Here is a 72,089-nt window from a genome sequence, read left to right on the forward strand (position 1 = left end):
CGGTGAATTCCCTCTTCCATAACTCTATACCATTAAAAAAAAATCTAAGAGGGATTAAATAAGAAAGAAGCGAGAATTCTTCTTCTTTCACTCCGGCGGAAAATCTTTTTGTTCCGCAGAGGAAGGAAGAGAAGAGGGGAAGAAGCCTAACTCGGAAGAGGAGCGGCATAGAGAGGGTGATGGGGAAGAAGAAGAAGAGACTAACTCTGGAGTGCTTCTCGTAGAATCGTAGTCATAGAGGGTCCCGTTCAACAAAAACACTCTTAGAAGCCCTCAATGTCAGGGTCGCCAGTACCGGCGACAAGATCTTCATCCTCGCCTACGGCTTTGGCACCGATCAATCAGCTTGGCAGTGCATACTACCCAATTTTTCTCAGCACTACCGCATCATCCTCTATGACCTCGTATGTGCCGGCACTCGGCAGGGTTAATCCTGATTAATTCGCCTACATCGGTCACTCTATTTTCCGCCATGATAGGCATCTTAACCTCTGTTTCTGTCTGAAAACGAGGGCATTGGAATTTTCTCTCAGCATTAGCTTAACTTATCAATTTTTATTAGTAATAAGTTTTCAATCGGTTGTAAGTGATGGTCAATTAAACAATGAATGACGTGTCAAAATATTGATGGACTCGAAGAAAAAATCCCTTCGAGTCCAAACGCACTGAATCCAGTCATAGAAGGCAAGGGCCTGTACCTGTAGCACCCCGCATGCCCTAAGCTGCCTGCTATTTTGCCTGACTTAAAAATCTATTCTGCATGTCGGAGACTGATTTTATGATTGGATCATCTTGCTGAGATTAACCTTTTATGTACCAAAAGGAGAAAACAAGTGGCTTTGCTTCTCACGTGAATAGTCCGTTAACAGTTGTGTTCAAAAGATGAACAAAAGCTCTTTTAAAATTAAAAAGGGAAGCAAAAAAGAGAAGAAAAAGGAACTAAATCCAACCTCAGATTCAATAACTTCCATTTCGTTCATTTGCACATTGAAGTAATTCAAATATACCAAAATTTTTGGATAAAACCCTGTTTGCAAAATCATGTCAGCTACTTTCCCTCGAGAGTTGGCTTCTTGATGTCTGTTGTATATCGTGTGTGCATGCATACTCCTCCCAGTACATTTCTTTCTTCTCCCCCTACTTTTCTCTGTTCCTATTACCTTTTCTTCGTAAAAATTATAATTGTAAGTTAAGCCTTACCAGGGTGGATGGTCATCTTGTGGAGTCTTTGGTGGGGCTGGTTCCCAGTTGGGCTTTTCATCCCAGTACATATCATAATATATGTGGCCAGGCGTATGATCCAGTACACAGCACCAGATACCTACATACCTCTTCATACGGTTTCGGAACTTTGTCTCCCTCGTCTGACCATTTATTTTGATACAAGGAGTCAGAAGGCACAGTAACAGAAGCAAACAAATCTACATTCTACTGCTGAGATAAAGCAAAAGCAAAGGGACGACTTGCCTTGTCACCGAAACCTTCAAAAGCATCTTGCATGGATGAGAACTGGATGACTTTGACATCCTTGAATGAGGAAAGTACTGTTTTCAACTGTGAGGAGATAAAGTTCTTACATATTCAGAGAAATGTAAATGATCTAAACACAAGTAAACTGATATCAGAAATTTCACAAAAGGATACTTTGTTATCTAAATGGTAACGAGGAAACCTATTAAAGAAAACTTCAAGTACTTAAAGGAATTTAATAGAATACACATTTTCACTAGTGTAGTTCCAATTTTCTAATTTCTTCCCATTAAGAACTTAATGATAAAATATCACTCTTCATCGATTACCAATTATTAGTGCAAGCCACAAATATTGTAGGACATTTTTGTCTGAGAGTTGCACTTTGCTGAACCTACATTGCAGCCTAAGCTGCAATGGCTCTATCAAAGCACGACCATGTTGCCCATGCTTAAGAGTATCTTAAACTTTCACATCATAAACTTGTTGAAGGATGGGCCATGTGGCCAATTTTGATTGGTCCACTGAAATGGAAGTGAACTTGTCTGGCATGCAGGTCTTTAGGAGATCAATCTAGATTTTCAAAACGTGGGTTGATCCACTGGATGGGCTTCAGAAAGTGACATTCTATTGACACTACAAACATCTCAAAAGACTAAATAACAGAAAAAAAAAAAGATATTCAATTGCATTAAAATTGGTTACACAGTCAACATTGTCATTACAATGTGAAATTTGGTCCCTGTCTGGTTGAAGGAGGGATCAACATTTAAACTTTCCAGATTGATAACAATGTTTCCGCACCTTAGAGAATATGCACGCAAAAGAATCTTTTATATGTGGATCAGGAAAAATGCTTAATATATGATCAGCTTGAAGGATCATTTCAGTGAAATAAGAGTAGCTTTAGACTATTATCCGTACACAAGAAAATTTAAAGTTTTATTAGGGTACTTGATTACTTCTTAAAGATGTGTACTAAATTTGATTAAGCATAAAGTGGTGATGAATTGATGATGAAGCTGATGATAATAATGATAAGGAGACTTGAGGAAGAAATTTCATATAAGAACATCAAAACAATATAATAGAGGAGGGTACCACATTACACCAATGTATGGTGTACCAATATTTCATTCTAGCCTAGGTGTATAGTTACATGGTGCATGACACTAGGAAGAATTAGTAAGCTCCACACACACCATCTAATAGATCTCTTATATCTGGACCCGACTTCTCCAATACCTATCCATTTCACACTCTTACATGCTTTTGAAAGGTCACAACAGAGCAGCAGTGGTCCAAGATGAAAGCCTATATATGAAAATTTCTGTCTATAAAACTGGTACCATAGAGCTAAGTGTCTTAACTCAAAATATGCCTATTGATAATTGCAAAAATATCTGAAGAAGTTGGCACAAATTAAAACATGTTAGTATCTGAGTATATATACTGTAAATTAGAGTACCGTTTCTTCACTGCTATGCTTTGGTAATCTGAGAACTCCTGGTCGACTTGTTTTATTGGTCACATGACAATCTTGGGATCCAGAATGACAAAGTTGAACATCGAGCCATGACTCCTTTATCTGAAAACCAACAGAGAAGAACTTCCAACTAAACAAAGTAGAAGCAGAAACCAGATGCTTTATTGAATTTTGGTGGAACTAAATATGATTACCTGTTTAGGTAGTAATGAATTGTCAAGGAAGGAGTACTCTTTAAAATGGATAGCAGGGCCAAATTCCTCCTCTGGTAGTTCTTTCAACATAACGTTCACCTATATTGCAGCATGTTACCTTAATTTATCATAGTTTTATGAGTTTTTAAACCATTCTGTGTTCAAATAAATACCAATACAATCTACTAAGAATTTATTTTAGGAAGATTACCAAAAAGTATTTATTAATCAGGCTGCACTCATATACAAACTCTTTGAACTAATTTTCCTTAATTCAATATTTATACCTATTAATCAGCAAAAGCACTATTTGTATTAAGAGCAAAAATAAAAAATAAAAAAGAATGATGAGTGTTATATGAGTGCAGCCTGGCCGTCTAGAATCATGTTGTCAAACCGAAATGGAGAATTGATTAATTGAATAAACAATGGAAATAAATAAAAAATGAATCTACTTGGCTTTATATGAAATTACAAAAACAAAAGAAAAGAAATAAAGAAAAGCACCATGTTCCTGTGGAAGTTAATTTGGAGGCCTTGGATTCCCTCTAAGGTGAGCTTCTTAGTGTGGCATGTTGTAACTGTTACATGTCTAACCAGGGACAGTTTGGCAAGAAGGGGCATATGAATTCAAGATAGCTCATGTGGGCTGTGTGGGTTGATGTTGGAGAATAGTGGTAATTTGTTTGTTCACTGCCAAGAGTCTCAGGGTCTATGGCTGCATTTTCTGAGGGCAAAAGGTCTGAATTGGATGATGCCTAGAGCTCTGGTGAGGTGCTGCTTGCCTGGCCTCTTCAAAGCTTGATTAGAAAGGGTAGGCAGATAAGTATCTGGTTCCAGCTGCTATTGTTGGATCTTGTGATAAGAGAGGAACAGGAGGGTCTTCTATTGTAAAAGCAGAGCAGAGGACAAGTTGGTCTGTCTGTCCGTGTAACCAATCCCTGGGGAGTTTATTGTAAAATGTGAACTTATGGTTTATTTGATGGCTATTTAGGTGCCAGGGTGTCTCCTATGCTGGTTATACCCCAGCAGGCTTGTTCTACTATTTATCATTGAACAAAGTTACTTTTATCTTTTTTCAACTAAAAAAAAAGGCAGGCAGAGATTGAAGTAAAAAGGATCTAGTGGGAACGAGTTCCCATCAGAGAATTTTTTTATATCAGTTTTTTTTTTTGGTACAGGGTGCCCCTAATAGGACCAGAGCTAGTAAAAAAAATGATATGCGCAGAAATGCAAAACATTTGGCACACACCTTTAACAGGACCCTATATAGAATGGAATTAAAGAAAAGCATCAGTGCAGTCTGCAGTGGCCCAGAAAGTCATGTAAAGATTAGGAATTTTCAGTGGCAGTTTGGAACTTAGAAGAGACAAATATATGGATTTCCTAGGGGGAACAAACTAGTATCCTGGATTCTATTAATCACATATTATGTTCACCCTTTCATATCCTAATCACTTGGTTATTTCAAGAATGTATAGAAATTGGACGATAGGCAAATCCCTTAAAGATATAATTTATATGAATACATCTGGTTTTTGTGTGTTCAGCAATGAAGATGGGTTTCTCAATCCAGGGTAGTGTTTTAAAAGTGCAAGGTGCAATAAAGGCACAAGGGCCATTTTGCGCCTGAGGCGCAAGGCGCAAGGTGAGGCGCGCGCCTTTTTGAGGCAAGGTGCACAATTTAAAAAAAAAAGCTAAAAATTCAAAAAAATAAAAAAAAATGCAAAAAAATCAAAAAAAAAGTATAAAACATAATATTAATAAAAATATAAACTTAATTTTTAAAAAACCTATTATCTAAAATTAAAATACATAAACATAATATGTAAAGCATATTCAAATGAGAATTTAAAAATGAAATCAAACATATAAAACATTTTCAAGCATATAAAACCCACAATCTTTTTTTTCTCAATTGCATCAAGTAGCTAATGTGACATATTACATTCCTAATTCTAAGAGCCGCCTTTGTGCTACGCCCCTCTATTGCATCAAGTAGCTAATGCTTCAAGAACCCCCTATTTGGTAATGTTGTCCATTCATTCATCCTAATAAAATATCTTCTTAAAAGCAATTAAAACTATAAAATCATTATTTTGTGTGAAAACAAAGAATTTAAGACCCTAACATGGACTTGTTTGGGATGGCCTCGAGGAGTGTGGCACGGGGTCCGGGGGAAGAGCCCCCGACTCATCCGCCAAACTCAAAAAAAGGAAAAAGCAGCAAATTTTCAAAAGGTGCACTCTTGGGCTAAGGCGCAAGGCACACCAGGCGTGCACCTTTTGAATGGGCTACGCCTAGGTCCTGGGCGAGGCACCTACCCTAAAATGCCCCTCGCCTAGGCGTGCCTTTTAAATCACTGATCCAGGGTTATGATTGAAAAAAAAAACAACTGATTGTACAACAAAGAAGTGGTGAGAAAAGGAAATAAAGGAATGCTAGAATGTTCTCAGAGGAGAGAAGCAAAGAAGCATTGATGTGTGACGGATGGGCGATACATTGGATTAGAATTGTGGACTCTGTTTTGAGTTCCCTTTTGATGATACATGGAGAAATAGGGTGGTGGTGGCTAGTTCTAAAAGGAGAGAATAAACTTGGATTGGATGCCTCCTGCTAAAGAATATTTGAAGTTAAATTTTGACGGGAGTAGTCGAGGCAACCCGAGTCCCTCTAGAATAGGAGTGGTAATGAGAGACAAAGACATACCACTGCTTTGTTCTCAGGTTTAGTGGGAGTGGGTGATTCTATTAGAGCTGAATTGGTTGCTGCACTAAGAGTACAGATGCAAAAGAGCTGAATATGGTAAATCTAGTGATTGAAGGGGATTCAAAATCGCCAATGAGGTGACTGAAGGATCCAATCTATAATTTGGTGCTTTAGGGATGTGATGAAGAAGTTTAAATGGCTCACTAGAAATATGAATTTGACAGTACAATGGGTGAGACTGTGAGAGAACAGATAATGGGATGAAAATTTCTCTAGCTAAACAAGGGATGAATATAAATCAATTGTATTGGGAATGCTTTGAAAATCATAATTGTATCATAAATTGTACACAAAGTTGAACCGAATCAAATCGTGAATCATATCATAAATCTTAAGAGTATTCTTATTTTTTACAAACATGTCAGAAAATCAAATATAGATACATTGAAAAGGCTAAATATATAAAAGAAAGTGATTTTACCCTATTTTTAATCCATATCTACAATGAATGAACTATGTACACAAAACACTAGAATCCAGAGATGATATAATCAAGTTTGACTAAAAAATGAAATACATCTACGTACAATGGTTCTTTAACCTACATATGATGTAAAATAAACTTAGTGCCTAGTCTTTAAAACTACTCTCCCTTGATAAACCTAAATATAAACAAAAAGATGACAAAGTAGAAAACAAATTCTTAATTGAATTTATTTGAATTACAATGAATCATAGGGACCGTATAAAACATAAAATTTATTAATCAAATTGTACGATTCAAACAAAAATTGTAAGATATTGCAAAATTAATAGGGCTCATTTGTAGTTGAGAGGTAGCACCGCCTCTTTAAGGGATGCCTGTATTGCCAACTTTAAGTGATTAATAATACTTACTTTTACTTATCAAGAAAACACCCTGATTAGAAAATTAGTGCTGTAAATACTATTTAATCTCTTAGAAGGTCAATATCATTAGTAATTCAGTTCTTAAATAGTGTGTACCTCAAATACATGATCCAAGGGGCAGAGAAAAGGTTGCCTAGTCATTGTTCCCTCCAAAATTCCAGGATGTCCAAACCATAGTCTATCCAATCTGCACCACAGTGGAGGCATTACCTAATATAGAAAAGAGGTCAGAATACAGACCTTCAGTTTTGAAAGCAAACATAAGTATATTATATTTGTATAACCTGATCAATCAAATATCATGCAATAAGTAGATCTAACAATAATTCATCTTTACATCTTATTTCATAACTTATTTTATTAAGAAACATTTAAGTACATACCCAAGATTGTACAAATCAGTGTTTTAAAAGGCATGAGGCATATGCCTGGAGGCAAGGTGCCCCCAAAACGCCCTGAGGCATATGCTAGAGGCATTGACACCTTTGAATCGTACGCCTCATACACTTTTTCATAGGGCGTGCTAGAGGCATACACCTCATGCACCTCACACACACCTCATAAAAAGACAGAAAAAAAAAGAAAAAAGAAAAAGAGGAAAAGAAAGGGAAGGGAAAGAAAAAGAAAGGAGAAGGAAAAAAGAGAAAAAGAAAGAAAACTCTTCTTCTTACTCATCCCCCCTCCTCTAAAGGAGGCTTATGCCTCCTTGTGTTCAGGAGGCTTACGCCTCTTACACCTCTTACATTCTCAACTATGCCTCACACCTCTAGATAGTGGAATGCTTTGCGTTATGCTTCCACATTTTAAAACAGTGGTACAAATAATAGCAGTTCCAGACTTTTAAACTTGCTATTACTACCAGTGCAGGTTGGTTGGATTTACCACTATAAACTTTCTTGCTTTTATATATTGATGACATACTACCGGTGAAAATGAGAAGGGCATGCAACAGTTAAAAACTCTTATGTGGAGCTCTTTCCATTCCCCTTCCTTACCTTCTATTTTTTTCTCCATTTTTTCTTGCTTTTTTCTTCTCACTTGTACACCTCACGACTCTAGGCAGTGAACGCCTCGTGTCACGCCTCCACAATTTAAAACATGGTTGGAGGTTAGGACATAACTAATCAGGAGCATATTGCTAAAGAAATTGCTAATTACTTCAAGGAACTCCATTCTTCTGATAGAATCTGGAGACCAAGGCTAAATGGTTAGGAAGGGACAACTTTATCTCAGGAAAGCAGAAGCTGGTTGGAGAGGGAGTTCAGTGAAGATGAAATTAAAAAAAAAAAAAAACAGCTTTTTCGATTGATGAAGATTAGGCCCCTGGCCCCAATGGATTCTCTTCATCCTTTTAACATGAATGTTGAGAAATAGTGAAAGAGGATCTTCTAGAGGTGTTTGAAGATTTCTACAACTCAACCATTATAAATAAGAGAACCAGTTCCACCTTCATCAAACTCATTCCCAAAAAAAAAGAGGTCTCTTGGAGTTAAAGATTTCCCTCCAATTAGTCTCCCGGGCAGCTTGTATAAGATTATAGAAAATGTGTTAGTCAACCGGTTGAAAAGGGTAATTAGTAAGGTAGTTGCTTCTACTCAAAGTGCTTTTATTCAGGGCAAACAGATTGTAGAAAGCATTTTGATAGCAAATGAGGTGGTGTAGTTTGCAAAATTGATTTGGAGGAGTATGATAGGGTGGGCCAAAATTGTTTGTGAAAAATCATAGGTGCTAAGCCCGGCCCAAACTTTGAGCCTAAAATCAAAGCTTGGGTCCAAGCCGGACTTTGGGCCTATGACATCTAATATTAAAATTTTAATTATTTAGAAGTTTTAAATTAAATAATGCATCATACATAAAAAATATTGCATAAGCCCAAGCTAGGCCAGGTTTGGCTAGGCTTTGGGCCTATGGCATAAAAGATGGGGCATGGGCCTCATTTAATTCCTAGGCTTGGCTGGGCTTGGCTTGTCAATCCTTTTATAGATGAAGGCAAGGCCTTCATTCCCATTTTAGAGGAAAGGCCTTCATTCCTATTCCAGAGCAATGTAGGACTTGGAACAACACTCAATGGTGAGTGCTATCATTAAGTGTTATTCCAAGTCTCACATTGCTTAGGAATGGGAATGAAGGCCTTGCTTAGGAGGACAACTCTGGACAACTCTCATTTGTCATACTTGAGTTGAGTCATGTGTTGAGATGTGTCAACTCATGAATATGTATATGCTTAAAGTTTTATATTTTATATAAAATAATTGATACAAAATAAAATATATTTTCATATGTATAATATTAAGTATATATAATTTACTATAAATAATATACAATATAATATATTATATACTTAATAATATATTATATTATATTATATTGCAGGTTGGGTTAGGCTTGAGCTTGACACCTTGGGCCCAAGCCCGACCTAGAATTTTCTGGGCTTGCACACAAAAACCTAGGATCGGCCTTGGAAACTTGCGAGCTAGGCCAAGTCGGGCCAAAAATGATCGCCCCTACAATAGGTACAATAGGGCCCCCAAAGATTTCTTCAAGGCTTCTAGAGACTTATGGCAAGGCTGCCCCCTCTCCCCCTTGCTCTTCTCTCTAGTGGATGATATCCTAGATGCCTTCATGCAAAAGGTTGATGGGCTAGGTTTAATTAAAGATTTTTTGGTTGGGCAATAAAGTATTCACATTTCTCACCTCCAATATGTCGATGACATTATCTTCTTCATTGAAGACCATAAAGGTTACATTCTTAATTTGAAGGAGATCCTAAAACATTTTGATGTAGTGACTAGTATGAGAATTGATTTAGAGAAGAGCAACATCATTGGCATTCCATGAGCGGAAGGCTAACCCTAATCAAGGCAACTTTATCAAAGCTCCCAACTTATTGACTTTCAGTGTTTAAAGTCCCATCTGGAGTGAGAAAAGATCCGATGCAACTTCCTGTGGGAGAGAAGAGGAGAGAGAAGGAATCACTTGGCACTTGGTAAACTGGAGGATAATGTGTAAATTGAAGGAGGATTAGGGCTTGGTGGCATTTCAAAGAGAAACAAGGCTCTGCCAGGAAAATGGATTTAGTGGTATAATATTGAACGAGGCTCTCTATGGACTTCAGTGATTTGAATCAAATATAGAAGAAACAATCTTGAAAGGAGAAACACTAGGGATGCAAATGAATCAAATTATGATCTGATCTGAAATAAAATCTGATTTGATTGTGCTGGATTCGGATATATGTTAACGGATTATCAAACCAAATCGGATTGAAAAATGTGATTCATTTGCTTATTGGGTCGAATTTGAATCACCTTGGATTCGGATATATTGTTATGTATAAACATTTATAACCCCAATATAGTTTCATGTTTCTATAGCAGTAAATGTAATTTTAATTTAAACTTGGGGTTAGAAGTGTCCAACCAAATACCTTTATATATATATATATATATATATATATATATTTATATATATTGTTGAGAGTGTAAGGGCATTTATGTCCTTTCATGTTTTTTGTATTTGGGCACCTATTCAAGGGCCCATTTGTAATTTTCTTCTTGAATACTTTAACTTGGTATCAAAGCATCAGATGGTCAAGGAGAGCATCAGCTGCTGGTTGTGACTCACATACGAACCTGTTGACGTTAGTAGCCTGTACAGGCGTACAACCAGTGACATATATTTGCGGTTATGATGCCCATTGATGCGCCTCGTTTTTAGAGGAATTTTGATATAGCTTTCATGGAGGTTTGAAGCTGTTTTACATTTTTCTTGGATTTTTCAGATGAAAATTGGCAAAAAATACAGATCTGGATTTTAGGGCTTGCATGCTCGCATGGTGGGTTAGTTGCTGCTAAGTCCACTTGCGTTTGAATCGTGGTAAATTTTTGAAACTGCAGGAAGTAGTCTAAGATTTTTTGAAACCCTAAAACTTTTTTGGAAATTTTTTTCTTCCCCTATTTTGCCGTCGACACCTTTTTTTCCCTTGTTTTATTGTTGTAGCCCGTGTTTAACCTTCAAGGAAAGGTGTTTGGGTGTTTAGCTAGTGTTGGGATACTGTGGTGTTGGTGAGAAAAGTGTTTTTAGACGGGTGGTGATCCTCAAAACGTGTTTTCATAGTGACTCTGTCACTCCACATTTTTTTTTGGAAAAAGGTAATGTAATTTTATTCAAACCAACACATACAAGCTGGATTCAGACCCAGAAAGGCAGTCTGAAAACCACAGCAATTACAATCTCCACCAGGAGTTTGAACGAAATAAAACAGACAAATTCAGACTTCTGAACTCCTCAGTAACAGACACCCAAGAGATTAGCTTGCCCACTGCTCTCTGAATTATATCTTCAGGGCTCTTTTCTCTATTACAGAAAGTCCTACTCTTCCTCTCAGCCCAAATGGACCACACTACAGCAGCATGACTAGTCCTCCACACCAGTTTCCCTTTCTTGCTTAGGCCTTTGACATTCCAACAGCAGAGGAGCTCCTTAACCGATCTTGGCATAACCCAACTGATATTCATGGATTTGAGAAAGTGCTCTCAAACCTGAGAGGAGAACGAACAAAGAATACACAAATGGTCTGTCAATTCAGTAAATAACCCACAAAGACCACAAGATAAATCCAAAACTTGAATGCCCCACCTCACAAGATTAGATCTGGAAGGACATTTGTCAAGGGCCACCATCCAAATCAGAAAATTGCATTTAGATGGACTTGTAGAGTTCCATATCTGTGTAGCTGGTAAATCAGTGAGACCCAATCTGCAAAGCTTACATGCCAGGGATTTGACAGAAAATTCTCCATCCGGATTCCACTTCCAGCACATTTGTCTTCCGAAAGCAGGTCTATCTTCTGCTGATCTCCACAATCTCTTCAAACTCCCAATCAAAAAGATTCCTCCTAAGGGGGGGGGGGGGGGTTCCAAGTAACAGAGTCTCCAGACAAACAAAAGCACTCAACCACAAATGCTTCTTGGTTAGAAGCACACTGAAATAGAAGGGGAAAAAACTTAGCTAGAGGCCCATCCAAGCACCAAGAGTCCCTCCAAAATTTAGTTCTATCCCCTTTACCAATCTTGACTGAAATCCCTTCCAGACAGAAATTCTTCATGATACCTTTCCAAAGTGAGTTGCCCTAACTTGGAGGAGGATCCCTAGACCTCCAGTTGCCCCACTCCACCCCATATTTACCAGCTATGAGGGACCTCCACCAAGCATTACTTTCAGCCGAGAACCTCCAGATCCACTTACAAAGGAGAGCAGAATTAAAGCTCTTCAACTTCCTTATACCTAAACCACCATTAGTCTTAGGAAGACATACTTGGTCCCAATTGACTAGGTGAATTCTTTGCTCCTCTTCCCAACCCCTCCAAAGAAAACTTCTCTGAAGCTGCTCCAATCTTTTTGCTACTTTGTTTGGGATGGGGAAAAGAGAGAGGAAATAAGTAGGTAAGTTGGAAAGGGTACTTTTTATCAAAGTAACCCTACCCCCAAAAGATAGATATCTTGCCTTCCATGATGCTAATTTCCTCTCCATTCTTTCAATAACTGGATCCCAAATCGAGGAAGCTAAACAATTTGCCCCCAAGAGCAAACCCAAATATTTCATTGGGAGGGATTCAATCTGACAAGCCAGCACCTCTACACAATCAACTATGTTGGTTACTTGATCCACTGGAATGATTTGACTTTTGTTCCAATTGACTTTGAACCCAGAGACCACTTCAAACCAGGTTAAAATCCCAAGGACAAGATCTAACCGAGAAGGAGAAGCGTTCACAAAGCATAAAGTATCATCTGCAAATTGGAGAATATTAACCTTTTCCCCCTCAGGAGTGATTGCAAAACTTTCCCAATCACTAGTATTAGATGCCTTTTTACAGAACAGAGTAAGTATTTTCATAACACAAATAAAGAGTAAGGGGGACAGAGGACCACCCTGTCTTAGACCCCTAGAGCTATCAAAAAACCCTGCTGACTGACCATTAATCAGAACTGAAAATTTGGGAGAGGTTATACACACTTTAATCCAGTTTCTCCATTTCTGCCCAAACTAAACTTGATGCAGCACAAAATCAGTACACTTCCAATTAACATGAGTAGACGTTCAAAACTGCTATCAGCCTTGAACCCTAATAGATTTCAGGTTCGAAAATAGAAGAAAAAATATAGAGAAGAGAGGAGAAGGAGAAGAGAGAGCAGTAGAACACAAGCGTTGAAATGAGGGACAGAATCTTAATGTTCTGCCGCCGCCACTTTTATTTAGTATTTATAGGTTATGCTCATTACATGGAAAGGACAGGTCTGCCCTTAGTATTTACATAACAAATAGAACAAAATAAAACTGAAATAACCAACTGATCACCAGCTAACCCTAGGATGACTAGAACACACTCTACCCTACGAACACAGTGGGACCATAGCTCTAGGGCCCACATCAGTGTTCTCTACACTCCCCCTCAAGTTGGGAATAAATGTTTATCATACCCAACTTGGAGAGATCCGCCTCTAGCTTCTTCCTTGGTACAGCTTTGGTGAGGATATCTGCTAGCTACATGTTGGATGTGATGTACGGGAGACACACTTCTTGTGATGAGACCCTCTCTCGTACAAAATGTCGATCAACTTCAATATGTTTAGTTCTGTCATGCTACACCGGATTGTGTGCTATATTAATAGCCGCTTGATTACCACAATACAGCATCAGGGGCTTCTCATACTCAATACCCAACTCCTCAAGTAGTGATCTCAGCCATAGAATTTCAGCCACTCCGTTAGCCATTGACTTGTATTCAGCTTCAGCACTAGATCGGGAGACAACACTCTGTTTTTTACTCCTCTAAGAGACAAAGTTACCTCCCACAAGGGCACAATATCCAAAGGTAGACCTTCTATCATCAACACTCCCAGCCTAATCGTCATCCGTATAGACCTCCACCTTCATGTGGTCATTGTTCTTGAACAATATACCTCTACCCGGGCATCTCTTCAAGTATGCTAATATTCTTTCTACTGCAAGGTGCGTGGTTCTAGGAGAATGCATGTACTGGCTGACAACACTAACTGCACAACTGATATTTGGCCGAGTGAGGCAGAGATGTAGGAGCTTTCCCACTAATCGCTGGAACATAACTTTGTCTTCAAGAGGCTCCCCACTCTCTACACTAATCCTGTGGTTCTGTTCAATGGGTGTATCCGTAAGCTTGACACCTAACTTTCTAGTTTCTGCCAACAGATCTAGAACATATTTCCTCTGAGAGACAAAGATCCCCTGTTTAGATCTAGCAACCTCAATACCCAAAAAATACCGTAGTGCACCAAGATCTTTCACCTCAAACTCTTGATGAAGGAGTTTTTTGAGAGACTCAATCTCATGGCTATCGTTTCCTATCACCACAATATCATCAACACATACTGCAAGTAGTGTTAGAGAGGACTCCACCCTCTTGATGAATAGTGTATGATCTGATTGGGCCTGTACATAACCAAACTTTCCAAGGACTAACCTGAACCCATCAAACCAGGTTCTAGGTGACTGTTTCAAACCATACAATGCCTTGTTCAGTCGGCAAACCTTCTTACCCATCTCTGTATCATAGAATCCAGAAGGCAACTGCATGTAGACCTCTTCCTGTAAGTCTCCATTCAGAAAGGCATTTTTAACATCCATTTGAAACAAGGGCCAAGAATGATTTGCTGCAAGGGATAACAGAACTCGGATGGTGGTCATCTTGGCTACTGGGGCAAAGGTCTCCAAGTAGTCTATACCATAAGTTTGGGTGAACCCTTTTGCAACTAGCCGAGCTTTGTACTTCTCAATGGAACCATCCACATTGTGCTTCACAGTAAATACCCATCTGCATCCAACTGATTTCTTTCCTTTGGGCAGATCAACTAGCTCCCATGTATTATTTTTCAACAGGGCATCCATTTCAACTTGCATTGCACCTCTCCACTCCAGGACTAATAGGGCTTCTTGCACTGTTCTTGGAATAGAGGCATTAGCAACGAAAGTAAGATAAGACCTGTAGGAGGGAGATAGGCGATCATAGGATAAGAACTGGGAAATGCAGTGGACTGTAGATCTGGGGCAATGTCGTTTCCCTTTACGGACAGCAATGGGAAGGTCAAGGTCATCTGTAGGAGGTGAAGTGGCAACAATGGAAGGAGTCTCTGTGGGCCCTGGGACTGTAATACCTGGATTTGGAGCCGCATAAGAGGTTGGAGCTGGCCTGAACTACTGATGGCCGGGATCAACCTGCCTGCATCGCCTGTGATAGACTCTCAACTCCTGATCCCTCTGACCACCCTCACTACTGCAGCCCTCATCACCCAATGGAATAGGTAAAGGAATAACCCAAAAAGTATTAACCCTACCCTCACTGTGCTCCCCCTAAAGAAAATGACCCAAATCCCCACTCTCACTGCTCTTCCCCTGAGGAGAAACCCGAGAATAATAGGGTGTCTCCTCAAAGAAAGTGACATCCATAGAGACAAACTTCTTCCCTGAGACAGGATCATAGCAGCAATAACCCTTTTGAGTTTGTGCATAACCAAGAAAGATGCATTTGAAGGCCTTTGGTTCGAACTTGGAGTGATGAGGTTCGAGAAGCTGAACAAAACAGGTACAACCAAATGTTTTAAGGGGAACAGTAAACAACTCCTCATTTGGGTATAGAAGGGAAAAAGGAGGTTTCATATCAAGAACCAGGGAAGGAACCCGATTAATAAGATATACCGCCGTGAGGATAGCATCACCCCAGAAGCGAATAGGGATTGGAGGTAAACATAATACTTCTAGCCACCTCCAAGATGTGCCTATTCTTCCTTTCTGCAATCCCATTCTGCTGAGGTGTATGAAGACAAGTGCTCTGGTGGATAACCCCATGATTAAGAAGGTAAGATGCCAATGGCTTAGCAAAGTATTCCTTTGCATTATCAGATCTAAGAACTTTGATCTTGGCATCAAACTAGGTTATGATCATTTGGTGGAAGTTTTGAGTCAGGGTGGGAACCTCATCTTGTGAACGCATAAGATAAACCCAAGAAAACCGAGTATGGTCATCAACATATAACAAAAAATATCTGTACCCACCCATAGAAGGGATGTGATATGGCCCCCAAACATCAGTATGCACAATATCAAAAGAACTATTACTCCTTTTATTAATCAATGAATAAGAGTTTCTACAATGTTTAGCAAACTCACAACTTTCACATTTCAACTGGGACAACTCAATAGACTCAAACAAAGTAGGAAACAGACTCTTTAAGGATCGAAAAGACAAATGACCCATTCGGTTATGCCAAAGCATAACCGGACTCACAATCTGAGAAACAAGTGACTTTTTATCCACTGACTCTTCCCGACGAGAACTCTCCCCGAGCAGATAGATCCCATTCGTCTCACGGCCAGTCCCAATCACCTTCGTCTCCAGGTCCTGAAAAACACATCAGTCAGGGAAGAAAGTTATTGAGCAGTTCATATGTTTGGTAATACTACTAACTGAAAGAAGGTTAGTATCAAGTTTAGGAACATGCAAGACAGAAGACAAGGAGATAGTATCCGACAACTTGATGTCACCCTTGCCAGAAATGGGGACAAGAGAGCCATCAACAATGGATACTTTATCCCTACCAGAAGATAAATGATAAGTGGTAAACAATGAAGGCAAGCTAGTCATATGGTCGGATGCACCTGGAGCTGAGGCATGGTAGGTTGAGGCTCGAGTACCTAAATGTGCGAAAAGCAGATGTGGTAGGGGCTGATGGTGACTGCGGTGACTGAGTTGAGTTCCCAACCTCCTTTTCCAACTATATTAAAGCAGCCCGAACTGCAGCTAAGGTCTCTAAGGGTGTGCCTCTTGTGCCAGACGATGATGTTGAATCAGTAGTCACGGCCACATGAGCATTACCCTTCTTGCTTCTCAACTTTGCGAGACCAAATGAGGATGCAGCTTCCAACATGCTTCTTTTGTGTGTTTGGGTATCTTACAATGCTCACATGCCACATCCCTTTTATCTTCCTTCTTCCTGTCCCTCTCTGAATCACCCCCTGATTTGGGTTTAACAGCTACAAGGGCCGGTGTAAGAGGCTGAGGTTGCATCATGACTTTCCTCCTGGTCTCTTCACTATGCACTAAGGAGTACGCCTGAGAGAGGTCACACTATCTCTGGTTAAAATCTGTTGCCGCACAATATCATACTCCGAATTCAGGCCTTCCAGAAACTCAAACACCCTGTTTGTCTCGATGTGCTTTCTATGGGTCTGTGCATCTTTAGGACTCTCTCACTCAAGAGTCTCTAAGTGATCAATCTCATGCCACAGAGACTTCAAGGTAGAGAAGTAGACCGAAACTGGTTTCTCTCCCTGTTTAAGAGTATTCACTTTACATTTCAATTCATATGCTCTAACAACATTAAGGGGTTGGCAGTAAGTTTCTTTCATAACATCCCACATCTCCTTGGCTGTCTTTGCCCACAAGTAATTTCGACTGATATGAGGCTGCATAGAATTACACAGCCATGTCATAACCAAGTAGTTTTCTTGGACCAACTTGGTATACATGAGGTCTCCTTTGGAGGGTTCTTTCACATCTCCCAAGAGATACCCTACTTTACCCCTTCCCCCAATAGCCATCATGGCTGATTGGGCCCATTCCAAATAGTTTGATCCATCAAATCTTATGGTTGTAATCTGAAAACCTATCTCAGAAACACCACCATAATTGTTCCCAAAACTGCCTTCTGCCTGATTCTTAAACTCCATTTCGGTCAAGAACCAGTAGTCTCAAAAATTAGGGTTACTACAGTCAAAGAACAACACTTGGACTATCAATCACAATAAAAAATTAGTATAGAACCAATCTGTATTCACGGTATATGTGCATGAAGCAGGTATAAGTCTGATCTGAAACCAATTATAAAACACAACAGCAACAGTCCATACAGTTTTCACCCCTTAAAAGAGTTCAAAATCCCCAAAAAAAATCTGAAAACAGCTTGGAGAATAATTTGATATGCTGAAGCAGAATTAGGGTTTTAATCAGTCCTTAAAAGAAAATTCTCAGCCACACATTCCAGGCAGTACTATATAGATAAGACTTGTAGTAGGGTTAATATGAAACCCTAAAATTGATCAATGTTGAGGAGAGAACTTAAGAAGAGCTTCACAGGTAGATCACAAGGCTCGGCCCAGCATTAAAGTTTGTCGCAGGGTTAAGATAAAACCCTAGAGAATAGAAGGAAGAAAACCCTAGAGTGGTTCGGCCTCCCTTTCTAGATAGGTTCAACCTATCTTCTCTGACAGTACTTCTCTCAGAAAATAAAAAACTTACAAGAAAATGTTGTTCCCTACCTTCCAAGGTTACCCGAACCTTAGCCTTCTCTAATTCTTCCTGATGACCAACACTCTACAACCGTGGCAAATCTTCAATAGTTGCTAAATCCTCTGACGATCTCCAAGAATCAGTCAACGAACTCTACTTTCTCAGCTTCCAGCCCTAGATGGTTCTCATGTGGTCGGCTGGACTAGACTCACATGAGAAACCCTAGCTCTGATACCAAGTAGACGTTCAAGACTGCTATCAACCTTGAACCCTAATAGATTTCAGGTTCGAAAATAGAAGAAAAAGTATAGAGAAGAGAGAGCAGTAGAACACAAGGGTTGAAAGGAGGGACAGAATCTTAATGTTCTACCGCCGCCACTTTTATTTAGTATTTATAGGTTATGCTCATTACATGGAAAGGACAGGTCTGCCCTTAGTATTTACATAACAAATAGAACAAAATAAAACTGAAATAAATAACAACTGAAATAACCAACTGACCACCAGCTAACCCTAGGATGACTAGAACACATTCTACCCTACGAACACAGTGGGACCATAGCTGTGGGGCCCACATCAGTTTCTCTACAACATGGTCATAAGCCTTCTCAATATCAAGTTTGAAGGTGACTCTAGAAAGACCATCAATTGGGCCAAAGGGCAGGATGAAGGGCCTTGGAAATTTGCCCACCTTTTGTCTGAAATTCATGAACTATTTTCTTTTCTGAACTGCAGCTTCAAATGGGTTAGCTCAATTAGGTTTGGGGAAGGATTTTTTGTATAGTTCTGATACAATGCTTACTTAATTACTTGGGCCTTTTTTTTTTGCCTCATTAGGCCCTTTCTTGTGCATCGCTTATGTACATCCTTCCCATTTTGAATACAAGTTATCATTTCTCAAAAAATGAAAAATAAACTAATATTGTCACCATATTAGTTTGAGGTGGAGTGTGTAAATATGGATTGTACAACTGTCTTATTTTATTAGTGTACATTCAATAGCATTGTATCTTTGTTTTTATTTTTTTGCCTTTATTTGGATGGAAAAGGAAATCTTGAAATTGCTCACATTCTTCCCTTCATAATAATGTATGGCTCGTTGGGTTCATTCATGAATCTCTCTCTCTCTCTCTCTCTCTCTCATCCTGGTGTTCTTTTTTTTTTAAAGATTTTCAGCTTGAATCTAATGAAACGTTGATCTCCCTAGGATACTGATTGTGTATGGCGTTGTGTGATATTTGGAAGATGCTTACTATGCTTGAGATAAAATCTTGTGGCAACAATCAACTTCCAAAGAACTTTACCAAAAGAAACTTTCTATCACTTGCTACCAAGAGGATTTGACTCGAAAAGGTAAAGTTGCATTTAGTTTAATTCCGGCAGCCTTTTTCTGGGTTATTTGGCAGGAAAGAAATGGAAGAATTTTCCACAATCGGCAATGTTCAGTTGATTCAGTTTCAAAAAAGTAGTTGGATTGTTATTTTCTTGGTTGGGTATACATAAGTTCTTTGAAGGAAGAAACTCTAGTACCTTTTTTTGCACTTGAAAGTCTTTTTGTAAACAGTCAAGGGATAGTACTCTTGTAAGGTTTGAGAAAGTTTTTTTGTATTTCTCCCAATTTACAGCCACTAGTTGTACAGGGATTCTTTTGATAGTAATGAAATTTCAATATTTTGCTTTCCCCCCCCCAAAAAAAAAAAAAAACAGATATGAAGGATGAACAAAAAATAACCCCATTATTTTATAAAATACTGCCGCTATATGTCTATATAAAGATGGAATTGCATGACTGACATGTAGTCTTGCCTACATAAGAAAATAAGGTTTCATACTAGGTGAAGCATATAGATTCTTAAGAAAAATACTTCATAGTGAAAGTGACTTGCAAATACTCACCAATGTACGGTTCAGCAATGAAGCAATGGCAAGAGCTATTCTTATTTCTTTAATCTGAATAACCATTTCCAATAAAGTTAGTGAAGTTCAATATACAAGAAGTTAAACAGAATGTAACATAATCCATTGAGATGAGGTTGATAAATGCTTACTTGGTAATTAACAAGAGAAAAGTGTGATGTAACGTCATGTTTCCCCTCCAGCAACAGTCTCTTTGGGATAGATGGCTTAAATGACAAAAAACCTCCTGCATGGGTTCCATTGACATGTTAGCATGCAACTAAAAGAGTTTATTTGATCAGAAGAAAAGAATATGTGCATTTTTCTACTATTGAGTATGGAATTAGTTTTTTTTTCTTTTTTCTTTTTTTTTTTTTTTGATCAATAGATATGAGTATGGAATTAGTTGGAGAAAATAGAGATGAAACTAGAGCATAGGTTTATGTAGATGCACTTGCACACACAGAGGGTTTTGGTTCACTTTTAACACACTTTAAGCACATAATTGGCACTATTATAAAGAAAAAGGTGAAAATGAAAATTGAGGGAAAAAAGAAGGTAATAGAGCTTCTATTCAACTGATCAAACCATCCTGATAATTTGCTTTAAGGTAATGGCATTTGGGTTCTATTTCTTTCAAAAAAAAGTCGCTTATTTCTCTCTAAATGGATAAGCTGATAGCAAAAGGAAGACGCTTCACAAAGTCCATCTCTTTCTCAGCATCTTCAGATGCCAACAAAGTGACAAACAAAAGCATCCACAAATATTGGAAAAAAGAAAACAACCAACTCCAAACATGTCTGGGAAATGTGCACATGTAAGCACTAAATTGGCAATGCAGCAACAAGTCATGGGTTGTCTTTGTTTATCTCACACGTTTTACACGGTCATGCCCTTCCTAATCAATCAACCGTAACTCAGAAGAGTGTACAAGAGAATGGGGTGATAGTGCTAATTCAGTTGGTATCAAGCATGGTAGAAGAGGTAATGGGAAATGAGGTCTAGAGGCAGAAGGTCATACTCTAGAGGGAGGGGGGGGCTGAAGAGGGGCTCTCTGGATGCAAAAGTGTGAAGGAGTATGCCATATAGTGGCACAAGGCCCTTATTATCAAGCTTTCAAGGTTTAGCTTTTGGGTTTTGTGTGGGTTTGCTTCTAGTAGTCTATTGCTGATAGTGATAGGCCTTATTATCTATTTGAGCATTCCATTTTGAGTTAATTCTATAATAAAAATCAATTTCCATACGATAAAAGGAAAAAGAAATTTAGTATTTGGCTTCTACTTCGAACACTTGTCTTAGTAGAAGATCAAGACTGTAATCAGTCTTGAATCCTAATAGATTTTAAGTTTGCAAAAGTAGAAGAAAAGAGAGAGAAAGGATAAGGAAGAGAAGAGAAACAGGAGAACACAAGGAGTTGAAAGGAGGGACAGATTCAAACACATCTGCCGCCACCACTCTCTTAGCATTTATAGGTTATGTTCAGTACATAATGGAAAGGACAGATCTGCCCTTAGTACTTACATGATAAATAAAGTAAATAAAAACTGAAATAAATAACAGCTGAATTAACAAATTGACCCAAACTGACACTACTATAATTGAAAACAAATAACTACACATGCTGTCCTATGAACACAGTGGGGACCACTGATGTGGGGCCCACATCAGTGTTCTCTACACTCCCCCTCAAGTTGGGAGTAGATATCTATCATTCCCAACTTGGATAGGTCTGTCTCTAACTTCTTCCTTGGTATAGCCTTGGTGAGGATGTATGCGAGCTGCATATTAGATGTGATATACGGAAGACACACATCTTGTGATGTGACCCTCTCTCGCACAAAATGTCGATCAACTTCGATATGTTTAGTTCTGTCATGCTGCACTGGGTTGTGGGCTATATTAATAGCTGCCTGATTATCACAATACAGCATTAAGGGCTTTTCATAGTCAATACCCAACTCTTCAAGTAGTGATCTCAGCCATAAGATTTCAGCCACTCCGTTAGCCATTGACCTGTATTCTGCTTCAGCACTGGAGCGGGAAACAACACTCTGCTTCTTACTCCTCCAAGAGACAAGGTTACCTCCCACAAGAGCACAATATTTAGAGGTAAACCTTCTGTCATCAACACTCCCAGCCCAATCGGCATCTATATAGACCTCCACCCTCATGTGATTATTGTTCTTGAGCAGTATACTCTACCCGAGCATCTCTTCAAGTATGCTAATATTCTCTCTTTCGCAAGAAGATGAGAAGTTTTAGGGGAATGCATATACTGGCTAATAACACTAATTGCATAACTGATATCTGGTCGAGTGAGGCAGAGATATAGGAGTTTTCCAACCAACCGTTGGAACATAACTTTGTCTTCAAGAGGCTCCCCGCCCTCTGCACTAATCTTGTGATTTTGTTCAATGGGTGTATCAACAGGCTTAACACCCAACTTTCTAGTTTCCACCAACAAATCTAAAACATATTTTCTCTGAGAGATAAAAATCCCCTACTTGGATCTAGCAACCTCAATACCCAGAAAGTACCGTAGTGCACCAAGATCTTTCACCTCAAACTCTTGATGAAGGAGTTGTTTGAGGGACTCAATCTCATGGCTATCATTTCCTGTCACCACAATATCATCAACATATACTGCAAGTAGTGTCAGAGAGGACTCCACCCTCTTGATGAATAGTGTATGATCTGACTGGGTCTGTACATAACCAAACTTTCCAAGGGCTAACCTGAACCTATCAAATCAGGCTCTAGGTGACTGCTTCAAACCATACAATGCCTTGTTCAGTCGGCAAACCTTCTTACCTGTCTCTGCATCATAGAATCCAGGAGGCAACTGCATGTAGACCTCTTCCTGTAAGTCTCCATTCAAAAAGGCATTTTTAACATCCATTTGGAACAAGGGCCAAAAATGATTTGCTGCAAGGGATAACAGAACTCAGATGATGGTCATCTTGGCTACTAGGGCAAAGGTTTCCAAGTAGTCTATACCATAAGTCTGGGTGAACCCCTTTGCGACTAGCCGGGCTTTGTACCTTTCAATAAAGCCATCAGCATTATGCTTCATAGTGAACACCCATCTACATCCCACCGGTTTCTTTCCTTTTGGTGGATCAACTAGTGCCTAAGTATTATTCTTCAACAGGGCATCCATTTCGACATGCATTGCATCTTTCCATTCTGGAACTGATAAGGCTTCTTGCACTGTTCTTGGAATAGGGACATTGGCAATGGAAGTGAGATAGGACCAATAAGAGGGAGATAGGTGATCATAGGATAAGAACTGTGAGATGCTGTGAGCTGTAGAAGTGGTGCAATGTCGTTTCCCTTTGCAGATGGCAATAGGGAGATCAAGGTCATCCACAAGAGGGGAAGTGGCAATAGTGGAAGGTGTCTCAGTAGGCTCTGGATCTGGAGCCGTAGAAGAAACTGGAACTAACCAGGACTGCCAATGACTAGGATCAACCTGCCTACATCGCCTGTGATAGACTCTCAACTCCTGATCCCTCTAACCACCCTCACTACTACAGCTTTCATCACCCAGTGGAATAGGTAAAGGAACAGCCCCACTCCCACTGCGCTCCCCCTAAGGAAAGAAACTCAAAACAGCCCCACTCTCACTGCGCTCCCCCTGAGGAAAGAAACTCAAAACAGCCCCACTCTCACTGCTCTCCCCATGAGGAGAAACCCTAGGATAATAGGGTGTCTCCTCAAAGAAGGTGACATCCATGGAGACAAACCTTTTCCCTGAAACCGGATCATAGCAGCAATAACCCTTTTGAGTTTGTGCATAACCGAGGAAAATGCATTTGGAGGCCTTAGGTTCAAACATGGAATGATGAGGCCCGAGAAGCTGAACGAAACAGGTATAACCAAAGGTTTTAAGGGGAACAATGAACAACTCCTTGTCTGGGTATAGAAGGGAAAAAAGGGGTTTTCATATCAAGAACCCAGAAAAGAACCCGATTAATGAGATATACTGCCGTGAGGATAGCATCACCCCATAAGCGAATAGGTACATTGGAGGTATTCTTCCATTCAGCAACGCCGTTCTATTGTGGTGTATAAGGGCAAGTGCTCTGGTGAATAACTCCATGGCTAAGAAGGTAGGAGGTCAATGGCTTAGCAAAGTATTCCTTTGCATTATCAGATCTGAGGACTTTGATTTTGGCCCCAAACTGAGTGAGAATCATCTGATGAAAGTTTTGGGTCAGAGCAGGAACCTCATCCCGAAAACGCATAAGATAGACCCAAGAAAAGCGGGTATAGTCATCAACAAACAGTAGAAAATATCTGTACCCACCCACAAAAGAGATATGATATGGCCCCCATACATCAGTATGCACAATATCAAAAGAGGAATTACTCCTTTTATTACTCAGAATAAGAGGTTCTACAATGTTTGGCAAACTCACAACTCTCACACCTCAACTTTGACAACTCAACAAACTCAAATAAAGTAGGAAACAAACTCTTCAAAGACCTAAAAGACAAATGACCTAATCGATTATGCCAAAGCATAACCGAAATCACAGACTGAGAAACAAAAGACTTCTTATCCACTGACTCCTCCCGACGAGAACTCTCTCCAAGCAGATAGATCTCGTTCGTCTCACGGCCAGTCCTAATCACCTTCCTCGTCTCCAAGTCCTGAAAAACACACGGTCAGGGAAAAAGGTTACTGAACAGTTCATGTGTTTGGTAATACTATTGACTGAAAACAAGTTAGTATCAAGCTTAGGGACATGCAAGACAAAAGATAAAGAGATAGTATCCGATAGCTTGATGTCACCCTTGCCTGAAATGGGAACAAGAGATCCATCAACAATGGATACTCTATCTCGGCCAGAGGACAAGTGATAAGAGGTGAACAATGATGGCAAGCTAGTCATATGGTCAGATGTACCTGAATCTATTACCCAGCAGTGGTTAGTATTACCTAGAGCTGAAGCATGGTAAACTGAGGCTCGAGTACCCGAATGTGCAAATGCTGATGTGGCAGGAGCTAATGGTGACTGAGATGGCTGAGCTGAACTCCCAACTTCCCTTTCCAACTGTATGAGGGCAGCCCGGACAGTGGCTAAAGTCTCTAGGGATGTGCCTGATGATGATGCCAAATCAGTGTTCACGGCCACATGAGCATTACCCTTTTTATTTCTTAGTTTTGTTGGGACCAAGTGAGGATGTAGCTTCCAACAAGTGTCTTTTGTGTGCTTGGGTTTTTTGCAATGTTCACATACCAGGTCCCGTTTATCTTCCTTCTTCCGGTCCCTTTCTGGATCACCCCCTGACTTAGGTTTAATAGCTGTTAGGGCTGGGAAAGGGGGTTGAGGCTGCATCATGACTTTCCTCCTGGTCTCTTCACTATGCACCAGGGAGTATGCTTGAGAAAAGGTCACACTATCTCTTGTCAATATCTGTTGCCGCACAATGTCATATTCTGAATTCAAACCGGCCAGAAACTCAAATACCCTATTTGTCTTGACTTGCTTTCTGTGATTCTGTGCATCTTTGGGACTCTCCCACTCAAGGGTCTCTAGATGGTCAATCTCATGCCACAAGGATTTCAAGGTAGAGAAGTAGACAGAAACTGGCTTCTCTCCTTGTTTAAGGTTGTTCACCTCACACTTCAGTTCATAGGCTCTAGCAACATTAAGGGGTTGGGAATAGGTTTCTTTCACAACATCCCATATCTCTTTGGTTGTCTTTGCCCAGAAGTAATTTCGGCTGATATGTGACTGCATAGAATTACACAGCCATGCCATAACCAAATAGTTCTCTTGAACCCACTTGGTGTATGTTGGGTTTTCCTTGGAAGGTTCTTTCACATCTCCCAAGAGGTAATCCAATTTTCCCCTTCCTCCAATAGCCATCATGGCTGATTGAGCCATTTCCAAGTAATTTGACCCATCAAATCTCATAGTTGTAAACTGAAACCCGGTTTCAGATACACTACCACAACCGTTGTTTCCAAAACTACTTTCTCCCCGACCTTTAAACTCCATCTTTGGTTAAGAACCAGTGGCTACAAACTGTTAGAGCCACTACACCAGAAAACAGAGTAAAATCAATGCAGGTCTAAAATCTGATCTGAAACCAACACAAATCTGATCTGAAATCTGATCTGATACCAAGTAGAAGATCAAGACTGTAATCAGTCTTGAATCCTAATAGATTTTAAGTTTGCAAAAGTAGAAGAAAAGAGAGAGAGGAGAAGGAAGAGAAGAGAAACAGGAGAACACAAGGAGTTGAAAGGAGAGACAGATTCAAACACATCTGTCGCCGCCACTCTCTTAGCATTTATAGGTTATGTTCAGTACATAATGGAAAGGACAGATCTACCCTTAGTACCTACATGATAAATAAAGTAAATAAAAGCTGAAATAAATAACAGCTGAATTAACAAACTGACCCAAACCGACACTACTATAACTGAAAACAAATAACTACACATGCTGTCCTACAAACACAGTGGGGACCACTAATGTGGGGCCCACATCAGTGTTCTCTACAGTCTTGTGATCTGAAAATGACAGATGCCAAGAAGGATTCTTCTTAGCCAAAAAATAGGCACCTATGAGGTCAATCTGAATAGTAATGTCTATTTAATGTCTCTTTTCTCTGTTTCTTTTCTTTTTTTTTTTTTTTTGCTTTTTCCTTTGTCTTGTAGGTTCTTTTTCTTCATTGTTTTTGTTATTCATTTTAAGGAAAAAAATATCTGTTGACACAGACAAAATATCACCGACACATTTGGAACGAAAGTTCTTTTTGAAATAGGACCAACCAGTTATCAATATGGTGAAACAATGACTAGTTGTTTTCACTTCTGTCATCAATGCAATGAATAGTCAGTACATAAGCTCTTGATTAGTTGACCAAAAAATGATATATTATAAATTTAAGATATTGATGCTATCCCATGAGTTAATATAGATTTCAAACAATGCAATAAAAGAATGGACTCATAGGTAAGCAATGAGAGAAATGTGGAGTCTTACCAAGGAAATTGGTGCAGATTTAAAATGGGTTAGAAGATCAGTCAATGGCTTGGCTGATGCATTAGCTAAACAAGGATCAACTAGGGTTGAAATTTTTTGGACTGTATTGTAATAGTGGATATGTTATGGGATCATCACTCCACTTATGGACTGTTTGATGCGTAATTATTTTATGAAATACTTAATAAACGTTGCCAATTCCAATAAAAAATAATAATAATGCAATAAAAGAATGATAGTGAACTTTTTTTATCAGTAACTATAGTGCTTTATAGGGATTAAAAAACAGAATGGAGTATATATACAATGGCATGCATCCCATAAAGCTTACTGGTTAACTATCGATAACCCAAGCACTGTTTATATTACATTTGTGCCCAAAATAATTGATCCCTGTTTACCCCTTGCTTGTCTAATGCATCAGCCAAGCTGTTGGCTGATCTTTGCACCCAAGAGAAGGTAGATTCTAGCTCCGATGCTAACTGTTTTATCTCCCTCATAACATGTTGTACTTCCATAGACCTTCGCTATTGTCACCACAACTATCTTTTAGTCGACTTTCACCATTACAATTTTATACCCCAAGGACTTCCCCAAATGCAATCTTTATACAGCTAGAAGGTTCTGCTCTAACAGAATCTCCTTGGTTGGCTGGCCAGAGTAGATATGCTAGGATATGGAGTTACAGCCTTTTATCTTTTCAAAAGAAGAAAGAAAGAAAGAAAAGTGAAACCTTTGACAATCATCAAAAAAAAAAAAAGAGTGAAACCTTTGACTATTTGGTATGCTACTTGTTTGTAGCAACTCTTTATCAACACTGATTGGAACGAAACATAAACAAATCTCTTTTCCACTTTCATCTTTATGTCTAATTTCTATTTTATATACCATCAGCCAACCATGTTCCATCACAAATACTTGAAGCAACCAAATGCCTATAAAAAATAAATAAAAGCATAACTACTAACTCAACTCAACTCAGCCTTAACTCCAACTATTTGGAGTTGACAAAAACATAGACTATATTCAATTATAAAAAAAAAAGCATATACTATATTATTTTAAATAATCAGAGATAAAACATAGACAAATAAAACTTCTTCATGGTCAAGTAGTGAACCTAGTGGATGCTTAGTCATCCCAGGGAACTGTGTTATGTGGATTGAGAAACTATTAGTGATGTAGTAGGTCTGGTCCACAACTGATCAATTGATCAACAATTTAACACTTCATTAACACTGGGGCTAACACAATTTTTTCTTACACTTCTTGGAGATCTGAAATCTATGATTTTGAGGAAATGGAACTCACATGAATGAGGGATCAGAGTAGATTCAACAAATAGACAACTGTATCCTCTCATAATCTTTCCTATATTCCTGCTGTTTGGTCATCCCCCAGGCAGGGGGATATGCCACCATCTTCACATAATGCCACCCATGTTGAATTCTATATTTTACTAACAGGGATGTTGGTAATATGAAATCATTGCTGAAGTAGGATATCTTTTTATGGGGGTTGATAGAGAAAGGGAAAGAATTGAGAGATGTAGTGTGTTTTTCTCAGTATTCACCTTGTTATATCTGAATTATTAAACAAAACAAATTTATATTAAGTGGAAAAACAAATTTATATTCAGTCAGCTAGTAAAGGAGGATTTTGGAAATGGGTTAGGAGAGGTCCTGGGGTATCAGATATGTACTGTGGAGCTTGTTATCTAGTTTGAAAGATGGTCTTGTACTCAGGTAATGACTCATCACCCTCATTTGTAACTTCTTTTCTATTTAATAAAATTTGTATTTACTTATCAAAAAAAAATAATAAATAAAAAACTGGATGAAAAAGATTAAGAGGCCTCCACTAAATTAATGTCAGCAATGAGGAAATACATATAAAATAGGAGACAGATACATTGAATTAAATTAATGAGCTACATGGATATCTTAGATTGAGCCAGAAAGAAAAGGGTATGTGGAAGGGTTATTTTGTGGATTCTGAACCCACTGAAGCAAATGCATAGACCATTTCAAAAGAACGAACTCTAACATATGTTAATATACAAGATATAGAGTGAGTGCCTAGAGAAAAGACATTACCTGGTGAATCATAATATTCTGGTTCATCATAGAAAACCAAACCTTCCCGTAATCTGTGACGTTTTCCTTCTGTACCTGCATACTGGAAGGTTGTATGCACTGCATATGGTTCCAATCTGAGTTGCTGATGCATGGCCTGCCAGTGTAGCTTAAAGGCTTAGGAAGTTTTCCTACTGATGTGCAATCATTCCATGCAAGGAACTAGTTATAGATGAAATAAAAGAGAGCAATTGAAAAAGAATTTGTTCGGTGGGCTATTGTTTATCATATGCACCAAATTAGAGAGAGATTTTTTTGACTAAGAGAGTTGGGTGGATTGGGGGTAACTCACACTAAGGCTCTTTGAAGCCCCATTTTTGTGGGCTTCTTTTCTTTCTATTTTTTCATGCAGGAAAAAAAAATGACAAAAGAAATAAGTGGTTATCTAGAAAGACAATTCATGAAGTAACTGCCTCTGACCTGAACAAAGTAAGTATGTCCACTGCAAAATATACTTGCTGGGAGAATTCCCAACTTAAGATTTCCATCATAAGCATATACAAGTCCACTTTCCTCGTCCACAGATGGTCCCAATTGTTTGCGCACTAGTTCATTAAACCCATTCTGATCCCATATCTTTTCATCAGCTAGAAGTATCTCCTTCCATTCTTTTGCTAGTTTTTTGGTAGAATTTGTTGGTCGCCAGTGGAAAATTCCAATGTTGTAAGCAGCACCAGCTGTATTGTACAAACAAAATGGAGAAAGAATAACAGGAAAGTTTCACAAAATTAAATCAGAAAACCGCAAAATGTGAATTGGGTTGAAAAAAAATCCAAGAAAAAGAAGAATGTAACTTAAAAGTTCTGGTAATGACAAGCCATATTTTTAATGATTTTATAAATAGATGCTTTGGTAATTCAGCACCCACTGATAAATATTCTTGGTTCTGGAATACTCTTAAAATTTCTTTTTCTTCTTTCTCAGGTGACTACTGGTCACTCTCCTTACAATTTCTTTTTTTTTTCTTTAAATAAATTTTTACTTTATTACAAAAAATAAAAAAAGTTTCACAAAACCTTGGAAATTTTCAGTTTTGTATTGGGTCGACTATAAAATCAATTGGTTTTAGGATGAAACATTTTAGACAAAATTTCAAGTTTTCACAGAATTTCTGGAAAAACATTTAGCTGAAATTACTAAAATTAAAAAAAGATGGAATATACAAAAATTGTGTAGAAACATTTCTCTAATATTGTAAACTAATTGTGGCCTCTATATCTATTTGTTTTCCTTAATGGTGACTTACAAGAAGTTTACAGCTTTTACACTGAGGGTTCTAAGGTGATGCTGAAAAGGGTAAGGTTCTTTTTTTTTTTTTTTTGATAATTCTGAAAAGGGTAAGGTTTATATGCTAAATAAGTCATTATATGGTTAAAGCAATCCCATGATCCTAGTTTGATTGTTTTAGAGATGCACTATAGAGAGTTGGCCTTACTCAATTCCAATCAAATCTGTTCCAGACACTTGTGGGGAAGCTATTATACCTCTGCACTACTCGACTTGATATTTCCTATGCTGTGAGTGTGAGTAGTCAATTTACGCATGCTCCCAAAGGCATTCATTTAGCAGCTTCTGAGAGGGTTTAGTGTTATTTAAAGGGAACTCCAGGAAAGGGAATTCTTTTTGCTAATCATGAACACATGATAATAGAGACTTATATAGATGTAGATTGGGCAGGCTATGTTGACGACAGGAGATCTATATCTGGATATTGTAGTCCTGTGGCCAGTAATCTAGTCTCTTAGAGGAGTAAGAAATAGTCAGTAGCTGCAAGGTCCTTATCAGAAGCAAAATATAGGGTGATTGCCCATGGAGAGTCAGAGCTACCATGGCTTAGATCACTTGAGGAGTTAGGCATTGCTCATGATAAGTCAATGGTGCTATATTGTGATAATCAAGCGGTATCGATATAGCCCATATTCTAGTTCAGCATGACACAACAGAACATATTGAAGTGGATTGACATTTCATATTGGAGAGAGTAGCTTTTGGGCTACTCTGAAAAATACTGAGATTAACTATGGTTTAATGGTAGAAAAAAGGAGAAAATTTCAGAATAGAAGCAAGATGAAGGAAGAAAAAAGGGTTTGGTGGACTAGAGAAATCTAATTGATCTCCCAATCCCCTAATCACTTTTATTAGAATAAATTTTAGTTGTACTGAATTTGCAATATTGCCCCTGATGGGACAGTTGCAAGGAATAAATAAGAGGGTTAGTAGGTCCATTACAACTAAGACTACTCACTTGCAGTAAAATTGATTACTCAACAAGATCATAATTTGTTCATAGACAAAGAAATTAATTGTCTACCATGATGATCTTATAGTGGTTATAGGTAATCTGCTGGAGGATTATGAGAAATTCAGTGGTCAGTTGGGAGACTCTTGTACCTTCATATGACTAGACTAGGCATATCTTTTGTAGTGAGTGTGGAAACCAATTTATGCATGCTCCTAGTTGTCCACATCTTGTTGTCTACTAATGGGATTTTTGCTTACTTTAAGGGAAGTCCAAGCAAAGGAGAGTTGTATTCCTGCCATAATCACAAGACACTAGAGGTGTTTACTGATGCTTATTTTGAAGTTTCAATTGATGATAGATGTTCCACTTTTGGTAATTGTACTTTTCTGAGTGGAAAATTTAGTGTTACAGAAGAGCAAGAAATGTCAAAAGTTAGACCTGTATCCAGTCTACCCCTCCCAAGACCCCAGATACTTAGGACCAGCATTGGGTAATGGCCTTTTAGAAGAGCAAGAAATAGTTCACAGTTGCCAAGTCAAGTGCTGAAGCAAAGTATAGGGCAATGGCTCACAGTGTCTCCAAGAATCTTTGGCTATGTTGATAACTTGAAGAGTTAGGCATTACTTATGACAAACCACTGATGTTGTACTATGATAACCAAGCTGCAATTAATGGCACACATAACCCTATCTAGCATAACTAAGTGAAGCACCTTGAGGTTGATTGTCATTTCATTCAAGAAACAGTGTTCTTTGGTAAAGTGTATTCCCATTTGTCAAGTATGATCTCCAGCTAGCTAATAAACAAAGGTGTTGCAAAGCCTAAATTTGATCGTAATCTAGGCAAGCTAGGCATGTTTGTGCTTTGCACAAGCAGGGGCCAGGGGTATTCTAGCTACTTTCTTGTAAGAAGAATACTAATATAAACATCAGAGGCCACAGGCCTCATACGTTTTTTTCTCTCTCAAAATCAACCTCTTCTTTTCCTCTTCTTTCTATTCTCTAATTTGTATCTATTTACAACACTTTTATTGAATAAATTAAAAAACTCAAATAATCTCCAACATTCCCAAGATAGATGTCAGACTGACACCAAAAGTTTCTGTATACATGCATGTGGATGCACACCCCCCTTCCAACACAAAATTACATAGATAAATTTTTATATCAGCTAAAAAAGTGTATTGAACTAAGGCCCCGTTTGGTTTGCGGGAATAGGGGTCTGGAATCGGAATTGGAATGGGCTATTTCGATTCCAACTGTTTGGTTGGGCGGAATTGGAATCCCATTCCCATACCTTCCAGAAGGGAATTCCCCCATTTGCCCTGCCCCTCCCTTGGGAATGAAATCCCAATCCTGCTGATTCTGATTCCCATTCCCATTCCTGTCTGAACCAAACAGACTATGGGAATGGACCATTCTGATTCTGGAGGATTTCGATTCCAATTTTGACTGAGAACCAAACGGACCCTAAATTAACTAATGGTCTTCTAACATGGACCAAGTTCAAAATGAAGTATTACAGAAGAGGTTGTCAAAAATACTGGTGATAAAACATAAAGCATCAGATTCAAGCATATACACAAGATCATGCTTTGCAATACATGGGCCAGAAGATATGTCATTGCTGTTAGAGGAAAAGATTATTTACAGGGAGCAACATTTTAAAAAATGACCCGGAAACGGAACCATTCTGGCCACCGGTTTCAGGGTCAACATCTGACTGTCCAGTTCGTACAGACGGCCCGTTCTGACAAACAAATTAAAAAAATAATTAAAAATTAAAAAACGGTCAAAAACCATTGAATGGGTCGACGGTTCGACTGCTCGGGTCAACAGTTTGTTGACTTTTTCAATGTTTTTTGACCAAAACCGGGTTTTAGGTAAAATGGAACCGGTTGCTTGGATGGTTCCTGGGCCGAACAGTCCGACCGTCTGGGTCAACGACGGTTCAAAAACCTCGACAGGGAGTACTTTGTTATGTGCCTTAGGAGAACTCACCCCTAAAAGCTAGCTGTTTGAGGGAGGGAACCCAAGCACATATATATCCCACAACAGCATCCCATACTACTAATGTGGGACAAATGGATTGTAACATTCCACCATGTTCCGCAGAGTCTCGATGCCCACGCAGGCTGGCTTTGCACTAATCCACCTATTCCCGGCTGAACACTGCAATACCAATATCACCACTTGCGCCGCACGATTGCAACTGGGAGGCATAGTGTAGGCTCTAATGCCATTTGTTATGCCTTAGGAGAACTCACCCCTAAAAGCTAGCTGTTAGAGGGAGGGAACCCAACAACTATATATCCCACAACAGCATCCCATACTACCGATGTGGCATACCTCACATTAGCATCCCATACTACTAATGTGGGACAAATGGATCGTAACATTATGGGAAGGAAGATTCTGCCCAAGAATTACTTTGGCAGGACGATCTAACCAGAAAGGTCATACACAAATATGGGTGATGGAGAACCTACATAGGTTTAGTTCACATTTAATAGGGGAACCAGAAACCAGAGTTCATATTCACATAGAAGATGTAAGATGCATGATGTATACTGATTTCCTCTTCTATGTAGCAACTTAAACTGGTAAGTGTTAATGTTTACAACAAATTAGGTTAATGTTCCTTGGTTGAATAAACTTAGAACATTATCTGTTGTGAGAAGCACTTAAAAGAACTAAAAAGTACCATGCATGGACAATCAAGTTTTTGATGCAATGTTCACCTTGTTGCCAATTTTCCAACCTGTCATCAACAACTGTTGGCACCACTTGATCACTTGAAGTTAAGATATCTGCTTCAGGAAAGCGAGCAAAATATGGGAGAGGATTCTGTTCCATGGAAAAGACAAGCAATAAATGATGAATCAGAAAGGAAAATCTAGAGTGGAAGGTAGAGGTAATACAAGAAAAAGAGGAGTTGAAATACAGCTATCCATTACAAACTTATCTTGTGATGATCCACATGCAGAACAGCAAAGAAACTATACATAAAGACAGAATTCTTGGGAGATTGTTTGTCATTCTAATATCTTCTGAATAGTTAAGATGGCACAGGAGATGTTACAAAAATAGGGCTTTTTTTCTTTATTTCTTACTTCATTAAAATTGTTAACCATGAACAGTTGAACAAAATAAGGTATGGATTGTATTTTCTTTTTTTTCGAAAGAAAGGTATAGATTGTATCGATTACTATGGGGAAACCCATATAGAAATAATCTTACCCACACTAGATTTGGCCCTCACCTTGAATGTGTTTCAAGACATGATTGAGTAGACTATTAAAGGGATTGGTAACCTATTTATTTGAAAGGAGGTTTCAATGAACTAATCATCTTTCAATTTTATTCGGGAAGCAATTCACCATAAAATACCTTCAGGGTTTTGATTCTACATCTAATATAGTAACTTTTATGAAAGAAAAACAAAAAGCAAATCCTTGACTGATGAACCCACTAAATTTATCTACACTTGGACAACTGAATTAGTGAGTAGGAAGAAGAAACTCTTGGCATCCCAGCTTATAATAAGACCATTTTTTAGTTTCTTTTCCTTTTTCTTATCTATAGGTAGAAACAGAAATAGTTCATTCACACTAATAAGTGACAAACCACAAACAATCATGCAAACAAGGCAGTGGTAGGCTCCAAAGGAAAAATCAAAACATACCTTTAACCAAACCATGTCTGTGTCACACATCAGTAGCTCATAGCCAAAAGGCAGCATGGAATCTATCAAAATAACTTTTTCTCTCCCCATTTTGTGAAATGTTGGTGAACCCCAACCAACATCTATTGTGCTCATATGACTGCCCATATCAAATACTGGAACACCTTTCCAGTATAAGGCCTCCAAAAGTTTCGTATCCATTGCACCTATAAAAAGAAAACAGAATTTCTTTACCACAAGAATTGAATAGCAGGAATAGGGTAAAGTTGTATTGAGTTGCACACTTGAAGTTTCATGAAATTACCTACAAGAAAATTAGAAAGACCAAGATCGGTCAAGCGTTTAACCCAATTCATGATAAAATCCATGAATGCATAGTTTCCAAAGGTTACAATGATAATATTATCTTTCACTCTGTGGCTGACAAGTTCTTTTGTCAGACGAAAGACCTTCAAAGGCGGCATTTTGGTACCAGGAGGTGGGACTTCCCATATTGGCTTTGTCCATATACTTTGAGGTTGTGATGCAGGCCCAGGAACTCCAACCCCTGCAAATGGTCTAGAAAAGTTGAGAGTATGGTCCAATTGAGGAGCATCTACACCTGAAAAAGAATTCCCTTTAAGATATTAAATGGCAAAACACTAAAAACAGAGAGGATATCATCACAAAAGATGCAATTTGGAGGCTTTGGAGCCAAAGTTCTATGGAACAAACTTTCCTGATGATATTTGAATTTATAAAGATATGATGTAACCTTGTGATATAAAGTCACCACTTGAACTGGCAATTCTAAATTGAGCGCCTCAATAAAATGAATGGAAAGTTAAGTTACACCAGATAGGCCAAGTTACAGTTCCAAATACCAAAACAAAAAAAGGATGTAGTAGAAAGATGCATGTCTTAAAATGCATAAAAATATACCTTTCAGGGTTCCCATATGTAAGCTGACCAACCCTAAAGAAGAATTGAATTTTAAATAGGAAAAAAATTAAGGGATACAAGGACACAAAGAAAGACCAAATGATATGAAGAAGCAACTTATAGAAAAATACCATCAGTATAATCTCCAAACTTACTCCTTTTCCATTGACCTCCTATATTTAATTCCCATAATGCAAAGATAGTACTACCATGAACTGTGGAAGTTCCTCTCTATTTGAATTATTAAAACTGCAAGCATTTCATTGAAACCAGTTTCATCTTGAGGATAAAATTGATCTTAATGCCTAGAAACCTAACTGATACTCGCAATTTCTCTTAACTCGATCAAAATTCAACCCATTAAACCAAGTAACAAGACTAGGAGAAATTAAAGACTAGTAATTCAGAACCTACAAAAAGAGGATTAATTCAAAAGGATAAAACACCATCAACCAGAAACAAAATGAGACTTACGTGAAAGAGATGAGGAGGACCAAGGGATAGAGTATATTGTCTTGCCCGAGTAAATGGCGGAGAAGACATAGACAGACGATAATGCGATGCCAACGAGGACCGTGGCGTAGATGGTTACAAACAGTGGCTTCGAATTGGCAGCGTCCTGGAAAGGATTCCAAGCCATGGCCGGATAATTTACAGGCAAATTTGAAAACTGAGAGATCAATTTCTCGTTATAACGAACCCATCGTCTTCGTCACAAAGACTATGAAGAATTGCAATTACAAAATGAGAAACCCTAACTCAAAAACTTCAATTAAAATTTCCATCATAGCAAGCCCCAAATAGGATTTGACTTCCCTTAGAGGCCGAAAGCAGCCGAGAAATGTCGAGCTCCATAACTGTGTTGAGAGCTCCCAGAGGAGAGAGAAAACCTGCTTCCTCTTTGACTTCACCAACTCCGCTACTGTATATTTTCTTTATTTAACGACCGTTGATCAATTCAAGATTGTCGCAAAGTCGGAAGCATTTTAATAAGATGAGACGTGACGCACCAGAATCATTTCTAACAATTATAGTACATACATTACATGATTTATGGAATGTGCATGATATTAGGTAAAAAATATTATTTAAACAAAAAATTCAAGAACATTTTTTTTTTCAATTTTGGAAACAAAAAACACATAGTCAACTAAGAATCAGGGGTGTAAATGGAACGAATTCGAATCAGATCAGGTAATATCTGATTTTAAATTCGATTAAAAAATCTAATATCCGAATTTGATCAAGATCCAACGAATATTGAAAATTAATATCCAAATTCGAATCTGATTAAATATTCAAATATTTGATTCGATTTGAATTTGACTAATTAATTATTTTAGGTAATTAATAAATATTTTATTTATATAAAGTATATAAATATATAAATTATTTATATAATTTAATTATTATATATATAAATTATATAAAAGTTTTAAAATTTTACATATTATATATAAAAATTAAATAATCGATCAAATTCAGATATTTATCGAATCGAGTTAGATCATATCCGAATTTGAATCCGATTAGCTATTCGATATGAATAAGATATCCGAATTCGACCAATTAAATATTCGAATTATCCGAATCTGATTCAATTATGGCAAATCTCAAACTCAAAATTAGATTTTTGAATACTATTGACACCTCTACAAAGAATATATTTTCTGTATTTTTATTTAAAAACCAACTTATTGATCTGAAACCAGTCTGATCTGTTTGTTTGTTGAACACTTGAAGTCACAAAAAACACATTGAAAATAACCCCAGAATGAATTCACTTTAGATGGGTAGGAAACATGAAACGAGTTCATAAATTCATATAACATAACCTAACTCCATTATTTTTTAAACAGCTGGGAATGGGTTCATTATCTAGATGGTCAACTTGAGCTTTGAGATCTCCTAATAACAAAAACTGTTCGATTTGTATCCGGCAAGGGAAAACTGCAATTAAACTATTCAATCTTATATATATGCCATATAAATAAAGATTAGATCCAGATTTACTCAGCATATCATGTGATTTTGAACTTTGTATGGTTTTCGTGTTTGGTGGGTGCATTTTGACCATAATTAGTTGTCTTGGGAAACCCAATCTCATTGTTTATTTATCTTCCACGGAAGATTCCCCATACCCCACGTTTTTGCCTCTTCTTTGTGCAAGTCCCTTAGTTGCAATGTAATAATGCACGGTATAAAGTAAATATTCTAATACATTTATATCATGAAGTTCTAGAATCCACACTTAATGATGGATATGATCGAGTTGTTTATTGAATTTCCCTGAACAATAAAGGAATCTTACATGTGACATTAGTTTTGGAACTCAAAGCTAGTCTCTAAACATCTCTCTATCTTGTATCTATTATAAACAAGACCTGTTCATGGGCCGGGTAGCTTGATGGGTCAGCCTGGTTCAGCTTGATTTTAAGTCGGATTTGGACAGGTGGTCCGAGTCTGAACCTGATTTGATAATATATTATATAATAAAATATATATATATATTATTTTTTTATTTTTCTTCTCTTTTTTCAAGTAATAATGAGATCTTTCATTATTATTTTTTAGGTTTTGAGGTCTTTTAATATAAATAAAATAGTTTTTAATTAAATTATAAAGTAAAAAATGATTTTTCCAAATTTCTAGTTAGGCTCGGGTTTGGCCCCAAGCTTCGGGCTTTATATGAGAGCTGGGCTCAGGCTCAAGACCTTGGCCCGATAGTCAGGCCAATTCAAGCTTGGGTCTAAGCATATTCTGTTAGTGTAGATGCAAAGCTCAGCTCAGCCCGTGAATAGGTCTATTTATACACGTAAGTTTCATAATATTGAAAGTTTAAAGCCAATATTAGTGGTGTTTGGCACCATTGCGTTTTGTTAAAAGATACCTATTTGATGGATGTTTTATATCAATCACAAGATGCTTCCAATAATTTGCCAAATAGGTAGGTTGGTGTAGGGAAACTCCCTACTCCCTACCACATCAGCTATATACAAAACTTGTATTGGAGTTTTACTTATTGAATGTGTCTCCAAACTTTTTGATTCATCAATTTTAAAAGGTACCCATAAAGAGGTATATTTTTCAACATGTGGCAAGATCCCTTGAGACGATTTTTTTTCTATGAAGGCATTGGAACTCAGGCTGTGTTTGGTCGCAGAGTAAATAAATTTATACTGATGCAAAACTATAATAGTGCAAATGATTTGGGTGCAAATTCTGATTTATTTTTGTTTCAAATTCTATCTTATTTTCTTTGGTTGCATTGCAAATAAAGTAAAATAAGATGTGAAGTAGAATAAAGCAAAACCCAAAACAAAATTAAACCAAATTTTGCATTATTTTCATTTGCACACATACATTTGTACTAATGCAAATAAAATTGTATTGCAATCAAATGCAGCCTTAGGGTCAATTTGAAAAGAGTAAAATTACAAATGTGTAGAATGCAAAACCTTGTATTTTGTATTTATACTCTAAACCTTGTGTTTGCATTGAACACTTGTAGTGGCACTATTACCAAACTAAGCCTTATTTTGATTATGACTCTATTATTCCAAGTATCAAGCTTCTCATCAATAAATTGTACACCTTGTTGGAATGATATTCAATAGTAAAATAAATTATATTTCTGATTTTCATGGTGTTTGGCCTAGACAATAAACCTTGGCCTAATTTGTTTTTCATTTGCATTGATGCAAAAGTATGTGAGTACATATGAATTGAATGAAAAATTGTGATCTATTTTTACTTTAAGTTTTACTTCATATTTTTTTATGCAAAAGAAAATAACTACACTCTAGAAAAGTAACAACCTAAAGCATCTTCTAGGAGAATGTAGTCCAAGTCCCACAAACACAATTCAGACACCGCCACCTCCCTGACTCTGAACTGACCTTCATTAATTTGTTAGCTAGTCGGCAGCTTGAAATAAAATTGTGAGGTCAATGAGGCCTGAGACCAAGGGAATGGGATCTGCTCCTCACACTTGCACATCCATCGTGCATTGGAAATATCTCCCGTGAAAAATAACTTACAAGTACGGGAGATGTTCCCAATGCATGGCAGGATGTGAGTGTGAGGCGCATGTGAGGCGCCCTTTGTGAGGAGCAGATCCAGTCTCGAGACCAAGATGGTGTTTGGTAGCGATGTAATTTTTTGGAGAAACAATGCCAGTTCAGCATTGTAAATGCCTTTAACAAAAAAAAAACAAAAAAAAAAGCCTAAAAAAAGTTATTTAGTTGAGCTGTTTATCTGATCTCTCAAAAATTGCGTGAATCGTTTATAAAAAAACATCAAATTTGACATTTTTCATTTTCAAGACCATTTTATTATTATTTGGCTTATATGACACTTAATGGCGCTGAGGTGTAAAAAAATCAAACAAAACATTTAAAACAGATTTTGTCTCATTTTTCAAGATACAATTGTACAAAACGTTTATTTTATAAACGCCCTCGATACCAAATAACCCCCAAGTCGTCAAAATCATTAGTCTTATTTTAAAGTCCACCCCTAAACCACAAGAACAATTTGTTATCAATATGTTTTACTTATTTTCAATGCAAAAAAAAAAAAAGATTACTTATTTTCAATGCACACTCTTTGATTTGGCTTCTCATGCTTTTTTACTAGTACAAATGAAATTGCATTCTGAACAAATGGAATAGTTGAGAAATAGATGAGTCTTAAGAGATAGGGAGACCAATCTATATTGGGATTTAGGCCCACCCAGAGCCGGACCTAACACATTGATAGCCCTACCCTTGGCGGGTGAGATTTTTCTGGGCCATATCTAGGTCCAAATACCCAACAAGCCGGACAGAATTAAGCAAAACATTATAGTTTTTGCGCCCAAAATTTAATTCAAGCTGGGTGAGCTAACTTGGCGAAGCCCATATCAGCATACTAACTAATGCATATGTGTATCATCTATCAATTTATAATTGTAAAATATGTACCATTGTATGTATATATGCGCAATATATCCATGTAAATATATGCCTATTTTGTAGGGTCAAATTTGCCTTGGCACAGGCACAGGTTTGGCTGGATTTTTTAGGACCAAATTCAAGGTTGTAAAATGGCCGAAAACAAGTGATACCAGAAGAGCTTTGATCAATCAAAACCCCTGAATTTTGATGAAGGGAGATGTTATCAATACATGATGATAGTGTCTTGTGGGTAGGGATGTGAGAAGAATTTGTGGGTAGGAGATCCAAGCTTGATTGATATGATGGTAAATGTTTTCAATATGCACCAGTAGTGTTCTATGGGTAGAGATGTAGGAAGAGTTAGTTTGTGGGTAGGAGATCCAAGCTCAATTGATGCCGCGATGCAAGCAGCAAATCCGGGCTCAATACATTATACATACAAAAAAAAGTACTTTTCTTAGATCAAAACGTAGGAGCATGGTTGTTCATCTTTTACACTACTATCAAACTTGGAAGACCCACGACTCACCAGGGAGCCCTCTATGATTAAAAAAGATGCAGTTGCTTTTGCATCCCAATTCACTTGGAGAGAGACTGACATGCAACAAGTAAACCCCATAGAACAGAATTCTATCTCCCAGACATTCCATCTTAATCTAGGAGGGCTTAGGAAGTTAGAAAGATTAAGCTTGAAAACTTCTACATCATCTACAATGTTGGTTGATTTCCTTAGATATCAGAAAAAAACAGCAGCTCTCCCACCAGATTCAACAAGAATTTTCCTGAAGCCCTTTGACCAAGTGGAAGGAATTGCTCTTGTTGGACCCATAATTTCACTCTAGGATTAGAACTAATGTCTATAACTGCTAAGGTTCCTGCAAGTTTAAGGCGTTTAACCGCATTAGTATATTAAGGGTGTCAATGGACCAGGTTTGGGCTTGACCTGTTTGAATCAAAACCAATTTAAACAGACCAATAAGATATACTGAATTGGACCTGTTCAATGAAATAAGGCTTTTATCATGTATGCCTCTAACATGCCTCATGCATGAAAAAGGCCCGAGGTATCAAAGCCTTTGGCATATGCCTTAGCGTGTTTTGAGGGCACCTGGCCGGAGGCATGCCTCCCGTCTCTCACACCTTTTAAAACACTAATTTTGCCACATTTTTACTCAAAAAATTCAACACACAAGTAGAGTGCTGATCCAAACCAGATAGGTTTAATTGCCTGGCAATACAGCAAAACATGCATGTTCGGTAGTTAATTTCCTCATGTGGGTATTCTCTTTCTACACTCAACGAAGTTTATGGAGATTAGCTCTAGTGGGTAAAACCTCATTTAACAGCCCTCCAAATAAATATTTTGATCTGGGGTGGGACAATACACAGCTGCCACCATTGTTTCCAAGCAAGTCCACTAAACAAAGTACTAGTCCTCGTCCTCGAAGAGCAAAGTTAGTTTGTGTCCAACAGATTTAGTCTAGAAGAGAGGTGGTATATTAATTTTTTACGATGCCGATTATTATATTTTGGCTTTTAAAGCCCATTTGAAGGAAGTAATATCCACTGTTCTCTAAAATACAGGAGCATATTATTTGACTCTTGACTTTAACTTAGATATAAATCTTCAAGTTGTAAGAAATATTTCATCAAAAGAGAATCAGATATATTGTCTCTTTTGTAAGAGACACGGAATTTGCATCCTATTTGCTTTAAGTATAAAAAAATCAATTAATTTGAATTTATTTTCATTTTTCTTATGTTTTGGATTTATAAATAAATTTTCTATTGATACCTTTATTGAGCAATTATGTTAAATAATCGCCAAAAAAGGAGTTAGAGTTGTCAATGGATCAGGTCTACTGGATAAAACTGAATAGATTGAACCGATTATATCAATTCTGCCTTGGTTCTGAGCCTTTAGACCTGATTATAATTGGGTCGGGGCCAGATTTTTCTGCTCCAAACTAATTAAGACTTGAACTGATTATGTAATTAATAATATATAGAGGTTTCATGTTTTTTCTTGTTTTTTTATTATAATTCTATGTCTAAAGGGTAAATTTGATAGGCAGAATACAATATAATTTTGCTTAAAACACTTACTTTTATCAACATTTTTATAGTTTACTAATTATTGTTGGTGAAGGGTTTTTTGATAGCACTTTGTTGTTCGAACTACTTCCAGGTGGTCGATGATTCAAAAGTCAAAGTGGAGGATTTTTGTTGGATGAGGACTTGGATGCCAAGCTGACTAGGCCGAGCTAGGGGTAAATTGGGTGCTGAGCTGGGTAGCTCTTTAGAGAAACCTGCAAAGAATTAATGTTAGAGGACCTGGGGTGGCTAACCCGGCAAGGTCGCTCTAATGATTAATTTAATACTCTCGTAGTAGATCGCGGGCTAAAAAATCAGAAAGTATGAGAGAGCTAGAATGTACTTACTTGCTTCCTCCCTATGTCATTGGGGTTGGTGCCTTTATATAGGCGTTGTTTGGTGTGGGCTTCACGCATCGCATCCAAGATTTCCAGGAGATTGTTTAACCAGTCTAAGATCCTCGGAGGTAATCACCATGCACGTTGACCACCCTCCGGAGCGTTCGGTATGTGGGCCAACTTCTGAGAAACGTGAGAGTATCGAGATATGCATGTCAAATTTTTTGGCAAGCACGTCTTGCAGGTCGCCACCTGGACCTCAGTCAGGCCGGCACGCCCTTGAGGGATGTCGCTCCTCGCATCGAAGTCACTTATGCTAGTGATAAGGTGATACAGGTCGGCCTTGGATGAGGTGCTTCTAGTCGACCTGAGTTGTGGTCAAGGTTGCCAAGTTGGCAGTGAAGGCAAGTCGCCAAGTCAAGGTGAAGAGAAACTGCGATCTAAGACTCGAAATCATCGTTTACGTGGTATTCATGTGTCATCCAACTGTTCCAAAATGCCATGTGTCACAATGTCATTGGAGGACCAAATTTGCCCACATCAATTGTTATTTTTATTAAGGTTATATTGTCAAAAAAGAGAGGGCCAAATTTGCCCTCTCCTTTTTTCCTTCAAATCAAACATAATCTTAAGGTTCCGCACTGTTCAGAGCACAATCCATTAATTTAAGCATTAAACTATCAATAAAAATTAAATAGAAAACAACAACCACAGTGGGAGTCGAACCCATGACCTTTTGATCCGAAGTCAAAATCGCTAATCCACTGCGCTATACGGTCATTGATGAGAGTTAAATATAACCAAACAATTTAGAATGTAAATGAATTATAAGAAGTCACAAATATTCATTTACATGCTACGTGAAGACGGAAAGCAGCGCAAGAAACTGTTTTATGAAGATGTATTTCTTTGTTTCAAAATATTTAATTTTATTTGCTTTTTGGGAAGTTATTTATTTAGGTAATTGTATTTATATATATATATATATATCTATATATATTTTAGGTAAATAAGACAATGACTATTTTAGGTTATAAAAAGTTATTATTAAAAGGGATAATTTGTTCCATCTATATGTGGTCAAATTTCCTCCTAAGTGGGAAAGTTGTTTATCCATTTTGGAGATATGTATCACTTACTTTACCTGGGTAAGTGATACTTGGGGAAAATAAATTTTTTGTTAATCCCATATAAATCTGAAAAAATAACATAGGTATCTTGGTCAATGGAAACCAAACTCTCATTAGCCATTTTTCCTCATCTCAAAATCCAAAACACGAACAAGCCCTTAGACTAATTTGGTCTAGGGTTTGCAACAGTTCTTTGTTGCAGCTGATAGGGTCTAAATTGGAACTGATCTGGTCTGCATACCCACACTCGTAGACAAGCATGAACAAAAACAGCATATGCTATAAAAAGAACCAAAATAATATCTAGTCCAGTTAAAATTTCAGAAATAAAACCCCGAAACAAAACACAATAATATGGAACGGAAAAAAAAACCATTGATGGATTGGATAATAATCTTAATTCCAAGCTAATGTTCTATTTGTCTTCAAATGTGGGCCGGAATCTGGACATTACTGGCTTGGATTTAAGTATATCCAATTTGATATGACTTATTAGCAACCCTAATAATGAGAAGTCCAAAGAATTAATATTATCAGATAAAATATCCATTTTTTCCAAAATAAAAACGTAAACATTTTTATTTGGGTAAAACATTTTTATGGGCCCAAACGAAACATTCATTATTGTAAATGAATAAAAATACATGCAAAAATAAAAAAAATGGTTCAGCTAATGATTTGTTCGTTTCCTCTTAACTTTAAGAAAAAATTGTTGTTCATTTCCTTTCAATTTTAAGAAAAAAATTGTTGTTCGTTTCCTCTTATCTCTTAAAGTACAATCATACAAATTTTTATTTTCCAATGTTACTTCCCAAATAGACAAACAAAAACTCTAATATATAGGGTCAAAATAGATATTTGATAATTTTCAGAATTCAGAATTTAGAGTTTAGAACAACATTCCCTGCATGCATTCAGAGTTCAAAAGAAAGAAAAATTCACCAATACCAATATATCTCTTAATGTAATTATTGCATTTTTAAATGTCAGACTTCAGAGTAAATGAATAAGCCCTAAGACACCATAAAGGTACGATGTCGAAAAAACTCATAATTAATTAATTTGTATAAAAAAAAAAGTGATAACCAATTAAGTGGTGTTAATAATTAGAAATCAAATCAGTCACATATTGATCAATAATTTATTTGATGCTACCAAGCATGAAATCATCGAGGATATATGGGCGCGGGAAATTTTTGGTGAAATCATTGTATGCCAGATTGTTCGCTACAACAGGTTTTTGAAACCCATAAAATGTAATAAATGGATTAAATTTTGGAAGGCCAAGTTGTACCCGAGGTGTCATTACTCATTTATTCCTATGGAGGTTACTAAATGGGCTGGTGTTTACAAAGATAATTAAATTGGTGGGGGACTGGGTTAATCGGGATTGTATTCTTTGTGACACAGAGTGAAACAATGGAGCACCTCACCTCTTCTATTGTGCCTTTGCCAAAGCTGTATGGTTTGGTGTCTTGGGATGGCGATCAGATGAAGTGCATGCTAGTAATTAAGTGAATGGTTGAAAAATCAATTAACGAGGTTTTTTTTTTTGTTTTTTGAAAAGAGGAGTGTACTACACACAACGGGGGTAGTACGTCTCCAAAAAATCCGCAAAATAAATAAGAAGAAGAGAAGAGGAAAGGGAGTTGATACAAAAGTAGGGAAGGGGTAGAAGGAGAAAGAGTTTCATGAGCAAGTCAATTTGCCACCTGGTTAGTTTCTCTGAAAATATGTTGGTACCAAAGACCTGCTTCGAACAAAACTCTCCTCCTCAAGCAACAAGAGATGATACCTTTCAAATTTTAAGGAACTTCTGCCTTTTTGTTAAGGCAGGAGATGACCAATAATGAATCACCCTCGATTATAATAGGATATTCCCTATAGTTTGTTGTTTGAGTATGGGCTTCCCATGTAGCTCATGCTTCCACTTGGTTGATGGTATAGGAGTCAAGTTTATATGCTTTAACCACTAGCACCCACCAAGATGGTCACGAACAATACAAGCTACATAATATTTTCCATAACTGTTAGGAGAGGCATCAAAATTTATTTTAATAGTGCCAAATTTTGGAGCACTCCAACTAATTGATTTTCACACTTTGTCAATTTGGGAAATGTCTTTATCTTTGCTCTCATCAAGAAACTTCAAAAACATATCAAGAGCCCATTTCAAAATAACTGGAATGGGAGTTGAAATATTATTAAAAGTTTTTGAGTTCTTATTTTTCCAAACAACCCAAAGAACAAAAGCTAGTTTTTCCTTTACTAAAAGAATCTTGTTTTGCTTTTTATTACCGGTCCTTGTCCACCAATCACTTAAATTTTCAGTCTCATTTGGTCCCTCCAAGGGAGTGTTTAAGGTAAGCCACAATTGCTTTGTGTGGGCACAATTTTTAAAAATATGATCAATATTCTCTGCATCTCCACAAAAGCCACAAGAGCCATCAATGTTATATCCTATTTTCCTTAAATTGCTTTTAGTAAGAAGCCTATTGTTGAGAAGGAAAAAGAGAAAAGTCTTTTATCTTTATGAGACATTTGAAGTTCCAAATATTAGCCAGCCAATTAAAGGTACCGTTTGGATTAAGAATAAAAGAACACTTCAAAATAAAAAACAAATTTTAGGATTATGCGTACAGGAGCCTAGAATATTGCATTGGATTTAACTTTGGGTTGAAAATTTGGGCTTTGACCTTGGATTGGGCTAGGCCCTAATTCATATTCTAATTTTAGGATTAGGCCTAGATTGACCTCAGATCCTCAGGCCTGGTTCAATTCACCCAAATTACCTAATTCCTAATTGTACTATGAGTGGGATATACAGAAAAAAAAAAACTAATCCAAAGAATTACTAGCTTAGTTGTAATTGCTACATTAGAATAGTCAATTTTTGTGAGGGTTATTCCATGTAGGATGCAAATTAGGCCAGGTTAGGTTGTTTTGAGATGATCCCAACCCAAACCCAAGCCCAACCCCATCCTTATCCCTAATGGAAATTGAAGTTTTTGGGTTGAACTGACTTCTCTATTTCCTTTTTGCCCTATGTCCTTATTTTCTACAGTAATTCAAAGCTTGAAGTAAATTGAGTTTTAGCATTATTATGTGTAAAAGGGCATAATTATCATGTTTGTATTCAAATTTAAAGTTGTTCACATATATACATACATAAATGTTTATATACACACACACATATATATATATATATATATATATATATATATATGTATGTACATGCATAAATACATATATGTGAAGTTGGGTGGGTCAAATTCTCATTCCTAATTTGAACTTTGACCTAAGGCTCAATTTAGAAAGAATACACATATATACAAAATAATACAAAATACAAGACTTTACACACACACTACATATTTGTATTTTATATTCCTTTCAAACTGAGCTTAAATTTTCAGACCGGGTTTAGTTTGGGTTTAAGTTAACCCGGCTCAAGTTGCAGTCCTACTACGTTTATGGATGTAAGAAAATTACCATACCACATTTAATCTTGTCTTTTTTTTTTCTTTATTTTCTTTTTCATGTTTTCACGATATTCCATTTTAATAAAAATCAAATTAAATAAAAATTAGAGACAGCGGGAGTCCGGAGTCGAGTTTAGGGCATAACATATAATTTAAGCATTTAAACTATTAATAAAATTAAATAAAACTAAAAAAAGCGACCACAGTGGGAGTCGAACCCACGACCTTTTGATCCGAAGTCAAACGCGCTAATCCACTGCGCTATGCGGTCCTAGATGAAAATTAATACGACTCAACCTTAGACTAATCTGTCTTTATTATATAGGTTATGGACTCTGGAACAGTTCCTTTGTTCCAGCTGATGATAGGGTCTGGACCGGAACTGATCCGGTCTGCATACCCACAGTCCCACACTCGTAGAGAAACATGAACAAAACAGCATATATATGTTATGCAAAGAACCAGAAATAATACTCAGTCCAGTTAAGTTTTCAGAAATAAGACCCCAAAACAAAAAACAGTGATATGGACCCAAAAATAAATAAAGAAAAAAAAAACTGATGGATCAGCTAATAAGCTTAATTCTAAGCTAATGTTCTATTTATCTTGAAATGGGTCTGAATCTGGATATTACACTGGCTTGGATATAGGAATATCCAATTTGATCTGATTTGTTGGGAACCCTAACAATAATGAGTCCAAAGAAATAAGAAAGAAAAACTTTAAACAGTTTTACAGGCCCATATGAAACATACATTGTTGTAGATGAATTAAAATATACATATGTGACAATACCAAGGAAAATAGAGAGGGTTCAATTAGGATACCACGCGTAGAGACATGATTCTGAGAAATTTATAACCAATCAATCGGTATAAAAAATGTGATAACCAATTAGGTGGTGTTAATCAGAATTGATGGAGGATTTTGATTGGTCAAAATAGTATTATAAATTTTTCTAAATAAAAAAATAAATTTAACTTATATAGTGTAAAGGTAAGTGTACATAGGTAATGATAAAGATATAGGCTAACATTATATGATTAAATTTAACTTGTACGACCTATATCAAATGGAGATAAAAGTGTGAGAGTGATGACTTTTAACACCCAAACCTCTCCAAGCCTACACAAGCTCGATCCATATCCTTATTTTAGGATTGGGCCTGGATTGACGTTAGACTGTTAGGCCTGGTCCAATCCACCCAAATTACCTAATTCCTAATTGTACTTGGATTAGGATATATAGAAAAAAACTAGTCCAAAGAATTAAGAAGTAATAGCCTAGGGCCCTTGGCCCTAAGGTTGGTAGTTGCTACATTAGAAATTTAGAATAGTCAAATTTTGTGAGGGTTCATCCATGTAGGAGTGCAAATTTGGCCAGGTTATAAACCAAATCCCCAACATTAACCGTAACAGAACATGAAGTTTTTGGGTTGGCCCAAAAACTTTTAGCATTATTATGTGTGAAAGGACATATATAAAAATTTTTCATTGAAATTTAAAATTGTTGATATACATATATAAAACATAAATAAATATTTATGTAATACCTATATACATATATTTACGCATATACATATATGTATAAATACTTATACATAAGGTTTAAAATATCGATACACTCAATATATCGGTAGGGGCGTATTGGACATTTTGATACTTGTTTTTTTACTCTTTTTTTTATTTTTTTTTTCAAAATTGATTCAGGGGAACCGGTTTAAGACCCCTCTGTCCCCGTCCCCTGAACCAGTCAGACCCCAATACACCCACTAGGGGTGTATCGAAAGGGTCTCGAAATGACATGTATCAGCCGATACACGGGCCAATACGTTAACCTTACTAGTTATACATAAATAACTGTTTATATAACATTTATCCATACAAATATAAATTAAAGTTAAATCAGATTTATGTTGGGTTGGATTGGCCAAGGCTTCAATTCTAACCTCAACTACTTAAACCCAATCCAGCCCTATTTTTTTCATATTGAGTTTAGCCTAACTTTGTTCTTTTCCTTGTATTCACAATATTCCAATTTATGTTTGATTTTAGGCAGAACAAAACCAAAGATTTTGAGAATAAATGAAAGATTAAAACAATAAAACTGTATACAATTGTTTCATACTAGAACAAATAATTCAAAGAACTTTATGAGGGTTTGATTTTTTTGGGTTTTTTTCTTATACAAGAAAAGAAAGAGAAGATAGAGTGTGAAATGGGTTCTTCCCATTGTTCTCTGATCTGGATTTGGATTAGGATTCATCAATTGCGTTACACCCAAGAAGAGAAAATTGCAGTTGCATGCAATTGCAGATAAGGACACTTGGACAGAGACGAAGATAAAACACTGTAGTAAATTGTGAGGTGGAAGGATATAAAAGGAAAAGGACAAGCAGCTTCTGGCAACAAATCTTTCTGCAGAACACAGAGGCCAATACGTTGATACTGTTAAAGATTTAAAAGAGGGTAGTAAATACTAGTAATGACTTCAAATAGTTTGGAATAATCGGGTTCGGCATGGTTCAGTTCATCGCATCTGATCCGACATCCAAAAGGCCTCTACAGCTTATCATTGATTTTATATAGAATACCATCAGGTACCAAGCTCAAATTAATCATGGATTTATTACCACAATAACTTAATTATGGGTTAATTTTGTCATCCGTGAGGCTGTGACTGTTACCCATTTTCTTATTGAGTCGAAAATGGGTCTATCATGATCTAGCCCGGACCGGCTCGACCAATTTTCAGATAAAAAACCACGGCTATTCAGCAAATTTAACTACTTTTAATTGGAATGAGGTGAGTGCACGTGCCATGCATGTACATCCTTTAGTGGTGTAACAGCCAACAACTTTTATGTATTAATAAATTTTCTTCATTAACAACATTACATTATTTATTTATTTTTATTATATATAACATATACTTGCTTTGATTTTGGTGTTACCGTATATGTCATAAAAATTATTTCACCCTCAACCCGGCCAGTCTTTCACCAAAATCCGTTAGTTTGATTAGCAATTCGCTGACTTAGGTGGTCGAACTGTCGATCTATTCAATAATTTTGACTGTTTGTTATTTTAATTATTTTTTTATTTTCTAATTTTTTAGTTGAAACGAACCGTCTGTTTGAGCTGAATGGCCGAACAATCAATCAAGAAACCAGTGGACAAAACGGTTCTGATTCCGGATTAATTTTTAACACCTTGGTTAATTCTTACTTGCACATGTTTCGTGCTCTTACGCTAGTAAAACCAAAAGAGAAACAAGTGAAATCAGCTCTTGGTTTATCTATGTTGGACCACTTAACACTTGGCAAATTATCGTATGAAAATTAAATAGGAGTGCAACTTGGGCAGACTTGGGTTGATGATTTATCAAATTTTGAATGGGCCTGGCTCCACCACTGTTCAAATTGGGTACAAGTTGTACCAATAAAACAGAAGACACTTGTCATGCTAGTGGGCTGCATCTGGGATTGTTACCGAGTGCTTGGGGGATCAGACAATTAACTTCACCAGTTAACCAGGTGACAATTCATAAGCTGAAGTTGATATTTATAAGAGATGCCCTAAATGATCACAGATTGCCTCTGACTTGAGACAACAGAACCCATTACAATAGGCTATAGCTGATAAAGGATGCCCTGTCTATAACTATATGATCAAAAACTACTACTAAGTTCTCTGTATACTGCCGAGCAATGTCAGAAGGATTCGATGAAGAGTGATAGCAGTTATCATGTTCTAATTTCTAAGATAGGGATCTGTCCAAGGGTGGGTCCTGGCTCTCTGAGCACAGAAATGAATTACTGATTCTAATTAATCTGTCCTATGGTCTCTGACCCTAAGTATAGACATGAGAAAAATGAGGTTTGGGTTTCAAAGAAACATGCCAACAAAATCAGGAAGATGCGTCCTTGATTTCTAATGAATTAATTGATGTGTTTTAATTTGTTTGAGTAGTACTGAGTACTCATCAGAAATCAGAAAATGACACACAAACAACTAACAGTAAATTGATCCAAGTGAGTCCACATCCCTTCCCTATCTAAGATGGATACATTGAACTAGTACAAAGTTGTTAATACTGTTGTGGGACATATTCATGAGCTTTAATACTATTGTTTTCTTTCTTCTTCTCTCTCTCTTTTTCTTTTTTTTTTTTTGTCAATTTGGCTTGCTCTTTATTTACTTATTTTTTTGATGATGATGATGACAACCCAAGATCTTTTATTAATTCATTTATTTTTGGATGGGGGATAATGTTGTTAAGTATGAGAATTGAGATTATGTAGCTAAGAACATCTAATCTACTTCTCTGTGCAATATTGAATACTCTCTATTTGTTAATGGCACCTAGTTCCAACTATCAAAGGTACCAACTCCCAACTTGCAGGTCCAGGGGTTCAAACAGGCAACTTGTAGGTGAGAGAGCTCCCCATTCAACTGGCAACATACCTATCAAAGCCCTACTACTTTATGTTGTGGTGTGTTCCACCCTAACTGGCATGTCGCTCCTCGACCACCTTGCCGCCGAGCCCTATAGTGGGTCCGATATATGTCGAAAAGTTGATTCTGGCCTTCATGTCATGTTCTTCTCATTTGCCTTCACAGTTTTTTTTTTTCTCTTATCGCTTCCAACCATTGAATCTTTACAGTGCTTAGGTGGGTGTATTGACATTTTGTTGGTGATTTTTGAAGCAGAAGAGACCAGGATAACATGGAATTCATTGGATTGAAGGAAGACATGAGCTGAAAACATTGTAAGATGAGTTGAACTAGCATTGAAGAGAAGATTGTGGTTCTTGAGTCCTGACTGGATAGATGCAAGTTCTCATGACCATAATAAGACATCACTTTTCATAATCATTTAAATTTGTTATGACTTAAAAAAGATAGCCCCAGCCCAATCAACATCACCGAATCCTTGTAAGAGGTATGTTGCATTACTTGCATTAAAAGTCAATCAATGAAGCAATTGGGAAACCTTATCCCAATTCTTCAGGGCCAGCTCCATGAGTCGTGTTCCACTACTCTACTCTGATTTATGCATGAACCTTCAAACATGCCAAGTCACAAAGATAAGTAAGTCTCTTTGGCCTTGCTCTAGTGGTTGGCATGGATACCAAGATGATAATAAGGGCACTGGTTCCGTATACGGACCTACATAGAGAAAGGCAGTTCGGTGTTGTAGGATTTTAATTACTTGTGGCAGATAACAAAGCTAAGATGACTGACTGATGGTCCCTAGATGAACTTATGAAGGAAAAGATTTCTGTGGCTTAGGATCTTGTGTTTGGCAGCTTGGGTAGCAATTTGGTGGACTTTTGTGGCCTAAAATGTTTCAAGTAGCAGAAGCTTAGGTGGCAACTTACATATAACACTTCTCTCCACCCACCAAGTAAGTTCTTCCTCACCCCTCTACTAAGTTTGAGCCAAACCCAAAGAGACCTCTCTCTCTCTCTCTCTCTCTCTTAAAAGTAATGATAAATTACTTACAACACTCAAGAGTCTACAAGTGTCCACTACTATTTTATTGGCTTACATTCATGAAAGAAAGTAATATTCATAAAGCTATGAAATGTCTTAAATAATATGGAAGTTCTGTTACTGCACATCATCCAACTAATAACTAACAAAGTCTTCAATAGCCTCGGCGATTCAAATTAAAATATGTATGTGAAGCTTTAACTCTTTCATTTGATACCTCTGTCTGGTTCAGTCCTCATGGTTCTACTTCCTTTTTATATTAATCATGTGGATTGTTCACATCATATATATACCTCTACTTGTCTGGTATGGGGTGCAAAGCTTTTAGAAACATAGAATTGTTTTTCTAAAATCGTAATGAATTATGGGCTCAAAAGGGTGTATCATGTATGGTGATTGATGAAAATGAAAATTATCATATTTTTATCCTTTAATATTTAGTCTTTTATACTTATTTAGTTTCTAAATGGACTCATTATTCTTATATTTTGATTTAGGACATGAAATGAGGAGTTAAGTGAAAAACAAGGCTAATCGGGTAATTCTGGACAGTTTCGGCACCGCGTCGTAATTTGGCTCTCATTCGGACTCTAATTGAGATGATTCAAGATGCATTGGAAAGAAAAGAAAAATTTCTACAACTTTCAGGTTTTGAGTTTTGATAGATACGGACTGCATCGATGTCAAAATCGGGTCCGAATTATCTACAACCGCACTGTTAACGTGCTAGAGCCATTCCTTAAATTGCAAGTTTTCATCCGAGAATGCACCAGAATGAGAGTTCGAACCCCTGAAAGCAAACTGAAGAAGAGAAGTGATAGAGAAAGAAGAAGTTTGCTGAATGTGAATTGAAGAAAAATCACATCAAGGAGATCAAAGATTGATGCAAGAATCATAGGTTGTCTTCTTCTTTGGTTTTGCGTAATTGGTAACCTAGATTCAACTAGGGTTTAACGGATTTTTGTCATTGAATCTTTCTTTCTTTCTTTCTAGTATTCGAACCATGTTTGGTGTTGATTCAAATCTGTAATTAATTCTTTTATGTTATTCGATTGATTGGATTCATTCTTGGGATTTCTTGATTAGGGTTTTCAATTGATAGAATAATCTTGGCTGAATTGTTCTTAATTCTTGGATTGCTTGAATTGATTGAGAAAGAGCTTAGGTAATCAGATCATCTAATCAAGAAAACATACTGAATGCATCTTAGAGATAATTTGCATAGTTCATTTGGTGTTCATTCATACCTGAATTGATGCCCTTCGAATTCTTTGTTCTTAATGCATCTATGGGGATTAAATTCTTGATAGAGATACATGAATTGTCACTCATAGATAGAGTGAGCTGTGCTTGAGAGGGGCTGCTCATACCATTAGGGTTTTGCCAACCCATGACTGAATTCAACATCAGTTGAATAACTTAATGGTTTAATTGCTGAACCGAATCTGCTAGTGTTTACACACAACTTTTCTTCTCATTGCATGAAGGTGGTTTGATCCGAAACTAATTAGGGTAACTTGCTAATTAGGAATTAGGGTTTTGATTTGTTTAATATTTTGGTTTATCAGATAACAAACGATTGATTCATTACTAGTAATTGTTAGATCAATCCTCGTGGGAAAGATACACTATTCATCATTGTATTACTTGATCAGGTAGTACACTTGCTAGTGTAATCTAAATACATCAATGATTGATGTAGACGAACAAGGGTTTTACAACTGTCCCAATTAAATGAGTGAATATGGCTACAACTTACTATGCTGCTTTAAGCCTGTAAGAGTGGTTATTAATTAGCTAGTTATTTCAAGCTGTGATATGTTATTAACTATTCTCAATGAACTAGAGATCAAGGCTATTTCTTATTGTATATTATTATCAAACAAAGCATTAATTAAATCAATTAGGAATTAGGTGGCTTATCTTAGAACCTGCTATTCTTTTCAACTAACTTTAATTCCAATATTCATCTCAACCCAATTTCAACTGTCTGAGAATAAATAAGTGCCGACATATATGGTTGTCAATTTAATTCGTTACTGTGAAGTCCCCATCATAGATCATGAATATTCCAATTTTTAGGATCAAAAGTCAAGCAATGATTTTAACTAACAATTGAATTTTGGGACATTGTTGTAATTATTAATAATGACATGCTTGTTTATGGTCAGGTTAGTTGTTATGGAATATGACAATTATGAAGCAAAATTTCTTAATAAAGTAAAGTAAGCCATCTGTTACTTTCTTTGTAGCAAACACTGTCGAGATTGAAGATAGATATGCTCTTTTTTTGCTTCTCTTCTATGTTGCTTTTTTCTTTTTATTTACTTACAGGCATTAATGAAACATGGGTTAAGGCCAACCGAAGAACCTGACATCCAACCACAACCCATCTACCTACTTGACCCCCGCAAAGAGAAGGACTTTCTTCTCATTATTTACAAAAGGAGAATAGAAAGTAGAAACAGAGCTTGCTTGAAATTGCATTAACCATCCCCTTCATGCTTTTTTTCTCTTTTGGTCTGAAAGGCTCTTTTTGTTTACACTTGTTTCCCTTCTGTATCTTCCATTCCTAAAGGTTTCTCTTATTTCAATGTTTTGTTGTCTCTTGGCAAAAAATAGTGAGGGATTTCTCTCCTTTCATTGCAAAATCTTTCTAGTCCTAGCCCTCTCTCTCTCTCTCTCTCTCTCTCTCTCTTCTTCAGAAGGCCTTCTATTTTTGGGAAGAACTAAAAGCACCATTCACCATACTGTCTGGTTTGCACTTTCATGTTTTCAAAGATAATCTGATGGGCAATCCATTCTGAGGAAGAGCAAATGGGCCATACTGGATTCCATTCTGTGGCCCCACCATAGACCACCTGTCAGTGCAAATAAGTAAAATCAATGAACATCCAAAGTTAACATAAAATAACAGTGACAGAGGGGAGAATTTCTGTTTTAGGAAACTTGTCTCATGGGTCATTTGGATGGGCTTACCTGTACTTTGTGGTCAGATGATGTAGAAGAACTAAAATCTCCAACTTGGCTAACTCATTCCCAGGGCATGAGTGTATCCCATTGCCAAATGGCATGAAAGTATTGGGCTTTGGAGCAACCTGTTGAACACAGACAGACATACACAGGGATTTGATTGTGAGTCTTTTGGGTGAATCAGTAAAAAATTAAATTTTATCAAAAACGTAAAAAATTAAATTAAAGAAATAAAGAAAAAAATGTATTTTCATATTCACCTCAAATCTGGAGGGATCAAACTTCTCAGGATCTGGGAAGTTGTCTGGGCTGTGGTGAATGTTCCTAAAAAGTGGTAAAACCTTCCACCCTTTTGGTATGAGATATCCTGAAATCAGGTAAAAGGAAGGAAATTCAGATTATGACCTCATACACAAACAAAAGATAAAACAAGAAGAAAAGAAAAAAGAAAACGACTTGTGGAAAAACAAAAGGAAAAGGGTGATATGGGTATCTTATTTTGCTTTGTTTTATTTAATGGCTCAATACCAACCTTCATATTCAACATCTTCAACAGCTTCTCTGAACGTGAAAGAAAGAATTGAAGCTACTCTTAGAGTCTCCTGAATAACTCTTGAAGTTATTGGCATCTTCCTGGTATCTGCCAAAGTCAAAATTCTATCTTCACCAGACTTTTCTTTGCACCTCATTATGGTCTCTTGCTCTTCCTGTGAAGCCAAAACCAACCAAACCCAATGGTTATTATGAACTTTTCTAGTTTATTTCCTTCATGAAAAAGGAAAGTCTTAGGAAACACAGTTTCTTTTGATAGTCAGGAGGACTAGGATTCTTACAGTTACAGCTTGTAGGATGCTTGGATTTTCTCCCAGGTACTTGACAATCCATGTCAAAACACTGGCTGTGGTATCTCTGGCAGCGAACATGACGCCTATTACGTTGTCGGCAATCTGATCGTCGGTCAGACCCTCTTTCTCACCCATGAAGGATCCAAGAAGGTCCTTGCTTTCTTCCTTCCTCTGCCTCCTGGAACAGAGGATTTTGGCTAGGATCTGAGCCAGCTCCTTTCTTGCCTTCATAGATTTGTTGAAGAGGGTTCCTGGAAGGTTGATGGGCATTGAATTGTAGCCCTTCTCAAGAATGTAGTAGCACCGTTTGAGTTCTTCCCTGTAGAGGACATCGTCCTTCCCAAAAATGGACAATAATGCCGCATTGAACGTATACTGCAAGAACAAACAGAGTCAGATCAGAACTAAGAATAGCAATTTGGCCCGAAATTACAGACCATCCGAAACCCATGTCCACTTATCCATTAGCAATCAAAAACGTTGCTGCTCTTTATTCATGGATTGGAGGCTAATTTATCTGAGATTGACAGATTATCTCAGCTAGCTGGATGTATCGAATTACTTGAATTCAAGGCCAACATAAAAAAGAAAAATTGAGATTCCAGATGATTTTGACTGTTCAACTCTTGTACCTGGTTCTCCCGCGAAAGGAGAAGCAGAAGAGAAGCAAAAGAAAGACTGGGGACCCCTGTTTCTCTATGTTTTCCTCTGTTGCGACCATGGAGAATGAATTCAGCGAAGAAAACTCACCGTCTTCATTTCTTGGAACGTGTTGATCAACATGCCATCCCATGACCGGAGAGTATCGACAACAATTTCCTCAATGTCAGAGACTATGTCTTTGATTGCCTCTGGCATCACTGCCCTCATAACAAGCTTTCTCAACTTCATGTGATAGGCTCCCTGGTGGAAGAAGATGGCCTGTCTACCCAACATTCTCTCTTTACTTGCAGGAAATGTGGGTTTGAAAAGATGAGATTTTGTCACCAATACAAACTTGGCAGCTTCTGGGTTTGAAATCATCACACAGGGGCACCCCAGCACATGTGTCTTGAATATAGAGCCATACCTATAATAGATTAAAAACCAACTTAATCAGAATTCAGAAATGACAGAACAGAGACTCTACTGAGTCTGAGTAGTATACAAGAGCTGAATCAAGTGAAAGGGAGGCCAACCTCTTCACTTTTGAAGCAAAGAAGACATTTGGGTTTTGAGAGTAGAGTTGAAAGGTTTCTCCTATATAAGGCCAGCCCATCGTTCCGGGAGGCAATGGCAATCTCCGACGACCGGCAATTAGCATCCAAGCTAAAGCATACAAGAGAAACAGAGATAGCAGAGAGGCAAGGGAGATGAAGGGTGAAGAAACAAGCGAAAACATGGGAATTTCCATGTGAGTTTCACTAGTTGGAAGTGTAGGAGTTGAAGAACGACTAGTTGGGTAGTTGGGTTTTGATGATTGAACGTAAAGGATGCGTGGAGAAGTCGAGTGAGGAGAGAGGTATTTATAGGTAGAGGCGCCCTTCACTCTCCTCCAATTCCAGCTCGATTTCCACCGAGGGAATCTCTCTCCAGCTCATGTCTTGCAAACTGAGAGAGAGAGAGAGAGAGCGCACGTGTCAGTTGATGATGAGAGAGCGTGGGGCTCTGTTTGTTGACCGTGACTGCCTTTACAGACCGAGAAGGGAGAAGAGGGAGAAGGAAGACGAACGGATGAATTCAAGACTAGATCCTGAGTGAAGTACGGCAGAGAGGATTCTCTGTGGACGTGGGTATTTTGGTCAATAACTATTTGTTTTCGTCAGAAAAGTAGGACAGAGTTAGTGACGAAAATGTCCTTATAGGAATTGGGATGACGAGGGAGAGGTCCGGTTTTGGTTCAGGGTTCGGTGAACATGAGAAAGCACTGACAAAGAGTAATTTTAAGAATAAAACGGAGGGGTTAGAGAAAAGGATGCAATTACCAACAAGCCCTCCGTTTAACCAGTACATGCATTAATTATGGTATTTATCAAAAAGTTTATTTTGTCGTGTAGTGAGAGGTGTTGATTGGTGGGAAGGAGAGGGTTTGGGCAGTTAATGTGAAAGGATCTGATTTTGTGGAGGAGGAGGATGAGGATTGAAGAGAGAATAGATTAGCTGACCGTGGCTGTGGAACCAATGATAATATTCCACGTCAGTAATAAAATATATGGAACACAACCATTTTCTCGGTGACGTGGAGCATTATCATTGGTTGATTGGTTCCACATCTGACTGAACAGCCATCGCGTTCAGCCGACAGCTACTACGAATTGGATTGAGAAGGAGGGGTTATCAAATGAGCCATCTTTGAAGCTCTGAAGGGGCAGATAAATCCATGAATAAATTAAGACGGGAAGACTGATGACAAACAAGGCTTGGTTGAATCATGAATGATTGTTACACTAACTAATCTATGTATTTTTCTTTTCAGCATTTTCTTTTGTAAATTAAGGTAAATTCTAACACTTAATTAAGAAGTTTCTCTATTTGGAGTTTCAATTAAGTGGGAAATTATTTAAACTTACAAGTAGCTTAGGGGATGTTTGGCAACATGGTTGAAAGCAAAACAGCTCTCACATCAGCAAAACAATGTGGCAATTGTTTTGAAAAACAAAATCAACCTTGTTCTCAATTCGACAAAATCAATCAATAAATATAATTTTGTCTATTGTTGAACACCCCCTTAATTTATACATTCATACATACATATATACATATAATATATATATATATATATATATATATATATATATATATATATATATATATATATATATATATAAGTTATTTCTCTTATTTTTCTTTTCTTTCTTTTTTTCTTTGTTTAAGTAGAACAAGTCATAGCTAACAATTGACCACTCATCTCTTGGACATCACAAATTTAGGGCCATAAAATGTCAAGGGGTTCTTACAATAATTTTCCAAAATTAAATGTATTTACTGGTAGTAGTAGTAGTAGTATTTACCTGAAATAAAGAAATTATCCTATCAAAAAAATAAAATGAAATATATTTTTTACTTTTATAAATTTTAATTAAAAAGGTAAAATAGTAAATATGTAAAGAAATTACAAGTTTTTTTCTTTGGTATACTTGGATTCGAAAGATATTAAACAAGTAGAGAAATTGCTTTGAGAAGTTATAGAAGATCACAAAGGAAAATGTTTAGTGTTTTCCATACTTGACAAATAGGAAGTAGGAACTAATCTTGTCTGTATATGCTAGCTTCGGTTGACATTAAATGAGAACATCAAATTATTTCTTACATAGTATTTAAATAAAGAAAATGGAAAAATGTATTTATATTATTATTATTATTGCTTAGCATAATTATTTAAGCTAGGAATCAAGAAATGGTCTCAATATATATATATATATATATATATATTGAAAAAAGTAGTCCTGGAAATGCATGGTAGCCTGTTGATCATACATGTGTACTAGCTAGCATTTTAATAATATAATAGTTTCACTACTGTTTTCATTGGTGAAAGATACCAGAGTACTGTTGTGTATATAAGCCTACTTGTCTTTTGTAGTCAGATCTCCATGTTTTTCAAATGCTATAAATTCTACCTGAGCATCCAAATCCAGGGTTCTCAAGTACAAATTATTTGTACTTGTTAAAAAACAGGATTTCATGGACTCAGCTTCTTTTTTTTTTTTGTTTTTTCTATTTTCTTTTTCAACTTCATCTCCATAGAAAGTTAAATATGGAAAATCTTATGCTAATGTTTTGAAGTGCCTATTATTTATCTAAATCTGTTAGGATCTAGTTGAACTTCATGGATTCGGATAATAAAATTATATATACTGAACTTTTTTCTAGAAAATATTAAGTATTGAGCCATGAAAATTAACAATTTTTACCCAAGATACGGGGCCTAAAAGAGAGAAGACTAGAGTTAAAGGCAAGCTCTCTTCCTTCTAAACCCATTTGTTGGGGTTCTTTTTTGAAAATAATTGTTGGGAAATTTAAGAGTTAACATTAAACTCCTAAAACATGAGCTATGTATTTGCAAATTCAACTGAATTGATGTAGCATACTAAAGCTTTGCATCCATGCTACTGCATTCAAATTTAGTACTACCTACCAATAGTCCAATACCAAATCACAGGATTAAATGTAGTTGAGGAATTCAACTAATTTTCCTACCATGATATATTGCAGTAGTAATTAAATACTATGGTACTGCTGTGAGATAAATACAAATACTTGCACAAGATTCATCTTGACAATTTTATTTGGGTGAGACAATGCATATGATTGATATACATGTTGTGGGTGTACAACAGTAAATTAATTTTGTAAGTTGTCATTTTCTTTTTCTTCTTCTTCATTTTACTTTTTTTTTTTTTTTAATTTCAGGTTTAGGCTTTTGTGTTTTCTTCCCTTTCAAAATCTAACAAAATTTAGAAATTAAATGTGGTTTGATTATTATGGTGTTGGATGGGAGAAGTGATCAAAATATCAATTTCTTTGTTATATGAGTGGGACACTTAGGCTTGATAATTGTATAAAGTTGATCTTAAATGCACAAAGGCGGAGTTGCACCATTTTTTTTTTGTGGCAACTAGAGGAATTTAGAAATTAAATGTGGTTTGATTATTATGGTGTTGAATGGGAGAAGTAATCAAATATCAATTACTTTGTTATATGAGTTGACACTTAGGCTTGATAATTGTATAAAAAAATGATCTTAAATGCACAAAGGTGTTGCACCATTTTTTTTTTTTGTGGTAATTACTAGAGGAGTTGCACCATCATACCCTTGAAAATTGGAAGTGGGTGGCGGTGTGACATTAAATTATCAGAATTGAAGATCAAAATCAAACAAAGTAAAGCTAACAGTTTGAGCATCTGAACCCAATCTCATCTGATATCCACCTCGCATGAGACAAACGTCCAATTTAAGAGATCTCCAATGACAACCCAGCAACGTATTTAAACGTAAACCCAGAAGTTGGCAAAACAGGACACATGGTTGAAGCTAGTTTCATGCTCAGCTCTCGCCATTATGAACTGCAACTTCTCTCTTCTTTACATACAAAATTGGAAATTGAGTCGAATCCAATAAAGCCAAGAAAAAGGGATATTATTGTGAGGAATCGATTAAAGTCGGGAAATTCTGGAGTTGTAGACACAATAACAGTTCACAGATACAGTTCAGTAGCGAGGTGGCTCGACCAGTGGCTGAGCGGGCAGCGTAGTTGGGTTGAGGGTCGTGTTCTTTATTAATTCCATGAACACACGCGGCAGCGGCAGGGACGTGAAGGTGGAACTTGCAATCATGAAATTCATATTTTTTCCCTTTTAAGAGTGTCTGTGCGATGTAATGGCGTCCAATCCATACACGTCATCAACACGGACTATCCTCCTAAAAACTGGAAGCTGTCAACACAGAATTAAAGCTTCCCACTATACCCACAGAATTCTTTCTTGTCTCTATCTTCTTCATCTGCCATTTTCTTTCTCTCTCTCTCTATTCTCTTACAGTGGGGTAGTTTACTGAGTTTAGTGACCTTTCCTTTCTTTTTTTTTTTTCCTTCAACTTAACACAGCCTAAATGACCAAATAGTCTTACAACCCTTTGGTTTTTTTAGAGAAATATCAGCCTAAAAACACTATATATGTAAATAAATACTCTTTTATAAAAAACAGTAAATACAACGGGAGTGCAATCTCTTACCAACAAAATGCTCCCAAACACTGTCCCAACAAGTCATGCCCAACAGCACATCCTCCCTGTGTACTGATAATATCTCCCAATGACAAATATGAAAAATATTCTCAATACATGCTGAAATGTGCATATAAAACATGCCCTGTGTGATGTGATCTAGAGATATTCCTAATATACGACTGCATTGGCCGGTTGGGACATGCTGACAACATTGGCTGTAAATTCATTATGGGTTATTTATATGATGGACAGTCTGGATTGGCTGTAAGTTCCCTTGACATGGCAAAAATAGGTGGGTCCATATGTAGGGAAGCTTTCTATTTGGCCCGATTAAGAAACATTTTTCCTATATGTATTTGCTTTCTCTTGGTGAGACATGGGCATTTTGAGAAGGCCCACTTCAATTGCAATTGGGAACGACAGTTTGAATCCAAGTTCGTAGTATAGGATGATACTACCCGACAGAAAATCCTTGACATTTACTGTTGGGATAGAGGATCACCTACTTGCAAAGAGGGTGCCACGCATGTGGGCAATTTTTTGATCAAACCCACCAAACCACCTGATCTGCTTTTTATTTTTGTCCAATTGTCCATTTACAAGAGTCCAAACCCGATTTAAATTTCTGTCAGATATTTTCCAAGATATATCGTAATTAGCTTAGCTCAAGGTCTCAAATACTTCATAAATTTGATTTTCCTGATCAAATTATAAAATTAAGTATTGATATGGATTTAAGTTACGAGTTTAAAATCTGTTTTGGACATTTCGATCAGTTCAATTCCAATAAGGAATATGGAATCCAAGCCAACTGAAGGTATGCATTTTCCATGTTTTATTTAAGGGTGTAATTTTTCTGGGTTAGGGTTCAAGGGCCTAACCTGAAGCCCGAGCCCAAAACAGTGAAAACTGTTAATTCGGGCCAACCCAACTTGCACCCTTAGTTTTTATTCATTACGAACATGTCTCAAACCCCTAATACCTCTTTCCTTTATTTATTTCAATCTTTAATTGTATTGAACCGATCAAGATGTATAAAAGATGACTTCTTATAGATTATACAATTTTTTTTTGTCAATTCATATTTTATTTAAATTTATTATTAAAACTTAGTTGTATTGATGAAAGGGAAAAGTCTGTCTATTAGTATGGAAGAATACTCACACAATATATCAATATATGCTGATCAGATGCATAAATTTATTATGAATTCATTTTAGGGTTATAGAATTTCCATAATAAGAGATCATTCTAGGAGAAGAAAGAGTGTCATTAATTAAAATCTTGTAACTAATTAAACCATTGTACTCCTACTTATTTATAGTGGAAATTTTGTTAATCTTGCCCCTTGATGAGTATAAACAATCAAAAGAATTATCTGTATTATTTCATCTTGTCTCTTGATGGGCATAACCACTCTTTGTCATCAAGGTAATATTGTATTTTGATGCAAATGTTTAAAACATCTCAGTCAATTTTTGTTCATCTATATCTGTATGTAGGTTATCATGAATACATTGATTCAATATAATGTCATCTTCCCTAATCTAACCTTTCAGATCATCCCTTCTAAATGTCTTTTTTGATATGTGCAGATTCTTTCTATTGGTTGGGTCTTCATTGCTCAGACAGTGCTATGATGAGAATTTGTCTCAGTGCATTTGGAATGCAACAAAAATAACTAAACATAGTATATGCAGGGGATGTGGAACCAAACCCTTTGGCCTACTTAACTTGTATTTGTGTCTGTGCACTCATGTCCTTATGCATTTAACTCCCATGTTTTAATTTTCATTTTTACCCTTAATACAAGAAAACTGATAACTTATAATGTTAAATAAACCTTAGTTTTTCAATTCTTTCTTCTCCCTTTTTCTGTTAAGGGATACAGTCAATGAATATAACTCTTCGGGGTTAAGTGCAAATAAAAAAAATAAAAGTTTGGTTATTTTAGAGTTACAAAATATAAGAAAGAAAGTTCATTTTATATATGAGAGTAAAGGGTATGATCAAGGTTCAAAATATCGTCATGTATTGGCCCATATCAGTTAATACGTATCATATCAGAGCCTTTCCAATACGCTTATACAGGAGGAATTTCGGGTCAACGGGTGGTTCAGGGGGTAGACTGACCCCTCTGAACCAGATTCGAAAAAAATAAAAAACAGTACTGATACAGCTTGAGGTATACTGCCCTGTATGAATATTTTGAACCTTGGATATTATAGAAACCCTAAAGTTTGGTCATTTTGTAGCTTGATTTCTTTAGTAGAAAATTTGGTCGATCTAACCAATGTATATAGACATTCTGACAGACCACCTAAATCTTATTACAATTTCTTGTCATTATTGCAGTGCAATTTTCAATTCATATTTCAACATTCACTACTTCAATCTCCTACCACTTTGGCCCCTAATTTTTTTTTTTTTGTTGAAAGCATTTATCACTACAGTCTACTTTGTTCATCTCTTTCCCTCTAAATTCTGATAAATGCATCCAGTTTTTTCCTTCTCATTGCCTTGGTTTAATTTATGAGGATTCTATTTTCCCCTTGTTTCTTCATTTCTCCACAGTCCCCATGATGAGGACATATTCTAATATGCTAATTAGTGCAGGGGCACAAGTAACAACCATCATTGTATGTATAAGAGATATGGAACCAAATCTTAGGGCCTACATTTTTGCTTGTGTCTGTTTGTCCTTTGTACTACTATAGTTTCGGCATTACAAGCTTTTATACCATAAAATTTGGGATTTAATTAACCTTCTCAATCAATTATGTTGAGCTTTTCCCCTCATCATCTAGAACATTTACCAAACCAAAAGGTTGGCCTAGTTGGATATTGTAGAAACCACTTGTATCATATTTTCAATGCACGAATATGACAATTGCAATTTTAAGAAAAATGGGAAAAGAAGAGACAAACCAATCAATGAGTAAATGAATGAAGAAAAGAAAATAAGATGGAACCCAACAATTATAGTAAGAATTATCTGATAATAAATCTGTTCCTTTTATTTAGGAGGTATTTGGAATTTAGCATTTGTGCATATCGACTCAACTCATTCTTCGTTGAGCTTGGACATGATTTTAGGTATATAGACTCGGGCTCAGGCCGATATTTTATATATAAGATATATAATATATTTTTTTCTTTGTTCTTCATCTTTTTTTTCAAGCTATAGTGAGGCCTGTAGGTACTTTTGGATTTCAAATCCAAATTCTATAATCAATTTTGATTTTAGTATAAATGACTATGCAATGAATCTAAAAAACTTGTTCTTTTTTATTATCATTTCATCATTTATTAGAGGGAGGGCCTGAGGGGGCCAATGTTACTTATATATATAATACACGTATAAATATGCTTGTCAGGCTGGAGTTAGTTGGTCAAAAGGCTAAAAATAAATTATATATATAACACACCGCCAAGCTCAAGGACCATCCATTTACTTCTAATTAAAATTTTTATTGGGCTTTTATGCAAGGTCAAAATCGTTCGAACGATTCGAATGGTTAATCACCCAGGTCAATGGTTTGTTGACCAAAATCAACGGTTTTTAAGAAAAATGGCCCAATTTTTTTTGGTCTAACCATGTGATCCGGTTTGATTTTGAAAACCATGCTTTTATGTTTTAAGGTTTTGTGTGCAAACAAATGGCTTTTTTGTTTTATCTTTATCTAAAATCCTGAAATTTGAAAAAAAAAAGTTTTCTTGAAAAAAACTCCTAACTCCCAACAGTTTTTTATGGACCTTCTCTAAATCCATGCATTTTTGAAGGTGACAAGGACACATTCCTTAAAATTCTAAAGGGCAAAGGAGAATTGATGTGATGTTGAAGGAGCCGTCATATTATGGTGATTGACTTGCAAAACCACCCAATTGATGTCATAATCCGATCCACTCACCCTCTCCCAGTCTCACCCACTCCCTCCTTGATTTATAATGTGGACACCCATGAACCATTGCAGAAATAAATCCAAACAGAGAAAGATAGTTGATTGGACAGATCCCGCCAATGAGCATGTGCACCATCGTACGGTTGGAAACACTTTAGCCATTGTACGATAATACCCTAGGGCGATGTCATTATTTGTCCATTGAATGATGATCATGATTGAAGGCAACTTGCCAAATGCTAGTGACCCTGATAGGAATTTTGCATCCTTGCAAGGTTATTTTTGTCCTTCAGTTAATTAAATTGTCTTTCAAATTAAATGCATCCATCCATCCATATCCATACTTTCTTAGTTTCTATTAGGCTAAAACCCAATTCTATCCATATTCATATCTTTTCTTTTCTTTGCTTGCCCATATACATCATACCATCAGTGGTCCTAATCTAAGTAAACAAAGTTGTAAATTAGAATGATAATTTTAGTCCCACAAATAAAGAGGACAGAGAAGAAGACAAGTAGTCCTTTTGAGTACCTAATATAAGTTGCCACGTGGAGGATTCTGACTCAGTTATTGGGCTTTTTTTTCAATTAACAACTGGATTATCTGATACTCTGCTATGAAAACTATTGATGATAACAATGAACCGTTCTATTTTGTTTCTTTCATCAAATTGTTCAAAAGATGGAGAAGGGGCCACCTATAAAATGTTTTTATAATCTAAAGCAGGCAGAGCAAAATCCTCCAAATACATCATTCTAACGGAACCCCACCCACCAAATAAAATAAGAGAAAAGAGCTGGAAATGGTCACTGGTCACACAACCTTAAAAGCAAACCCATTGAGGTGGTATTCCCCCACCTTGTCTCTAAACAAATTAACCGTGCAATAAGACATAAGACATTATAGAGGGAAGCTGATGAAAGCTTGAAAAGTTGAAAATGGATTTTGGGTCTCAAGGATTTTTTTTTTTTTTTTGGATTTGGAGAGGTGAGGAAGTTGGTTAATAGGATTTAATGAGATTTTGATTCCCATTACCAAGAATTCAATGTTCTTTTTTCAGTTTTATGTGGGATTAGGAAAAGCATTTTTAAAGGGTATGTTTTGAAAATACTTTTTATGAAAATACTTTTTTGAAAGCACTTTTATGAAAATACTTTTTTGAAAGCACTTTTATGAAAGCATTTTTACGAAAGTAATTTTAAGAAAGTACTTTTAGGAAACCACTTTTATGAAAGTACTTTTTTGAACACTTTTATGAAAGTACTTTTCTGAAAACACTTTTGTAAAAGTACTTTTATGAAAGCACTTTTATATTTTATAAAAATGCTTTCATAAAAGTACTTTCATGAAAGTGCTTTCAAAGGGTATGTTTTGAAAATTTAAAAGAAAATGAAGGCAAAATAGTCACAAGTGCTTATTTAAGTGCTTATTAGAGAAAAAGGCTACTAAATGCCTAATATAAAATAAGTGCTTATTTTAAAAAATAATCACTTGAATAAGTTGGGTGCCAAATGCAAATAAGTGCTTATTTGAATAAACACTTATTTTTAACTTAAGCAATCCCAAAAAGTTTGGTACTGTAGCATTTATGAACTAAAAGTCATGAGAAAAATACAAAAAATTCAACAGGTTTTAGAGACTTTAGCAATTTTTGATATCAGTTCTATCTAGTTTGCAAATCCATCTTAAGCATATTTCCTTATCTATGCACACGTTTACAATTGAAACTCAACTATATGAATAGGACGTTTTTCCAAGGTTTTAAAAACTGACCCGAAAATGGAACCGTTCTAGCTATCGATTTCTGGGTCAGTGGTTCGACCGTCTAGGTCAAATGGTTTGAACGGTTTGAGCATCTTACCCATTAGATTGGAATATTAGGGTAAGATGCATACTATATAAGAGAAAATAAGGGTTGGAACTTGAAAAAAAAAGTAGGAAATTGTCAGTTGAACTGAAAGAGTTTAGAGGAAGAAGAAGAAGAAGAAGGAGAAGAAGAAGAAGAAGAAGAGGAGGAGGAGGAGGAGGAGGAGGAGGACTTGTAGGCTTACAATGGCGACGACGACGGTGATGGCGAACTACAACGGCAACAACAACGACATTCTCAGTCTTAGATCTCACACTCTCTCTCTCTCACCTTCTCGCGCGAGATTTCTCAAATATGTGATTTCTCTGTCTCAGATATGAGATTTCTGATTTCTCAATCTTAGAGATTTCTTAGATTTGAGATCTGAGCAACAAACCATTCTCCGGGTTGAACGGTTTATCAGTCAAACCGTCTGGGTCAACGGTTCGTTGACTAATTCAATAGTTTTTGACCAAATGCCAAGTTTGGGGTAAAACGGAACCGATCGCTTGAACGATTTCCAATCCAAACGGTCCAACCGTCCGGGTCAATGACAGTTCGAAAACATTGCTTTTTTCTTCTAATAATCTTTTACCTATTAAGTGGGTTGCGAAATGCTCTTGACAATAAGGCCCCATTCATTTTCTTGTGAAAAAAGAGGGGGAAAGTTGGTCATTGGGAAAATGATATCCATTAATATTTTATCACAATACAGTTATTTTATCAATACTTTATTAATATTTTAATTATTGATATATTCTTATTTTATTATTATTGTTATTATCTTATTATTGTGCTCATGATATTTTATTATTCAATTATTAATGTTTTGTTATTATTTCATAAACTATTTATTAATATTGTATTATTATTATTATTATCATCATCTTATTATTAATTTAATAATATTTTATTATTTTATTAATATTAGGGTTTTGGGGTTTTTTGTCACGAGCTCTTGAAATCTTAACAAACTCTAGAATGGGAATCCCATTCTAGGGGGGGGGGGGGAGCTTGGAAAGGTCATTCCCCCCGAGAATGGGAATCGGAATCCCATTCCAACCAAACAAATGGTTGACCATTCTGATTCTGATTCTTGGCACCTATTCTAGGGAACCAAATGGACCCTTAATTATAATTAAAGGAAACACTATTAGGGATTCTAGGATGGCCATGCATAGAGCTTCCTTTCTGTTAAAGCTTTACTATGCATCCCAAAGAAACTAATGTATAACTTCTACCTTCTATGTACACAGTAGACAATACAACCATGATATCCTATTTATTACTAGTAAGTGTGCATATATTTTGTACATGGTAATTTTTTATGATGATGGTGATGACGGCAAATCACATGTTGATAAATTTTCTTCATTTTTAACATTTTTATGTGCAAAAAAATTATTTTTATTTGTCATGCTTATTTTTGTTTAATATGATGACTATACAATATATTAGAGATGTGTCCAAATGTTTTCTACAATTCTTTTTGTATTTTTACCATTTTTAGTTGTTGTTGGTTAATTATTGATGAGGGGTAATTTGACCCGACTTGTTAGCACGTGGACACGTGAAGCAAGGCCGAGGTTTGAGTAGCTCATGGTGTCCTGACCTGCTGAGCTATCAGATAGCCCTCTTCTAGAAGCTAGCCAGTTGTTTCGGATGGACTCGATAAGCCTTATCAACTCACACGAAGTCCACCTCTGTGTGAGAAATGGACTCTAGGTTACACGGGCTGAAGATCTTGGATATGTTTTGTGAGGCCTATGATAGCTTGCCTATATAAGGGCATCACCCCCAGCCTCATAAGGTATGCACAATTTAGCTCTCAGACTCTCTCACTTATAAGCAAACAACTCGCAATTACAAATTCTTTGCTAACTTAAGCATCAGAGTGCCCACACCGGGTAAAGCACCCTGGGTCCTCTGATCTACTTATTTTGCAGTTCAACCAGCCATTTGACTTGGATGGTTGGATTTCTTATTCACCATCATGATGGAAGAATAGTTCCTTTTTGGGTCAATTTTAAAAAGCATGTATTATATATTATTAAAAGCATTGGATACATATATAATTGATAGAATTTATTGATGAAAAGAATAGTTTAAATATAAGATTCAATGACAAAATGGGAATTAATACCCTAAATATAATACTTAATGAGAGGAAATCGAATGAGGATAAATGTATTAGTTCAAATTATATTTTGTGCTCTCACAATTAGAAAGGGAATAAATTCATAAATATGGGATGTTCTAGTTAAGAATAGGATGCAACAATGTTAATGGGAGTTAATACCTTAAATATGATTTAATAAGAATGGTTTAATTGAGGAGAAAAGTGGTTGCTCAAAGTACATTTCTATCATTACAATTAAAGAAGGAACAAATTAAAAAATTAAGATATTTTAATCAAACAAAAGTTCTACACTCTCATACACACTTTAATAATAGTATAGATATAGATGTAGATACTTTTAGAATTGTTGAATGCTCACAAAGAATCACACTATCATCAACCCCTCTAATTAAAACAATGCAAGAAAAAGAACTCCTTTAAAAGTCAAAGATGTGGTAGGGTAGTATACCCATTAGAATCAAACATTAATTAGCGATGCCATTCCAAATACCACTATATTTGAACTCTACAAGAGTATCATGTAAGTTACAGGAGGAGAAGGAAGACAAACCAGTGCAGTCTCTAGAAAAGGCAAATTCACCATCAAATCAATTTGGAACGTCAAAGGAGATATCCTAATGGATGCATAAATCCAATTATGCTTGGGATTACTCTATGAAGATAATGGGCATGTGGTCCAATGGTCAAGACAAACTAGGGGTGATCATTTCATCTTAGCCTGGAAATTCTGGGCTTGGGTCTGGTTTTGTGTTCAGGCCTGACCTGGGCCCATACCAGGCCTGTAAATTTTAGGGCCAGGCTTGAGCCTAATACTTCAATATACACATTTTATGTATAATGTATATATATGTAAACATTATATTATATTATATTATATTATATATTTTATGTATAAATATTATAATATGATATGTATAATTTATATTATGTATAATATTATATATTATATAATGTATAAAATAAACTTTCATGCATGTTATATATCATTTAATATAAAATATTACTTATACTTAACATTTTACATATGAAAGATATAGGCCCAGAATCAAGCCCGACCTGGCCTGGGCACGTATAGGCCTGGGCTTAGACTTATATTTCAGGCTCAAAACCCCGGATCGAGCCGGACCCGGGCTTAGAATATAACCCTTGTCATAAGTGCAACGGCCGGTATGATCTCCCTTAAGACAGACCCCCCTGAGTTTTGACAAGTGTAAGGTAAGAA

At 36.7% G+C, this 72,089-nt stretch overlaps 2 protein-coding genes and 2 non-coding genes across 7 annotated transcripts; all 4 read right to left on the minus strand.

Annotated features, from left to right (window-relative positions):
- Positions 1-926: 926 nt before the first annotated feature.
- Positions 927-36,889, minus strand: XEG113 (xyloglucanase 113). 4 transcript variants are annotated; one of them, XM_088976541.1, is made up of 13 exons: positions 36,449-36,889; positions 35,358-35,654; positions 35,054-35,259; positions 34,110-34,215; positions 29,548-29,804; positions 29,089-29,224; positions 20,141-20,235; positions 19,989-20,042; positions 6,865-6,978; positions 3,151-3,249; positions 2,939-3,058; positions 1,468-1,554; positions 927-1,364 (listed from the first exon to the last, which is right to left on the minus strand). In XM_088976541.1, the coding sequence occupies exons 1-13, from the start codon at positions 36,612-36,614 to the stop codon at positions 1,197-1,199; spliced, it is 1,905 nt and encodes a 634-aa protein (XP_088832667.1). In that variant the 5' UTR covers positions 36,615-36,889; the 3' UTR covers positions 927-1,196. The 4 variants fall into 4 exon arrangements, with proteins under 4 accessions (XP_088832667.1, XP_088832668.1, XP_088832669.1 ...); XM_088976542.1 differs by having other exon boundaries at positions 35,358-35,600; positions 36,449-36,887; XM_088976543.1 differs by lacking the exons at positions 927-1,364; positions 1,468-1,554; positions 2,939-3,058; positions 3,151-3,249; positions 6,865-6,978 and adding an exon at positions 15,720-16,205 and having other exon boundaries at positions 36,449-36,888.
- A 7,159-nt stretch (positions 36,890-44,048) lies between these two features.
- On the minus strand, positions 44,049-44,122 carry TRNAR-UCG (transfer RNA arginine (anticodon UCG)). Its single transcript has one exon. It is a non-coding gene; the product is annotated as a tRNA-Arg (tRNA).
- A 4,030-nt stretch (positions 44,123-48,152) lies between these two features.
- Positions 48,153-48,226, minus strand: TRNAR-UCG (transfer RNA arginine (anticodon UCG)). Its single transcript has one exon. It is a non-coding gene; the product is annotated as a tRNA-Arg (tRNA).
- Positions 48,227-55,720: 7,494 nt separating this feature from the next.
- LOC148864537 (abscisic acid 8'-hydroxylase CYP707A2-like) lies at positions 55,721-58,753 on the minus strand. Its single transcript, XM_088975310.1, has 7 exons — positions 58,450-58,753; positions 58,022-58,340; positions 57,260-57,646; positions 56,959-57,133; positions 56,687-56,793; positions 56,433-56,551; positions 55,721-56,314 (listed from the first exon to the last, which is right to left on the minus strand). Exons 1-7 carry the CDS (start codon positions 58,662-58,664, stop codon positions 56,221-56,223), a joined length of 1,416 nt encoding a protein of 471 aa, XP_088831436.1. The 5' UTR covers positions 58,665-58,753; the 3' UTR covers positions 55,721-56,220.
- Positions 58,754-72,089: the final 13,336 nt, after the last annotated feature.

Source organism: Nelumbo lutea, chromosome 3 (genome assembly GCF_056320005.1).
Source record: "Nelumbo lutea isolate HS-2025 chromosome 3, American lotus-T2T, whole genome shotgun sequence".
Classification (NCBI taxonomy): Eukaryota; Viridiplantae; Streptophyta; class Magnoliopsida; order Proteales; family Nelumbonaceae; genus Nelumbo; species Nelumbo lutea.

Coding starts and splice junctions, on each gene's coding strand:
- XEG113 (XM_088976541.1), bottom strand. CDS start 36,614: ATGGCTTGGAATCCTTTCCAGGACGCTGCCAATTCGAAGCCACTGTTT. Junction 35,260..35,357: donor TCTTTCTAATTTTCTTGTAG/GTAATTTCATGA, acceptor TTCTTTTTATAG/GTGCAATGGATACGAAACTT. Junction 3,250..6,864: donor CCTTGGATCATGTATTTGAG/GTACACACTATT, acceptor GCTGCAATATAG/GTGAACGTTATGTTGAAAGA.
- LOC148864537 (XM_088975310.1), bottom strand. CDS start 58,664: ATGGAAATTCCCATGTTTTCGCTTGTTTCTTCACCCTTCATCTCCCTT. Junction 57,134..57,259: donor GCATCCTACAAGCTGTAACT/GTAAGAATCCTA, acceptor TTGGCTTCACAG/GAAGAGCAAGAGACCATAAT. Junction 56,794..56,958: donor TGAAGATGTTGAATATGAAG/GTTGGTATTGAG, acceptor ACCTGATTTCAG/GATATCTCATACCAAAAGGG.